This window comes from Curcuma longa, chromosome 11 (genome assembly GCF_044706935.1).
Source record: "Curcuma longa cultivar G26 ecotype Majalengka, Jawa Barat chromosome 11, ITB_CL_G26_1.1, whole genome shotgun sequence".
Classification (NCBI taxonomy): Eukaryota; Viridiplantae; Streptophyta; class Magnoliopsida; order Zingiberales; family Zingiberaceae; genus Curcuma; species Curcuma longa.
This window is the reverse complement of record NC_133871.1, coordinates 3,895,790-3,965,453: the sequence shown is the minus strand read 5'-3', so window position 1 is coordinate 3,965,453 and position 69,664 is coordinate 3,895,790. Positions and strand designations below refer to the sequence as shown.

The window sequence follows — 69,664 nt, the reverse complement described above, 5'->3', positions numbered from 1 at the left end:
TATACTAATTCATGAGGTAAATAAAACTGATTCATAATATGTAAGTATTTACAAAATTATATGAGCTATTAACAGAAATATTAGTAGTTCTTGCTATCAGGTCAGGCTGTTCTGAATGGAATTTTTCTTTACAATAAGTGGCCAGGGCCAATTTCCTGGCAATACATTTGATTTCACCAGTTTTATTAGTAACATGAATCATTTGAAGTTTAAATTCTGTGCACTTGCAAGCTTCTCTTACACATACTTATGATATAATATATAGCAAACGACAGCTACAGATTAACCAGTTTTTGTTATCATTTACAAGTAAATCTTTTATTCGAAACAACTTATTGACAAATGCACCAGTATTAATCCACTAGTTTTCAGAAGATGCATATAAGCACAATGTAGGCATCTATCTACAAAGAAAACTAATGCCAGCATATCTAGAACAGAATTCAAAGATTTTGAAACGTGAAAAAACAAGGTAGTGAATTAAAGGGTCTCTGCATGTTTAACTACTCTAATAGCTTAAGCAGAGAATTACATGCCTATGGTATTCGGACTCAGGTATGAGTATCTAGCAGAGGGGTCTATCCAAAGGTCCAACACGGCTATTTCTAATAATTTTGTCGCATAATCAATGGATGTCAAGTGTCAACTTGGAGTATTGGTGTCCGAGTGTTGATCTCAGACTAAACACATGAATGGAGAGGGTAGATATACAGAAGCAGAAGCTGCATGACACTATTATAAGATAGATTAGTGACACAAAGAAATTCAATTGTGCATTTTGTCAGAAAAGTATGCCCTTGACCTACTAAATTTGAATACAATGACATGAATACAGTATAGCATGCATTGCTCCAGAATAAAAAAAACGGAGGTCCTCTTGGAAACTATACTAGTTTCAAAGTATAATAATGGCCAACTTGTATATCACTTTAGAACTATAACTATCACCAAAAACATATGACAAGACAGTTCAGATGTAAAACTGAATAATGTATATGAAAAAGTACAGAAAACACAACATAAAATAACAAAAGAAACTTTAACCATGCATCTCTCAATAAAAATGAAAGGTTTCCAGCAATAAGAACCTTGAGGAACGAGGGAAATCCCTTTTATATGGAGCATCACGATAAGAGGTACGTTCTGTGCGGATTCTGCGATCTCTAGGTGGGCTACGGCTGCCTTCGCTCATCTTCAGACCTTCAAATTCAATAGCTCTTGTTGGTACACAAAATCACCACCACCACTACCACCTTAACCACCACCCACACCACCACCGAAACAATCTTCCCTGTCCACAACAAAACCAAGCATCCAAAGCCATCTCCGTGAGTCCAAAAAGAACCACCAAACTTGCGGAACGACAAAAGAAACCATTTTTGAACACCAACAGAAATCTTCCCAAACACGTAGAACACATTCTCCGGAGCAACAACCACAACATTCCCAATGATCCCACCAACTTTAAACATCATTTCAAGTTTTCAACTTTTTTTTTCCAGTTTCATAACTCTATAACAATGTCATCTAATGAAGACTAGCTACCATTCTGATCATCCCCCAGTTCAACCATATATTTTATATCCTACATTAAAAAATAGAAGAAAAAAAACTGAGTATGAACAAGGAAATTCTAATACAAAATCCCAAAAAAAAAACACACACAACAACAAGTTTGATCAAGGGAGAGGAGAAAACTAGAAAATATTTTTCAAAAATATATGTAAAATATTATATTAGAAATTTTATCTTTCAATTAAATCACACAATCTCTCGAGCTTTTTTGGGCAGGCTATTTCGTCTAAAAAAAATAAATCAATCCTAGGAAAATAAATAATAAGCATACCTACAGCAGCAGCAGCGCATCCCTGAAGTTTTAAAATTAAATTTACACAAGAAACACATAAACAACTAGAGAAAACGTAGATCTTCAATATGCCTTCAATTTAACATGACTACAAAAGCGGAGTTCAGTAAATTTTGAAGATGTATACTCGATGGGATGGGGATGGGGATGGGGATGGGGATCGAGATGGACTAGCTAGGAAATCACCCAGAAATCGCCTCATTGCTCCTGAAGGATCCCATTGAAGGGAAAAGAAACGCTTAAACAGCATCATAGAACCAAGATTCGCCTACCGCTAACCAAAAAACTGAATGAAATCAAGCCTAAAATGCATTTCTCCCACTATGGTTAATAGAGGGGGGAAACAAAAACGTGCACAGCTTCCCAGAAACGAGCACCAATACGTCAACCGCAAGCCACAAAAATGAGCGAATCACCCCCAAAACACAGTTCCTCCCACTTCCCCTGCGTCGAAAATGATCAAATTGGGAAGCAACCAACCTCTTATCGCCTTGAACTTCACGATCTAGGGTTTCTCCACCTCCGACTCCGCAACCTCGCACGTCCCCTCTCTCAACCTTATCTTGCAAGGGAAGAAAGCAAAAGAGAGGAAACGGTGATGCGTTGCGTTGCTTCGCTTCATTTCATTGTTAGTGGATCTGTAATTCTTAACGGGCCAACGTGGGCCAAATTGATATCTAACTGCCAATTGTGGATTAGAATGGCAGAGTTCGGCCCAATTAAGACGGATCTAGACCATAAACAACCAGACAAAGCGAAAAAGTTTTATTTTATTTAAAACTGTTTAATAAGATAATTCTAAGTCAAATTGAATCTAAAATTAACCAAACTACTGAAATAATAGCTAAATTCAACATAATTTTTTGAGCTTGAGCTTGGTTTGAGCTTCACTGAATTATAGGAATGATTATAACTAGATTGTTCCATTCCCTGTTTGCTAAGTATAATTGTTCATCATTTGTCGAATATAAAATAGAGATAACCATGATGGACTAAAGTAATTCAACATGAAGAGACAAAGAAAGCCCTGGATGGAACAACAAAACCCATTTTGTTTATCATTTCATTTCATTCTCTTTCAATCACATTTCCATTCCATTTCATCGGCATCAAACATAACCTAATTAGCACTAGATGTACCCGAAGTTAAATTTACGACCATTACACTTGATCTGTGTGATTTTGTCTTGCGGGTGGTGTGAATTTGGATAAGAGTTGATCATATATACAGATTAAGCAATGGACAAACTTTTTAACTCAGAACCATTGAGCAAACCACAAAATTTAAGAGTTCATTGATATTGCGAACCCAACCAGTTCAATAGCATCCGTAAAACAGAGTTCAAATACATGCATTTGGATGGTCTTTGAGTAAAAGCTCTACTGCTGTGTTAAAAGAACTAGATCACTTGTGGCATTTGTTGATGTACTCATTTACCATCAAATGCACACACAAATTTGTAAGCCCATAAACTTCAATACACAATTGCTTTTGTAAAAACAAGAACACAAACAAAAACACAAAAAGAAAACCTTGACCCATTGAATATCACATGAGAATCTAACACTACTGGATCACTTAACTTGTGGAGAAGTACGGATGATGATAACAATCTCTGTACCAACGTGACCTGGAAGTTCATGAATCACAGACAAAATCCTCTCCTGCTGCAGTGAATCTGACTCTTTCCTTGCATGTTGAGGAATTATGCTGATCAAAACCATAAAGGTGGAACCAAAAAATTTTTACACCGGGCCTACCGCTATCATTAAGTACAACTATATGATCCAATTTTGACAGAAAGAAAAAGGAACAACACTGCAACCTAGGACTTATTATTATATATTCAGCAGCCACTAATGGATACATGGTACACGTGTGATCACACAAGGAAAATGAAATAATATAAAGCAGAAAAAAAAGAGAGAAAATAAAAGTGATGAAAAAATAGGGTATAGATTGCTGTTAGTCCTCTGAGTCAAGAGCAGAGCAGATGAACCGAACCACCTCTTCATCTTCATCTTCATCTTCATCGTACGAGAACAGGATAACTTCCACAAAGCAGGAGAGTCCAAGAACACTGTACATGATCTCTTTCTTACGGAGCTTTACAAGAGGCGATCACTTTGAGGATGGTGGAGTGAGTTTCCCGTGATATCATGTTTAAAGACAGATGAAATGCCTGCCAACAAGATTCACATTGATTTCAAGTGATAATTATGATGGGAGATGTGTCTAACTACTGTCAAATTACTCAAACTGGATTCTTAGACATTGCAAACGTGCACCGCTGAGAAATACTAGAATTATATTCAACATCAATAGATCTTACCAAACAAAGGTGGTGGATTAACGCGCACAAAAAACTAGCATATACATGCTTATTTATATATGCCTCCACGAATCACAAAGCTGTAAATATGAACGTGAAATATAGCAATTTATTTCAAAATCATAAAAAAAAAATGACAGTTGATACGGGATCCTACTTGACTCCAGTAGCGTCTTCTCAAAATTGCTCAAGGAGATTTCACATATAGGTTTCAATGGACATTATGTATAAATTTTAATTTAAACAGACTAAAAGGGAACATAATATCCATATGATGGGTTATATATACAACAGTTCATATATATATATATATGAGTGGACAAAGCATAAGACAATATTAGCAATTATAACGGCATAAAAAATATTTGACTTGAACAACAATGGAACCAGGTACTATGGACTTAATTAGCCATGTTCATGCATGAATGCAGTAGTACGCTATTAGTCCGTCCAACTATCAGCTTGATGAGCACAAATATGAATCACATAACTTTTTCCAAAGTTTTTAAGATATAAGTGATCACTTGATTCTTTTGGCAGAGATTTACAGAGTAGGAATAAAGGGGGGAAATTCCAGGGTAGAATTATTTTCCGTTAGAAGGACAAAATAACATCATAATAACTTACCACAAATTTTTCTAACACAGGAACTAGTCCTTGCAAGTTCCGGTTTGGAAGGCAATCAGCAATAGCTTTGCGAACTTTGGAGCTGATGATCAGAAAGTATCATAAATGTTACTACAAATAACCATCGTTAAGCACATAGCATTAAAAAACTTACAGACCTCTCCACTGACAAAAAACCAAGCAATAATGCTGCGTAAGCTTCGATTATCATCATTTCAGCCTCTTTTGCTCCTTTCAGTAATGACTCTTCATCCTGTTAATACATCAAGATAATAAATCATTGGGCCAGGGAACATAAAAATATAATAACAATAATTATGGTACAGTATTTCAGTGCTCAGCAATTATAGCCTTGCAACCTACTCAACGTGTGTGCAGTTATAGGCATTCAACCATGATAAACTTAAGGTGCTTGGGCCTAAACTCACCTTGCCTGGGAGCCTAAGTGTTCAATGACATTACTGGTATATGCATAGTCAATCTATGGCATTTGAGCAATATTAAATATATTTTGGTTACTTTTTCTCCCAATAGCGGCGATCAAGCAGTGACAGAAGACAGGAATAGAATATTTTTCCAATTGTAATGTATCAAATGACCTACTTTAAATGTTTAAATCTATACACATAGCAGTAGTTTGTATCATGTTGCATACTGTACAAATGGTAACTGACTTACCAAAAGAGTACCTTACAGTCCCCAAATGGTAACTGACTTGCAAAAGAGTACTTTACAGTCCCTCGACCCCTTGGTGTTATCAACATTAGAGAAGACATTTCTAAAGTATTTGTTAATGCACACAGTAACCTAATAGTTTTGAAATAAATTGTAAATTGAAGCCAACAAAGAATTCAAATTAGAACTTCAACTTTATACTTTATAATAAAAGAAACTTATATCTACTGGAAGCATGATGTAGTTAAACTTGACAAGATGAGATAATCATATCTACAATAGTACTCTTCCCAATAACAAGGGTGCATAAAGTGCCTACACAAACAAAAGTAGTTTCATCTTTAGCTTCTTTATTTCCTTGATGTGCCAAAAATATGGCACACAGCAATTGAATTACATCCCTTTGTGCCTCTAGTTCTTCTGATTTTCCTGGTCGCTTTGCTGAAACGCGAGCTTCTGCTAAATTCAATCTGCAGAGTAACTACTTAATGTTATATTGGAGAAATGGACAATTTCGCTTAGCATGCTCAAAAAGGGAGCACTCAGCACCAGAAATTAAAGGAAATAATAAAAATTTAAAAAAAAAAAAAGAACAAGACAAGTAGATGATTCTATCCACTTCATTGTAAAATCCACTTTTGTTATATACAGCTAGAATGTCTTGAAATTGCAAGTTGATAAGCTATTCCTGGTAATATCAAACATCCAAGAACTTTGCACTGCAAAATGGCAATAGATAAAGCACATCCCATACTAAGAAAGATATGTATAAAATTTTGACACCCTTAATCTGCCATCAAATTAGCACCTCCATCAATTTGATCCTTCCTCTGATTTAAAGTCAAAGCACTATGGCTGTCTAACCTGCATACTTGCCTTCTCCTTTGATCCCTCTCAACTATATGCAAACAAAAAAAATCAACTAAATGAATGAAAGAAAATCCTTGGTTAACACTGATAATGTGTAAAGGATGTCACACTTTATCATGCTTAATGTGCAGTTCAATTACAGAAGCTTCCAGAGCAAAATAGTCATCCTAACCAAAAAAAAAAAAGCTTCACACATTTGAAACCTTAGGAAAATTTTAAAATTTGAACTCCTAATCTCTATCCCAATCATGCAAAGGTAGTTGAACAAGATGGAAATAAATCAAAAGGAAGAGAACTATGTTAGTCAAAAGGCTGACACTTCAAAGCAAGAACACAGTGAAGTATTAAACAATGGAAGTTTTTTTATATCAAATAAATGAGCCTGCATACTTATTTACTCGCAAAAGAAGCCCAATCATGAAGATCAGTGCCCTTGATTTCATAAAATAAATAAGCTCATGGTATTTTAAAACAGTTTAGCCAAAGAAAGGATTAACAATATTACAAGATCACCTGTTTTGACTATTCTTCTCCACAAGGTTCACAAGCAAACCCAACACCGCAACCAGCAACTCCAACTCATGATCATTAAGATGTTTGTTTTTCAGATGACAATCATAACTGTGATCGGTAGAGGTGCTCTGTTTCAGCTTACCATTCATTTGAAAGAAACAGTCAAATGATGGAAAATGACTAACTATAATAGAAACCATTGTATGGAGCCCATCACATGCAGCAATTTGCTGACACCCGATAGGGTTTTCGTTTGTTAAGTTCATAAGAACCTACAAGTAAAACACAAATATCAAAAAACAATTAAAAGAGGAAAGGACTATGAAAAAAAATATAAAGAATAAACTCTATAATCTATAAAACAAAATTAATATGTTATGTGCTTCAGAACACTTGAGAGATCAATAGGGGCTCAACATCAGCAATGAAAAATAGTGATTGCCTAGATTCGATTCAGTTTTGACTTCCTAATTGCAATTAATTTTAATTAAAAGAACTATGCAGGGAATCAGTCCTTCATGGAGCAAGATCTATCTTATGAATGAATTTATTTTATAATTGGCTTATTTTTATTGGAAGTGGTCCAAACTCCATATCAGGAATCTTAAAGACCGAGTTTATAGGAGTTGCACCAGTTTTTAAGAAAGACAAAATATACAATATTTATATCAATAACTTGTCATGTTTTAATATAAAAAGTTCCCTGTTTCATTTCTTCTTCTTCTTTGTCCTCCTTGGAAGATTAGTGTCCCTTTCTCTTAAGAATGAATACCTGAGATCACATTCTCACTGCATGACAATTGTTGTTTATCCTCACTCATGGTACTCAATCTTGGTGTGTCCCTAACAAAAATCCAATAGATTTTATGATGCCATGGAGCTAAGGCTGTGTTCACTTGAATGGATATATATGCATGAATGCCAAGACAAACTGATTGATCATAATTTTGATTCATCCCGTTATTTACATGAGCAGATGGGTTGAGCCACATTGAAAAATGGACAGGCAAAAGGGTGTAGCCATCTCCCAATTTTTATTAAGGCATGTTGAGTGGATCAAGAATGGATCAATGTAGCTTTCATTATAGAAAGTATGCTTTAGAAATGTAACAATTTCCAGCAATTTCTTTTCTCAAAAATTCTCTTGATCAAGACTAAGAACATTATGTCATGCAGTCAGTCACAAAACAAATGCAAGAGAACTATGCCAAGCTTGCCAATATTGTCATCATAACAAGTGAACATGTTTTTCTACTTCCATTCTTCTTTTTTTGTGGTTGAAAAACAAGAAGGTCAACTGCAACTAAACAAGTTTAGGCTACATCCTGGCAAAAGTTATTATATCAAATCAGAAACTAACAATTTTGTTTAACATATTATGGCACTAGTTTTTTAATAATATTTTACACAAGAGATGCTACTAGAAAATATTAATCATATCCAATTTGAAAGAAGTGACAACATGATCTTTTGTCATACACAATTTGTTTAGGAGAAAGTGAAGAATGTGATGATTATAAGGAATTTATGAGTAAACTTCTTAAAGAAAATAGCATTATATAGATCAAATGTTGAAGCTTCAGCATAAAGATTACATGTTTGCAGGTCCATAATTGTTACAAAGCATGATCTTATTTACACAATTAATTTATTATGCGGTACATATAGACTATTTATCAAGTTAGCAATTACTCTTCTGCAAAAAGGTGGAATCCGCCACCCCAGCAACCCCACACGGTCGGGCCCACGACCATTTGTGAGAAGGTAAATCGAAAAACTGCAGTTGATTACGACGGAGGAGGATATTGCTCGGCTTCGCCGAGATTCGAACTCTTGCCCTCTTCTGCAAGTTTGCTCCGTCATAACCAATTCAACTATACCCCGGGAGCAAGTTAGCAATTACTCAAACTATACTGTTGCGGACACAAATAAAAAAATAACTATTTTTTAATATCCACCAAAGATGCATCAGCATAGCCATTTGCACCACACACTGCATAAACATTATTTGGAAATCCTACCAGATATCACCTGTATCCAAACTTTATCCAAAGAATGATTGAGGCGCATAGTGCTTTATGTATATTCCAAATGCTATAAGAAAATATGCCGACTATATAAAATATCAAAAAATATTCTGCATGTCTATAACAGAGTTGAATAGAAAACAACAAAATACCTTGACAGATGTAAGCAGGCAGTCATCCACAAGGCTTAAATCTTCATTAATTTCTGATGTTGCATTACTTCCGTGAGCTTCTTCATTTGTTAACTGACTTAACATATCATCTGTTGAAATTACTGAGAGCTCACATCCATTCATTGGTTCCTTTGTTGCTAGATCACATCTACGCTCTTGGATTTTACCTTTACTTTTTGCCAACAATTCCCACTTTGAAGGCTCTAAATCGCCTTCATCAAATGCAAACGGATCATCCATGTCCACTTCACAATTAACTTGGACATCTTTCTGCAGATGCGGTTTTTTAGTTGAGCTATCAGAATTTATTGAGGCACCATTAGTTTTTATTGAGATCCATTGACTGGAAGTTCTATTAGAAATCATCCTTGAAGCATTGCAATTTATTTTTGTCTTTAAAGCAATATCATTTTCATAGCTGTCTCCAGTTGATCTATTAATTTTAACACATGAAAGAGAGGCTGAGAAGTCTATTGCTTTTCCTGACCCAGAAAGTGACACTTCTGAATGGAAATTTGATGACTTCTGCCGTTTGAGACCTAGCTTAATGACCTTCACTTCAGACTCACTACCAATACGAGAACATCCACTAAAATGACTACTTGAAGGCTCATCGCTGCCATCTGCCAGAAAAAATGGGAAATGATATTTACAATGATAAGACCAATAATGTAACAGCAAGAACTTACAACAAAACAATAAAAAAAAACTTAAGCAAAGTTCTTTAAAGCAATCAGTATCATGGTGGAAAATATGTTTGATATAACTCTGGATAAATGAAGATGTAAGCACCATAGTACCAGATGAACTTAACAACAAAATAAAACCTACTGTACTAAAATAATTTCACCAATAAGAATAACTCAAAGAACAAATAATCCACAAGTTAAAAAAAGGATCGCCTACAAAAACATGAATGTTCATGTTTTTTTCAAAACATTTTGAATGCATCTCAGTCCACAGATGCAATTTTTCTTTTGAATGAGAATTTCCAATCACTTATTACAAATGTAGCAATAGATTTTCCTGCTACAGAAGTGAAAATAATCTAACAAATGAAATGATAGTCAAATAGAAACCGAAAGATACAAAATAAAAATGAAACAAATTTGACTCCAAAGAATAGTTTGATGTACATGATCCCTCTCTATAATCTCTTCACTAATGCTAAAATTTTGTAACAAATAAAGCATAAGCATAGTCTGCATTATAGAGATAGAAGTACCTCTTAATTTTGGTTTCACCTGAAAGGTCTGACCAAAAACTAACTTTTCATTCTCCAAGTTGCTGAAATTACTCTGGTACAAGGATAAATCTGGATTGCAATACAAAACAAGTCAACAGAAACATCAATGAGGTAACTCAGTTAGGCTTCCACAAATGAAATTGGCAATCAAACAAAAACAAAACAAAAAATATTGACAATTGAACAGGAATGAATAAGCATTTAGTATATGGGACGAACCTGAAAAAAATTTGATGGCGCTGATGATGACTGCAACAAAGGACTGTTGTGAACCACTTGAGTTCAATTTTTCTTTCAATCTAAGTAAGTGATTCTGTTAACAAACCAATCAATACAGTTAAAAGGAATAGTTGAAGTACCATCAAAGCTAATTGCAAGGTTGGTATTGTACCTGGTTTTGCTTACTTAGAAATGTTGCATTCTCCATGATCTTCAAACATTTCAAGATCAATAACATATTTTGACACACAAATTCTTCTTTCAAATCGGAAAATGAAGATGAAGAGTGGCGTGTCTACAGTATCAAGTATGCCAAAATCAGCTCACTTGCTTTGGAAACTAAAAGAGCAACAAAATAACATTGCCAAGTGCTAATCAAGGGCATAATCTAGGTAAATATGAATGTCTACGACATACATGACAACACAAACAGAGGATTAATTGAATTAATCACCCTTCATATAGCCTATAACTATGCCACAAGAAAGCATTGGCATCAATATCAAAACTATGAAGTTTAGGTGCTAGATATCATATCATTTAATATTTAACTGTAGTGATATACCACATATAATGAACTTTAGTGATTCAACTGCAGATTTTGATCCAACTCATGAACTTCAGAAAGGAAAATCACAAATGCATTCCAAAAATAAGAAAAAATATTTCCATCAATAATTTCTCCACATAATTGGGTATTTTCTACTTGATTAGACATTCTATCTATCAAATCCCTATGTACGAAGCACCATGAGACAATTCTTCAAAGGCAAGTAGAGGCCATATCAATAAATATTAGTATATCCTCCTAATTTCCAAACATGTCGTTCTCAGTAGTGCCTTTCTGTTAAAAATTGATTGTTACTGCAGCTACATCAACTTTTATACGACTTCAATTAACTCCAATTATATCAAGAATATTAAGAACAAATCACAATGATAGTAAAACATCATGCATATGCATTTAGTACAGTCATAATGTTTTCCTCAGTCTAGGATATGTTTAATGTCAAGCTCAAATGGAGAATGTCATACGCTAATCTCACCAGCAAGGTAGAGTGACAGCTAGAAAGAACATCAAAGATTGCATTCAGTCCACCAAGCTCTCTCAACTTTTCTTTGAAGTCTCCTCCAGGCATTTTGACCACGTCAGTTGCATCTAAAAGAATGGATATGCAAGCAAATTAAGAAATATTATAAGAAGAAAATGTACTAAACCTTTAATCAAAAAGGAGAAATTACATAAAGTTGGAAATCAGGTATGAAATTTTGAGAATAAACTATCTCTAGTCCACAAAAGAAAAGTTGATGAAATGCAAAGTGGGATGATTTACTTAAGTTATGTCTGAAACAGTTAGATTAAGTTTAATGATCTTGGTGGAAAGTTAAGTTTCTTCTGGCCAACTTGCCTGATTATCTAATGGCTAGGCTCTTGGATAATCATAACTAATTCAACCATACTGCTACATGGTAGAGATAAGGACTTGCAAAGATTTACTTAAATTCAGTGTGAAATAGTAGTAAACTGGAAATACCAGAGTTAAACAGATAAGGAATACAGATGAGCACTACAATTTTGGAGATCAAGCATACCTTCAAATGATACAGTTGATAAGCATGCTTTCTCCATAGTCAATAAAGCTATCCATTTGGGACTCAGCTCTGGCCTCTCTGTTCCTTCACCATTTTTGTTGTCGGATTTTATCTCTTTGGAAGTTAAGAGAATTTCTGAAACTTTTGAAATAATGGTCTTTGCAGTGGAATCCAATGTTTTATATGATGTACTAACTACATTTTGAGGCTTCCGTTTCCCAAGAATCTTAGATCCAAATGTTGGAGCCTTGTCATTGGAGGGACTGAGACTTGATGGATTCAATAACTTAAGCAGAAAGGCAATGCAAGATGGTGTATCCAGCAAATGATTGTCTTGAACCTGAAACCAAAAACAAAAAAGAATATACTTTGTTCCATCAGTCAGCCAAGCTTTAAAATACCATTCATGGTAGCTTGCCAACAACACAGAACATTAAAGGAGATAATCATTTGTAAAATCATTATAAAAAAAACATTAAATAGTAGAGAATAACCAATAGGAATCCATTTTAACACCAGTAGATGCAAGTCAACATTTAGACACATGTTTGTACACAATAAACTTCATTTAAAAATACTCAAAAAGGACAACACCAATTTAGAAGACAAGATCAACTTTTAAAAAACTAACAAAGCATTAATGAAATTTTCATTGAATTAACTTCTGACACAATTAATTTCTTTGTTAAGAATTAGCAATTTCTTTCTATATCACCACTTCTATTTTAAAAAATCAAAATGGCAAATAATACAAAAGACAAAACCCATTTTCAGCAGTGCCTAGGTGTTATTATCATAAAATTAAGGTTAGGACTAGTGATCTAAATGCACATATATCTCATAAATATATGAATTGCATAAACTGACAATATCCCATGCTTGATTTGAGATTCTCCCTCTAATACTCGCTTTATAGAATTTGTATTTTGTACTTTTCATTGATGATAAACTTTACAAGATAGAAAAAATAAGTTAAAGGTCTAAAATCTCACTAGCAGTTACTAAAGAACTTGCTGGAATGTTTTTCACCAAATATGTATGACATAAAGTCCAAGACTATGTAGTATGCCAGAAACCAAAACCAAATATATATATATATATGGTCATAAACTGATAATCACTAAAGAAGGATAATAATTAAGTTGGTTAACTTTTTTTTTTGACAAATGAAGATAATGTTAAAAAAAGAAACTCACATCACTTGCCAACACAAAGAAGATAGCAGCAATCGCAGTTGTACTTGGAGAATCATCTAAGCTAACATCCAAAATAGCCTCAACAATCCTCGCAGTGATCCTGTTAGAAATATAAAAGTTAATATGTGTAATTAGTATCCATCACCGATCATCATCATCAAGCGGTGTTAGTCCTAACTATTTGAGCCGACCTTCATAGACCCTGTGCACTAGTTGTTGATTAGAAAGTATTGATTAGATGATGAAAATTACCCCTTTTCTTTATTTCAAATGAAGCACAAGCATTCTGTCTACTGCTCTGGGCATCTTTCCTTTCACAGTATATTCCTCTTTTTGAACGGTAATAATTATACATAGGGGATTACCAAGAACTTCAAGTTGATTTTAAGAAATCATCTTTGCTTCCATACTCGAGAGATATAACATTAAATGGAAATTTTAGGCCAAGTTAATTAAAAAATATTCGTCATTGTTGAGCTCCAAACAATATAATTTCAAACTGTGGATCAACGAAACACTTTCTTGAAAAGCAGTTCATGAGGCAACATCGTGAGTAAACTAAAAGGTATCTCATTTACTCACCCCCTCACCCTAAGAAGCCTCCTCTTCTGCGTCGTGCTGCACGCAGATAGTAACGACAGCAAGCTCGCCCGCCGAACCCTCACTGGCTGCCACGGTCTCAACCCATCCAGCGCGAAATTCACCTCGTCCATGTGCTCCATCATCTCCCCGAACTCCTGAGCCTCCATAAGCGTTGTCGTGGTAACCAAGTCCTCCGGATCCCTAGCTTCCGCCGCCCTTTCCATCACGGGATCCTCCGATCCGCGGGGCGGGGGGAAAAGAAGGGACGGAGGGAGGCCAGGAAAGTCGTCTGGGACGTCGAAAGGGTCGAGGGACCAAGGGGATGAGGAATCTTGGGAGGAGAAGGGGGCGGCATGGCGGCCCTGGGAGGAGCCATCCTGGGAGAAGTGCGGGAGTTCGTAGAGGAGGTCACCGGCAGCTGAATCGTAGTCACCGTCAGATTCAGGGGTGTCGAGGAGGACGGGGTCGGAAGAGGAGCGGCCGCCTCCGCCGCCGCCGCAGCGGGCGGCACGCCGGCCGTAGGTTCGAACTATCATCGCCTCGGAAGGGTTTCGAATCCCCTCTTTCTCGTTGCGACTGCGATAGAATTGGACTGGGCGGTGTCTGGAACCAGGATTCGGCGGGGCGTCCGAGGTGTGATTTTATATGTCCACTACAAAGGGTTTTCCTTAGCCGGAGGTGCAGTCACCGCCCGGTTATCACTTATTGCCACGTAAGCGCAAAGGAAAATTACTCATTCTTCTGCACGAATCTGGACGCAACGACGAATTCAACTTAATTGGGGTGGGTTCTCGGTTCTCGATCTAAATCATTTCGATAAATTTTTTATTTTTTTTTTTAAATTTATTACTGGCAGAATTCTCGCAGTTTCACTGGCATTGCACCCCGAATACAAATTACATGAGATTTGACTAGGGCAAATTTAATCTTGTTTATTAGCAGTTGTGGAGCAATGATATCACGGTAGAATATTTAAGTTATCACCCAGATATTTACGATTCGATCATCAACTACAACGTATTTATAAGAATTTTTCTCCAAATATGAAGTGCAATCAAAGGATATTGGGCCTCTTTAGCCGCTGTGTGCACTTTTCAATTTACCCTGATGACCGATAGAAAACTTTCAAGAAACCAGACCGGACATCTCATTCTTTTTTTTTTTTTTTTTTTTTTTGAGTGACAGTTGAATGTGTCCACGATAGGTGACCTCATTCTTTTTGGTGCTTTTAAAATGTCTAAATAGCATATTTATCTTTTTAAATGCCTATTAATTTCGTAGAATATGCTACTAATCCATCTTTGCAAACCACTCTTTAGTTAGCATTCATGACTTTCAAACAAGATCACAAAATTGTTCAAGATTTCTAAATCTACTAGTCCCAAACAATCTCAATTTCATCAGTGAAAATAATTAAACGTGTCAATTATAAACATTCCCATAAACTACGGGCAACTTTTTTTGCAACATTCCAATTTAATTTTTCTGGTTACATCAACATATAGCAGAATGAAACAATGAGGGGGAAGGGGAATGGTAGAGAACACTATCCCCAAAACATAATTGTTATGGCAAAAAAAAAAAAGGAAAAGAAAGCAGATAACCAAACCGAAACAAGCTCAAAGTATCGGTCACCATGTTTTAGATTCTTCAGCTTTAATGTACATTTTGAACAACATTCTGGCAATACTGATATCCATCAAGCATGCTGGATTGGTTCTCTTGTGAATTGATCATGCATAGATAGTGGATTCTTGCCGCATATCTATCTAACTGTATAGAAAATTATAGTATGAACCTGGGAAGTGGTGGCTGTGGCAACAAGGACGGCGAGCCATTCAGCATATGTGATATTGCATCACTTAACAGTGAGAAATTATACTTGATACTGAAAGCCGAAATTCTGAAAAATTCTGATTTCACCGCATCGACTTGCAGTGACAATCACCAGTCCCCATGTCGACGAACTTTGCACTGGCATGCACCCAATGCTGTATGGATCACTAGGGCTCTGTTTAGAGGCCATGAGCTCTTCGGGCCAAGTGGCTGAAACCCTCTCGCAGAAGTGATTTGATCTTGGGCTTAGACAATCAATGTTCTGGGAATGAGGAGAAGGTGAAGGATGGGCTCCATCGCCTTCGCCTTTCAGTGGTGAATTTGCCTGAGATTCTCCGCTGAGAACATTCTGTTTGTTTGAAGGAATCCTCACCATCCCTCCCATTCCTGAGTTTGGCCAAGGGATAGCCATGGTCACTCCTTGACAATGGAAATGCTCATAAGACTGTGTGACAGTCGCAGCAGTTCTAGTCCGGTTAGCCTGAGAATCTTCATCATATCTCCATATGTATACATGAGAGTCCTCACTGGCACAGATCGCATACTTGCCGCCAGCAGTCCAGTATGCTGAGATTTGGCTGCTTCTATTGCGAAAACCTGAAAAACAAAGCAAAAGTCATTCTCCAATACAATAGTAATTAGGCCATGATTTAGGAATATACGGGAAATAGGTGACAATGAGTACTCAAATTCTGTAATATGCTGAGGGTGTTCATATTGGTATCAGAGTTGGACTAGACTTTTATTAGATAGGACTGGATAGTTGGTAACGGTTAACCTTGACAGATCTTATAAAACACATCCCCATTAACTAGACTTCACCTCTCAACGTGAGCATAAATCAACATGTCACAACACTAAACTGCCTCAGGCTCTCACAACCGACCTAGTCTCGTGTTTGAAGCTGGCTTAAGGGCCGCCATTAACTTAGACTCGAGTTGGTTGGGGCAGTGGCAGTTTGTGCCTCTCAGATTGATAGATTAACGTCCAATTTGAGTAAGGATGCGACAATTGTTATTTTAGTGGACCTAGTTATAGGCTAGTAGGATGATTCACTTAGAAATTGCTGCTTGACCATGTAAGCTGCCAATAAGGAATGAATTTAAGCTAATATTTACACCTTTAGGCCTGGGTGAAGAATGTAAAACATTTTCAAATAACCATCTCTTGATTTATTAGGCAGATGAGGCACTAGATTTGGATTTTTTTTGTCTTATTTTCAAGTTTCTAAAGGCATTTCCTTTTAAAATTTTCAATTTGGAGTAAAAACTTAAACCCAATGTTAGTTACTACATTACTTAAGATTATTGTAAAAGATATAGAATCTGAAACCTATAGGCTTTCATTCTAACTGGGAAACCTGTTGTATTATAGTTTCCACCACCCTAGAAAATCTAGAAGAAAAAGATTTCTCATACAAAGCAAGCCCAAAAGTTTTTATTCCAGTCCACTAATCCAATATATAAAAGCCATACTAGGTTTTACAAAAGGGAAATCCTTACCTTTAAACTTGTGAACTAGGTCACTGCCATCAACTACGCGTACTCGTGAATCTGCAGAAGTGACTAGCATCTTTGAGTTACTCCCAGGACCAAACTGTTAACAATGCTGGTCAGGAAAACTTCACAACTATTTAAAGTGGCACTTACATAGATGGAGAGGGTCAAATACATTTTCAAAACAAAAGAAACACAATTTATGACAGTACCTGGAAACCAGTAATTTTTTTGTGCCTGGACCTTTTTCTCTTGTTTTGTAAGTCAATCCGGCTTTTCTGAAGAAGCTTATTATCTAGATAAAAATGGATCCATGTCATATGGCCAATAAAATGTTGAATCAAATACATAGGGAAATGATAATTTCAAGTGCTACATACCTGATGTATCATACAAGTGACAACTTCCCTTGTGTGAACCGACAAGTGCACCCTTAAAGGATCCAGAATATTAAAAGAACAGTGAATACCAATGGAAATTCATTGGAAATAAGGAAGACAATTGAATGTCAAGTGTAATATTTGATACCTGTCCATCAGGGGTGTAGCAAGCAGCAGTGACCATCTCATGCAAATCATTCCAATCAACAATCTGTCGATCAGGAATACTCCATATGCGGACTTTCTCATCTAGCGATCCACTGATGAAATACATATCATCGATAGGATTGAATTGGATGCAAGTCACTGCATCAATGCAAATATAAGGAGAATTATGGTGACATTAGATAGAATAAAAGGCAAACATAACAGGACAAGGAAAAGAAAAGTTAGAAGATAATCTGAACTTACCATAGTCGCTGTGTGTGAATATCTTTAAACAGGAATTGCTGGACAAGTCCCAAAGTCGAACAGTTTTGTCCATGGAAGATGATAAAAGATACTGCAAAGTAAACACATTAATCCACAAAATCTTAACTTTCTGAAACCGACGCCATCTATATAAATGGGCAAGCAATCAGCGACAAATCAAGGATAGATTACTAATATTGACATAGCAAAATTTAAAGGGGAAAATCTATGATCAGAAATGCTTGGCACAGAAAAAATGTGTTCAAAAAGTTTTTCCATATGATTAAAAGACAAATACACTTTTTCTGGACTGCAACAAGTATTATGAACGAGGTAAAAAATATCATCATATTTACAATTGCCAAGAAGAAGTTTAAATTGTTCTTGTATAATATAGCATTCAAATCAACAAATCTAGTGTGGATTTAAAATACTGTAGCAGTTCTGTTAACATAATTTTATAAATTTTAACTAGCTGATAGATGAGCATCTCAAACCAGGCCCGGCATAAAAATCAATCAGGGGCAGTGCAAACAGATAGAAAGTGTGCTAATATCCTTTAGCAAAGACGAATTGATTGTCCTAATATACAGAAATGGCCAGTCAGTATCAAATCTTAATTCATTTAAGGATTGCCTAAATATTTGTTGAGTTGCCCCGCTTTTAGGCCTGAGCAGGTGCTTGTTTGTTCCCGTATTGAGTGGCATCTCTTGCTATTATGTAGCCAATTTTCTATCAGTAACTGCTCTGGACTATATGTTACTTTGATGTTCAAAGCAACATCAGCAAATACAAATTGCTAGATGTCTAGGGTCCAAACAATAGTTCTGTGTTCACCCAAAGGCAACTATCTGTAGCATTTTCCCCCAATATTAGCCAATTAAATTTGAATCCTTAAGCCATAGCTACATTCAAGATATACGTCTCTAAACAGAGGAAAGCTTTCTCAAATTTCTCATTATTCTGATATGAAAAATGCAACCTGGTATTCCTTGTTGCAATTTTAAGTGTAAACACAATTATGCAGAACTGCATTATCACAGCTATTGTGAGTCAACTATATGGACCTTATCCAGTCATTGAGCTTTATGTAAAGGATATATCTCAAGCAATAGCAAAGAAATTTCCTTAACAAGGAAAGGTAATTTTCATAATCCTTTTACCCCTCGACGCTCAGTTTTTCTCAGTGTTTCAATTATAATCTATTTAAAACTGAACTTAGCTTAGTATCATGGAAACAAACCTGTGATTTTGACCATGAGAGATCAAGAACATCATCAACGTGCCCTCTGAAAGAACAGACAGGATTGTCTGACAAAGCAAACACATGCTCAGGCATCATAACAGAGTCCGAACTGTTAGACTTCCGACCATTAGGGATCTTTCCTCTTCTCTTCTTATCCGAGGGGTTTGCTTCTGCACTAGCCAGCACTGATCTTGGATCTGATGGGGAATCGTTGATTGTCATAGCAAATGGCCTGAAATTCTCATTTTCCTCCGCGGCTTTGAGCAAATCACTCCTTGTGCTGATATCAGAGACTTCCCACACATGGATGACACAATCCTCTCCAGCACTGGCCAAGTACCGGCCGTCCAAGCTGAACTTGATGCTCCAAATGGAACCATTATGTGCCTGAATTGCCTGGCTCATGTACAAGCCGGTGAGCTCCTTGTGAGACTTTCCATACTGCCAGACCTTGACCCGAAGGTCAAGGCCCTGTGTACCATCCTGGCTATCATCGGTGGCGGAGCTCGACCTCCTCCCTCCCTTCTCTGACGATGTATCCTTGTCGTCACTGCTCCGGCGGTCCTGGAGGTGGTGCCCTCCAGTAATCGCAGCCCCCGCCACAGTCCTAATGCTCCTCAACCAGCCTCCTTTCTTCTTCGACCGTGTCCCTCCCTTCGAAACCCCATCTGTTCGCAGCCCGCTTCCAGACACACTGGAGCCGATGCCGCTCCGCCGCGCGGCCTCTGCGTCCTCCACATTCTGCCGCCTCATCAGTTCTTGAACGATGGGCGAGCAGCCAACGCACATCTCGAATTCCCGCATCGTGAGCTGTCGCCCAGTCCCCACCTCTCTGAACTCCTTCCCCATCCCATCCTCCCCGAATTCCTTCACCACGAACTCCCTCCCGTTGTCGAGGTTCTTGATCAAGCACCTGGGGTCGTCGCAATCGGCGGCGCCGCAGTCCTCCAGGAGTCGGCTTCCGCTGCCTCCGTCGCCGTCGGAGACCTCAACAACCCCCGAGGACGAGGATCGAGATCTCGAAAGCGACAGATTGACGGATCTCTGGTGGCGGTTCCGGACAGATCGGAGAAGGGGCTGGGGGGTATGCGCAGACGAGGGTTCTGCGGAGGCGTAGGATCTGGCAGCGTAGGGAAACGAGGCATCTAAGTCAGGCGCCGGCTCGGCGCCAGGGCGAGGGAGGCGCGAGAGGCTGGAGTCGCCGGCGAGGCCGAGGCGCAGTAGCAGTACGCGACGGCGCTCGGCGACCGGGGCGGGCTCCGCGGTCCACACGTCGAGCGACTGCAGCGAAGAGCAGCCGTCGTCGCTGGGGTCGTCGTCGTCGGAGGCGGAGGTGGAGGAGCCGGAGGAGGACAGGATCCGGTCCAACGACTCGTAGAACTCTTCTTCCTCTTCTTCCTCCGCGACGGCGTTACCTCTCATCATACCGGCATTCCGGATCGCGATACGGCCGCGACGGTAGCCTCGCCGCGAGGGAGTTATATATAACGAGAAGAAACGGCAGCGAGAGGGAGGATGGTCGTATCGGCAATGTAACGGCCGAAACGACACGGAGGAGTGGAGAGGGAGAGGCAGCGAGAGATAGTTCGTGTCAGTTAGGGAGGACTTAATTATTAATGGTGACCTTGCAGTAGGCATGGTAAACTGTTCCTCCTTTTATTTTGGATGGGAATAGGGTTCCAATGTTAGAAAGCCAACTTTCCGTAACATACTTATAGAAGAGGGCAAGAATTCGAATCTTAGCAAAGTCAGGCAATATCCTTCTGTCGTGATTAACTGTAATTTTTCGATTTATCTCCTCACAAATGATCGTGGGACCGATCGTATAGAGCCGCTAAGGTGACAGATTCCATCTTTTTACAAAAAAAAAAGAAAGCCAACTTTCAATCGGATCCGAATGGGATCCGATCGAGCTCAAGGGATTTGGATCCATTGCTCTCGAGTCATTGTCTATTGCGATAAAAGGTAAAAAAAAAAAAACACACACACACCTCGCGAATGGATCCGTTGTGTTACTTCAAACAGTGAAGAAATTTATCGAATAAAATTACATTTTTAGTGGTTATCGAAGAAGTATACATGACTCGTATTGGACCGGACTGACTTATCGCATCGGATTGAGATCCGCCAATTATCGGTCTAGCTAGATTAATAATTATGATTTGTCCAACCATAAACAATGTTCTCATCAACAATTATGACCCGTTAAGAAAGTCAAGCGTATGGGCATATTGGCATTCATTAATGATGATTTTCAATTTCATATCTAACCGAATAATAATTATACCCCATCTTTATCACACATTTATCCCTACAAAAGTATTGTTGGAGAAGTTTTTTTTCAAAAGTAAAAAATCTTATTCATCAATCTCAATCATATGTTTTTTTTTAACATTATCAAATTATAAATTAATTTTAATTAAAAATTTTAAAAAGGAAGAAGTTAATAAAAAGGAGCTCCCTTTATTTGACACGGCATACTAGCGATCATTTCGAACTAGCATTCGGTTGACGTTGACTTGATCCAAATCAATTATCGTACAAATTAGGGTTTAATGTTTGTCTTTATAATTGTGTTCCCAATAATTTCCTAATCATCAGTCCACCTTTCGCATTCGTAGCGATCGACCTCAAGTCGTAATCCCATTAAATTCGATATATTTCTTCCTCTCCGCAAATCTCGTATTGTAATAATAATCAACATTTTGCATCAAAGTATTCACAATAAACTATTATCGCAACTTGCTCCTCGAATATCACAATGCCCTTTGTCATATTCCCCCTCTTCTATATAAAAATATGTCAAACTTAAAATAATGCAAAATATAACATGCTTGATAATAATTGGCCTCTCGATTCAACTCTTTTTGTTCCTATTTCTACTTTTTATTCGTGTTTAGGCTCATAATGTCTCTCTCCCCCATGTGACCCTTTTTAATAACATTAATATTATTATTTTTAAGGTACAAAAATTATTGTTTTCAATTCAATAGTGAAAATTTATCAAATTGCACCTTTAAAGTTTCCCATTTCCCATATTGATTAGTAGAACCTCGAATGCATTGATTAGACAAATCACATCTCTTAATTTCCTAAATTCCATCGAAGGGAAATAATTAAAGAGACAAAGGCGATAATAAAATCCAAAAGAGATCACATGTGATATCCTATTTCTTATCGTCGTCTACCAAACTTGTTGCTCGTATCTTTCTATGAAAATAACCATTCATTTTGCGATTTGGATCGAAGTAATTAACGGGTCAGCTTAACAGTGATAACCCTGTGTTTTCTTAATCCGAAACTATTAACTCGAAAACTACAAAGGAACTAACAATCATACTTGCAAAAACGACAATAATTATAACAATCTCATTCATGCCTTTTGTACTCTTGTACTACTAATTTCAGCTAAGTGGTCTATATATGTATACATCTTAATCAAATAGTTAATCCTAATTTGCACTGTTGAAATTTAGTTATGAGGAAAAAAAGTTCAACAAAGACAAAATAATTTATTATTATTAGTTTCTTCTTAAATAATAATAATAATAATAATGTTAGAATATGTATAGGAATTTAATTAATAGCAATATTAGGCTTCTGCAAGGCACAGCTACAATCACTGCCTTCATTTAATTGATTGCTCATTGATAAAAGTGAAGTCAAAAAGCCTACAATAAAGCCAACAAAAAAATATATTAAGAAGAAAAAAGAAAAAGATAATTATTATTTTATTTAGTTCAAATAGATCAGAGTCTTGCACAATCTGAAATATTAATTAATTTATTTATTTATTTAAATGGGGGAAAATTGAATTTTGAGACTCCAGTCCCAATAAAAGGACTTGCATTCATGGCAATTTATACCATTCCAATTATTTCAGTAGCAATTAAATTTAATCAGTTTTATCATATATAATATTTATGCAAAAGTAAAGCAGAGAAAAATGATGAATTAAGGCAAGAACATGCTTGGTTTGGTGATGATCATCAATTGAATTTAAAGCATTGGCATGATCAGAATTATTATAAGGAAATATTAAAATATAAGTTTTTAAAAATTTATATATATCTAATTCAACGGGAACACATAGTACAAAACTATAAATTTGGGACCTTTTTCTCTTACAAGTGAACTAATTAAAAGCATTCGAATTATAGATCTAATAATTTCTTGGTCGCTTTGTAAATTTTATATTTAAAAAAAAACCTTAATATAATGAAAGATTAGGGTTTAAATATAGGGTATATATAGGGGACCATATATATATACGAACTAGCTAGCTAGTAGCCAAAATGCATAATTGATACTTAATTTTCTTTGAGTCCCACCTCCACTACTACTTAGATGCCTTAAATTCAATCTCTCTAGAATCTGCTATTCCAAAGGCCCCACACGGTCATCAATCCCACGACCATCTACGAAGAGGTAAATCGAGAAGTTACAGTGACAACGACGGAGGAGAACATTGCCTAGCTCGACTTTATCGAGATTTGATCTTTTTTCATTTCAGCAAGTCTGTCCGTCATAACCAACTCAACTATACTCCGGGGGCGATCTCTCTTGCATTCTGGAAGCTCTTGAGGGGAGGAAATTACAACCACCATCACTCTGAGCAAATAATCATGAAAGATGTAGTGTATATATATTATGAGAAATGATACCATCACTATGAGCAAATAAATCATGAGGGTTCCAGATGTAGTGTATATATGCTATATTATTTTGATGGGCCATGCATGCATATAAGTCACACACATAGGCGCAAGCAACCCTAATTAACTAGCTTCATAATTGAATCGATCGAAGAACAGTACAATACATAGTTGTTTTTGGAGTAAGCCCCCTCGATCGCTTTCGATGGACTTCAAAAGATCGATGGACCGCAAACTACTCGAGATGTGATTGGTGAAACAAGATCGCGATCGATCGAGGCCGAATTAACTAAACGATCGACTTTGAATTGAAGTTGCAAGGAATATTAATTCCGAGAAGTGTGTGGACCATCGTATTCAGAAATAATGGACCATTCCATGCCAATAATATTCCACCGCCGCCGTACCATCGTCACACTTTAACAGAAAGCCTCATCAAGAGATCTTAAGGTCCAGCCTCCATCATTAATCTCTCTCTCTCTCTCTCTCTGTTTCTCTCTCCATTTTCTGCACAGGGCTCTGCTCGATTGGCCATGCACCATCATGGAGCTCTGCTCGATCGGCATGTGTGTGCAGTACGGGTACGAGAGCCAGAGAAGAACCCTAAAACAACAGGTCACTGAGCACTGTAAAAATAGTCGAAAACCTAGGAACATTTAATTAGTCGCCCGATCGATCATCAGAGAGCCAGCTGCCACCTCCACTGAGCTGTACGTACGCACGTACGTCGTTGCATGCTGCAGCTAGCTAGCTAGCTAGCTGCAGGTGATGAATGGTAGTGGTTAGTTTCTGCTACTGTCTCTCATTGCACACATCCTGTGTGCCCACACAACCTTCCATTGTAGACGACTTAATCTCCTCTAGATGAAGATAATGAAAACACCAGTTCAAATTAATTGGTATAATTTTTACTTTTTTCTGTGGGATCGAACTCATCTTACGATCATCTAAAATGTAAATTGAGAAACTACTAGTTACTTACTTGGCTTGCCCTTGATGTGGTCCAATCATTTAATTGTAAATGTACCTTTACAGTAAGGATTATTTGGGGCACAGTGTAGGGGACCTTGTGAGAAATTGAAGTCCCTTGGCTAGGTTGTATGTATACCTTTGTTGGGAAAAGAAGGATCAGGATTTTTCATGAATGTTGCTCCAGTACTGCAGTTTTTCTCGTGAGCCGCCTGGTCAGGATGAACTATATATTCATCTTAATTTAGATTAATTATAATTTTGAGAAGAAATAATGTCTTAATCTAATCGTTTACATTAATTGTTAATTATTTCAAGATTCATGAATGTTTTTAGATGTAAATTTTGGAAAATAGAATTTTTAATATTGATTAAAGGAATAATAGGTCCCACAAAAAAAAAACAAACTTAAAAGATAAGTGTAGGCATCTTGAGTCCACGTAATTATTATGCATTATGGTCCCCCTAATTTTCATTGGATCCTAATTCAAAAAAATTATAAAAAATTGTTTTTAGATATAATTGAATTAAATATTCAATTATTGGTGGTGTCGTAAAGTTTTTCACCTTTTTGTTCGGCAATTTATTGGATTAATTAGATCCCGAATTTATATGGAATTATTATTATTTTTTAAAAAAAAAAGTAAACCGAAAATAATGGTCTGATAAAACTACATAATTAAGTGTGGGTTTCTGTCTTTTTGATGGGAAGAATGAGGTAATGTGCATGTGCCCGTCCCATCAACTTGTAACATTTATTTTCCATTTTTTAAAAAATAAAATAAAATAAAATTTTTTAATTTGGGATAAATATTTATTATATTGTTATGAAATATAAATGCAAGTTAATGCATGCCTAATTGGTGAAATTTGTATACGAAAAATGTTTTTATTTAAACTTTAAGGTTAATTTTCATATAAAATATTATTTTAAAATGTTAAGAAAATATTATATATATATATATATATTTATTTATTTATTTATTTAAATCTCAAAACCATTAAAAGTATAGCTACAAAAGCAAGACAAACTATTTAAAATTTCCTCAATAATTTAATTTTTTATTTTCTTAAACGTCAAAATAATGAAAATCTTCCAAAAAAAGTTCAAAACCCAACTGAAAAAAAAACTATTACAATCCTTTTCAAACTTTTATAAAATTTCAAAAAAAATAAATAAAAATCTAAATCTTCTCGGTCCTTTTCAATCACAAAATCTATATATCAATTCCAATCACAAAATCTATTCCAACAACAGTTTGAAACTGTTTTAACTGTATTATATCATCTTTGGGCATCATTACTTTTATCAATATTCCTCATCCAAAACAAAGTTTAGAAATCTACACAGTGCAACAATTATTGGAATATCAAGATTTGGCAGACTAATCGCTGTCGGCAATAATCTTAATTTGCAATAAATTAAATTAATTTTAATATAATATTAACAAATACCGACATATCACCCATATATATCAAGTAATAATATTTCATCCAAATCTCTCATTCCTTCTTATTTTCTCACAAGTATCTACTATAAATTTTGTAGTTTTATTTGTGAAATTTTGTAACTAGCTCACTCTTGTATTCAAATTTTAGTTGGATTGTTCCTCGATGAATGTAAAGATGATTACGAACTCATGAGTTTTGATCGAGAGATAGATAGATAGATAGATATCAAATGTTTAATTAGGTAGATCAATGATTGAGAGAGAGGTGCAAAATAATAGCGATGTGACATTGGGGATATAAATATACACGAAGGGTGCCCTAAATTGGGTAGACTAAGACTTGAAGGTCAAGGTACGTAGCTCTTTTAAGGTTGTGTTGTTCTTTGGAAGTTGGAAAATGATGGGTTGGTGAGGAGCAACAATGAAGCCATTGCACTCGATTTTTTGTTTTCATTTGTTTCTGAAAAAGAAAAAGAAAATTTTAAAATATTATTTTGGAAGGTTACCTTGGGATTTCTCGAATCCTTTGGGCCGGTCGGGACAAAAAAGAGGAAGCTGGACATGAAATGAAAAGAAGGTTTGAAGTGATGTAAAAAATCAATCAGGAATCTTTGAAGACGTACCTAATTTTTAGATTTATCAAAGAATGTACTTATTTTTTATCTTTTCCCTCGTGTCAATCACTGTGATGTTGTTGTTTGTTTTTTAAATAATACTATTGTATAATTTGTTGTATTAAAAAAATAGTATCATTGTGACGTTGAATTTCAAAAAATAATATTATTGTGATATTGATTTTTAAAAATTAATATCACTGTAGTACTATATAAATTTTAAAATCAATACCACTGTGATGTTATTTTTGAAATATAGCATAATAATGGTATTGTTATTTGAAATTTAGTATCACAGTGATGCATAATACCATAATAATTGACAGGAAAGATAAAATGAAAAATAAGTGGTATTTGATAAATTTGAATGTATAGCATGTATTTATTTAGATATTATTGTCAATATATACACCAATTGATATTGATGTGCATTTAAAGTTGTGAAATTCTTAAGAGACATATATCTTGAAATTAATATCACTGTGATATTATTTTTGAAATCTAACATAACAATGGTAAATGATGATGTTCTTTAAATATAATATCATAATAATTGACGTGAGAAGTAAAATGAGAAAAAAGTGTGTCATTTGAAAAATCTAAAAGTTAGATGTGTTTTTTAAAATTTGTGCAACTTTAAATGTGTTGTCAATTGCCGTTATTAATATGTCAGAGGCGAAGTACTAAGAGTTAGTCACTCTTATTTAGTTACTGCTGCATTGATGCCTACTATTTACCTTTGTCACAAAAGGGCCCCTTATTACTCCTTTTGTTTATTTAAAATCAAATAATTAAATAATATAACCTAATAATATAAAAGAATTCACACAATTAATTCTATTTAGTGGAATAAAAAAAGTTAATTGTTATTGTTTTAGATATTGGCGAAGCACCAATATCAAATTGGATAATATATTTAAATATTGATTTCTTAATAGGCTGTTCATTGGTGGACTGTGATGGACTCTTGGATCCGCTAGAGTTTTGGGCTTTAAATATTCTTTAATTAAATAATCGCCTCTCGTCAAGTATGACTTCGAGCGTAAGAAAAATCATAATTGGAAAATTTTAAAATTGCTCCCAAAGTTTTGTAGACTTTTAGAAAGGCCCTCAAGTGTTTCAAAATATCAAATCGGCCCTAAAAAATGAATACAAGGAGAGCTTCGATAAGTAAGTGATAAATTATGCAAAAGCGAAGAAGACTGATTATTAGACACTAAAGAATGCAAAGCTTTACTCATGAAATAAGTGTGACTATTCCGAAGTTACGGTGTAGTAGTTAGACTCTCTAGTAGATAATCTGATAGTATCTTAGTTTTTGTATACTGTAGATGATTTTCTCTATAATAAAAAGTGAGAATAAGAATATTGCCTCCGGAACATGAGTGAGTTGGTTAGTACAAGAGAGATTTACTGTAGTGGATAAGGATCGAATTTTGATAAGAGAAATGATACTTAACATGAAAAATCTCAACATGAATGGAACATGACACTCACATTGGTATTGAGTTCCACTGACATGCAGCGGGATCCACTGCATGTAGTTATGAATGTCATGCTCCATTCATGTTGAATTTTTATGCTAAGTATCATTTATCTTTTGATAAAGTTGAGGTAATATCCTCTCTGTAGCGATCAACTGTAATTTTTTGATTTATTTTTTTATAGATGATTATGGAATTGATCATGTGGGGCTGTTGAGATGGCGGATTCCATATTATTATTATTATTATTATTATTATTTTTTTGTTGTTGAAGAGAGTAAGAACATTGTGTAGGGGCATTTCAAATATTTCAAAAATTGTCGGAGCATTTTGAGATTTCCCTCAAGTTTATATATTCTCACCTCCGGTGACTCGACGCGGTCCCGATCGCGACGCATGGCGACGGTGAACTCGATGCTGTCGGTGCCGGACAAGAAGACAACCGTCGTTGACCTCTACCGCCCGCTCCGCCACTACATCGCCGTCACCTATAGCGAGAACGAGGCACAGGAGGCAGAGGATGACCTCAACGCCGTCCGGCAGCTCCGCCTCGACCTCGAAAAGCCCATCGAAGCCGCCGCCTCCGATCTCCGTCGCGATCTCCTCCTCACCTACTACCGCGCCCTCGCCTCCATCGAGCCCCGCTTCCCCATATCTCCCGATCCCACCCACGTCCACTCCCTCACCTTCACCTGGTTCGACGCCTTCAAGCCCTCCAAGAAGGTTGCGCAGACGTCCATACACCTCGAGAAGGCGGCAATCATTTTCAATCTAGGCGCCGTCTACAGCCAGATCGCCCTCTCGTCGAACCGCACAGACGCTGCGGGCCTCAAGCAGGCCTGCAACGCTTTTCAGAGCGCGGCAGGGGCGTTTGCCTATCTCCGGGATAACGCGGCTGCTAGGGTTTCTTCCACCGGTGGGGCAACCCTTGATATCTCAGTGGAATGCGCCTGGATGCTGGAGAAGCTAATGCTAGCGCAGGCACAGGAATGCTTCTTTGAGAAGGTTATTGGGGACGCCAAGCCCCCAGCACTCTGCTCCAAAGTCGCGCGCCAGGTAACAAGAGCTTGCGGTTTATTGTGCTTTGCCCTCCCATTGTGCATTTTAATTGTTCTTGCTAGGTCCTCGCTATTGTTGCTTTCGTCGATCAAAATATTCGTTAGTTGCGGGTTTAATTTGCTTCTTTGTAAAAATAAATATATGTTTTGTTTTCCCCCTTGCAAATTTCTAATTCAATTTAATCAAATGATTATGCCAACTAAATCATAGTAACTACCTAGTAAATTATCATAGAATGTCCGCTCTATTTCTGATTCCCTATATGATTATCTAAATATGGTTGTTGAAATGTTTCTGGAAGTTGATATTCTTTGATCATTTTTCTAAATATTTCTTTCTTTCTTTTCTTTTCCTAGATATTGTATGTTATCCTAGAATTCTTACCAAAAATGCAAACTTTAATCTGATTGTTCCATGTCAGAGACTCACAAACAGCTAATTTTGCTCCCAAAGCTCGAATGACGAATTTGGCTTGCTTGATGTTCTGCTCACTTAAAGTTATTTATTTGTTTTCACTCATTTAAAATTTGCTTGCAAATTTCTGTTGATTTGATCCCTGGGCCTTTTTCTAAACAAAGCAGTGTCTCTGCCACTAAGCCAATGAAATATTTGATAATTCTCTCAAAATTTTAATATTACTCTGTGATTACTTTATACTATCATACTAGGTTGGCCTCTACTATGAGGAAGCTTATGCTGCGCTCAATTCGCCACCACTCAACCAGCACTTTGATCGTTCTTGGATAGCTCATGTGCAATATAAGGCAGCGCAATTTTATGCAGAAGCTAGCTATAGATGCTCTTTGGATCTTCATGATAAGGAAGAAATTGCCGAAGAGATTTGTCGGTTGAGGACTGCGATAAATGCCCTTGCTGATGCCAAGAAATATTCAAGGGGTGTTGCCCAACCTTTGCTTGATGCTGTTAACAAACTGGAGACCAAAATGACCAGTAACCTGGAGAGAGCTATTAAGGAGAACGAACAGGTTTATCTCATGCGGGTTCCCGATGCAAGTTCTTTGGTTGCTTTGCCTGCAGCCTCTCTTGTCAAGCCAATGCCATTGGCAGAAGTTTTAGATGCTAGCAAGGAGGGACTATTCTCAAGGCTTGTTCCAGACAACAGCACAAAGGCTCTCTCTAAGTACACAGACATTGTTGATGACATTATTCGGACTCAAGCAGAGAAGTTACAGCAAGCCAGTGAGATTGCAAGAGTTAGACTCAAAGAAATGGATTTACCAGATTCTATCTTAGCATTGGAAGGTAGCTTTGATTTGCCCTTGGATCTCAAGGCGGATGTTGAAGCACTTCAGATCAGGGGTGGTTCCTCTGGGCTGGAAGCTGAGTTACAACAACTCAAAGATTTGAGGAGAGTTAATCAGGAGCTTTGTATTGAGATTGAAGAGTTACTCAACAAGGAAGCTGATGAGGATGCACATTTTCGATCCCTATTTGGTACAAAGTGGAATAGACCTCAATCAAGTATCCTGACAAAGGGTTTGCAGGACAGACTGAACAAATTTGCTGCAAACATTAAGCAAGCTATCAATAGTGATTCAAGGATAGAGAGGGCTGTCAGAGACAATTCCAGTCAGTTGGCAATCTTCGACAACAAGCCGGTATGTAGTTGTTTTCAGAAGGCAATATCTGTTTATAGAAACTTGGTTACTTATCAAGAATTAGGATTTTTGAATGGTCTGTTCAATAAAAAAACAAAAATGATGACCTTGTACTCTTTTTATTGAAGCTGAGTGCTGACATGATGTGCTTGATGACTTTTAAGTTTAACTTGAGTGACAATGCCATTTCATGGTTAAGACATGATAAACAAAAATCCTTTGTATGACATTTTTGAGACAATGATATAATAGACACCTGATTTTTCTTTTTTTTTGTTCTCTTCAGGTTCTATTCATGACATAATAACATACTAAAGGAGCAATAAATTGATTTCAGTGCCTAAAATTGTGTTCTCTGTGTTATTATCTAGCAAAGCTTGGTTAATGGTTTTAATAGTGTCTGACTTTTATGTATTTAACCTCATGCAGATCATAGGACCTTGTGCTACCCTTTCTCTTTGGTTTTTCCATATCTTTTATAATTATTTTCTGGAATAATAATTGAATCTTATGCGTAACAAAGATTTTGTTGCTCTTCATTTATTTTGGACAATAAGCCTTGGCTCCATGATCAAGATGCTCCTTTCCTATCCAGCTAACATGAATTCATGTTTTGGAAACTTGTCTGCTCAAGACTAAGTGTGTTGGTCCTCCCTGAACCCCCTACATTTTTGACAAACTAGTATATGCCACCTTTATAAGTATTCTTTTATTTGCAATGTAATTGATCCGTTTCCTGTGCCTAGTAAACTGACAATTTGAATAATATGACAGATCGAATCTGCAATTCCAAATCTTGCAAGGCCGATAATGTCTCTCGATGGCAATGGAGATGCTATAGTAGGAGCACTGAAACAAAGCTTGGTAATGTATTCATTGATATCTCATTTTTGTTTGGCTCAGGATACACAACTAAGTGTGAACTAGAATTGTTAAGAGTTGGTTCCTTTTTTTCTCTATTTTTTGCTTAAGCTCCACGGTGACTAATGAATTTTCTGTAACTTTAATATCTTTAATGTATTTTATTTGTTAATTTATTAATTGGTAAGAGTTTAGTTAAAATAAACTAAAAACTTAAATTGTGAAGACAATCTTTATGAACTATAGGTTTTAATCTGAGAAGAATCAAGAATGAATATATTAAATGCACGTTCCTCAATATAGAAGAAAAACACAAAGAAATATTTAGATAAAAAATTCTGCAAGTATTTGAGACATGTTGGATCAATTATTCTACAATAAGGATGAACATGGCGGGATTCATAATGATATCATCCATAGGATGGATATAGGTGGGTGATTATAATGGAAATGAGCTTTTGATTTTTCTTTTTGAAAAACATATAATAACTATTATAATAGAATATTTTTTAAAAAATATTTTGCACTTTATTTTCAATGAACTAATTATTCTATCATAATGGTATAGATGCTATATTAAATTAAACCAAGATAGTCTAAGTATAGGAAGTACAATGTGTTCAATATCACATATTGTTTATTTGCAAAGTGATTTTAGTGTGTACAAATACCTATTGTAATGAACTTGCAGTTATAGCATATAAAAGGTACTATTGTAAATAGCTTATGCATTTTCAAACAACTAAACAACATAACTATAAATTGTATTTGTAGTATTTGCATCACCTACAACTCACATTGTTAGGCATTCTAATTAATAAGCGACCAAAGGGTCCCTAATTGACCTTGTATTAATTCTAATAGCATAGACGTATTGTAGCTAAATTATAAGATAAGATTCACATAGCTCCGTCCGTGGGAATTCCCCCGACCCCTAGGTGGTTAATTAGGACTACACAGTTCGACTCTAGACCTGCAGGCTACTAACCTTGACAACTTGTTATAGGTGGTTAATACACAGTACTATAACACAACTTGTTATATTAAACAATATAGTTTACATTATGTAAATTGGTAGTTTAATTTCCATATAGTGCACCCTAAACAGTTGAGACTCATGGCTTCCTGTCATATTCTTGCCTGACTTCCCTTTTTGTAATTATTCTGTTCTGCTTGCAAGTTGAAGAATTGTAGCTTCTGTAGATTTGTTCTGTTATCTTTTGGTTACAGCAACATTTTGCCTAAGAATTTCATTTTTGTACCAGAGGCAAATAGAGAATCTAGGTGCTCAGAGGGCTGGTCTGGAAGATATGTTAAAAGATATGAAGAGAAAGGTTAGCGTTGTTTGTTTCGAGTATATCTTTCATCTAGTATCTTGATAACGTGCCTACCTGATCTAATTCTATGGGCAGACAGCATGAATCATTGTCTTTTTGAATTATATTTCAGAGGTTTTAACTTAGATTCTCTTTGACATCTATTACCTGGTGCATCACGCCATCACCTACTGTGGTTTCTCCTAGGATTTTAGAAAAGATTCATTTGAAGGTAGAAAAGTAGGGAGGTGGTGGAAACTGGAAATTACTATCACCATTTCATCATATCACAATGATGAGCTAATATTTTAGCAAATCTTTTGAAAGAATTAATGTTTGTTACTTTGGGTAGCTTTCTTTACATATCTAGATACATTTTTACCTGTTTGCAAGGGGCTAAAATTGCATAATGCATATCAGTATTGTTACCAGCCTGGTCTGATTTGGATAATTTTCTCATATAGCATGCGATATATCATGCTTACATACACTCATGCTAGTACCTCTAGGTGATTCTTCTTCCAATGTTATGAATAGTAGGGTGTCCAAAACCATGAATATCTAGATCTTGCTACAGTCAAGTCAGGCACTGATTTTTTATGGATTATAAAATACACTTAAGCCTTTATGTTTCTTTCACGTAAAGAATAAAGGATGTGAAAGTACAAATTAAAATACAGACTGATTATCATAAACATTCTATAATTCTTTGAAGTTCATTGTTTTTCATTGATAGATGATATTAACATCATCTGATATATCAACTGGAAGCTTTTAGTATTGCTTCAACTTTCCTTCATTTGTTAGGCCTTTACTATTATCAAGATAAGAGATGCCATTTATAGTATTTTTTTTATGTGCATGGCTAAGAAAACTATAGTTCTATCTCCAGCTGGAAATTTCATGAAGCCTATCTCTTTTTGTAAAAAAATGGTTTATATTAGATGGGTGTTTCAGAAATTCCATCTCAATCATGTAATACCTAAGACACGAGCAAGAGAAAAAAATGCAATCTACTATTTGAATAATTATGTGAATGCAGAAAGTATATTTTCCAAAACTTCTAGGAAAGCTGCTACCTTAACTTCATGCTTGAAGATGGTAATCTGTGTTATTCTATGACTATTTATGTTCATATTACCAATTTCAACCAATAAATAGTAGTAAATAAGTATATAGTAGAAACAAAAAGAGTGAGAACTACAATTGAGAGAAAGGAGTAGGTAAAAGTATGAGAGTTGTTATCCCTGAGATAGTGTCGAGAGAGACTAAGGCAACATAATTAAGAGACAGGAGGAGTGATATTGAAAGAAATAGAGAAGGTGCAGAAGATTCCATTCTAAACAATAAATTGAGAGAAATCTGAAAAAAAAATGAAAATGGAAAAATTGAACTGCTAAAATTTGCCACCATCAACTGTCATTGTGAAAGAAGCTGCTGCTGCTGATAGTTTTTTGATGAAATGTGTCTCTTAAAGAGAGCATTTTCCTCAAGTTTTTTTACTTTTATTTTTACAAATAAAAACTAAAGCCCATACTTTTATACAGATAAGAAAAAGTGTTTGCCTATGTTTTCATAGTTTCAGTTATCCACTTAATTGAGTTGAATTTTACTTTTTATAGTGGTTGCTTAAGTTTTATGTTTTTTCTTTTCCAGAGGGGCGACTGCTTTATCATGATTCACTTCCTATTACCTAATTAATCTTGTGCAAAACTTAAGCCGCTTACTTCCCTAGCTTGGTCTTAAGCTCTTAGCACCTAAATAGGCAAGTACAATTTTGACATTGCCTGATAACATATAAGGGATAGACCATCATTCCAAAATGACGGCTGTTTTGGCATAACACAAGTCTGGGCACATAACTAACTTAACCCATCAGTTATCTTAAAGTCTTAAACCTGCTAGCAAGGAAAGCAAGCAAAACATGTTGCTTGGTATCACCCCACTAATTAAATAGCACAGTATACTAATTAAAACAGGCCTCCTAATTCCTTTGGTTATTGGGATGAGGTTCTACTGAGAAGTTCCTTCTATATATCAATGGTCATGAAAGAGAACTGATCAAAATGCTGCCTTGTTATTTGAAGCATATTAACATGATCTCTGGTTGGTTTCCCTATAGTTAGTTTCCTTGATTTTATAGGAGATGACAATGCATTGAACTAAGAAAGTTGGCATGAAACAAACTGTTTTTCAAATGTGTTTTTCATTTCAGTTTTCTACGACTTTGATTTTAGGATGATATACTACCAAAGATGATGGCAAGCACTGGATCACAAGAAGATCTCTTTAAGAAGGAGATATCTAAGTACGATCAGATTTGTGAAGAAATTGTTCAAAATATTGAGGAACAGGACCAACTGTTGCTTCAAATACAGGTATACAGACTTGAAATCAGCTATTGAACTATCCATAGAGCGACTTGATGTTAATGTTTGATACCTGTGCGTGGAATATTCTTTGTTTCACTGCAACCATGTTTTTTTTCTCTCTCCATATCGCTTGAAGAACTTAGAATGGTTTGCTTTCTCGTCTTTATACAGGCACAAAATGATGAGTTCTCTGCTGTGTTTAATCTCGAAGACTACAAAGGTATTTACCCTTTAACGTTACTTGCTTTTCAAATGAGATTGTGTGTTTAGTATATCAGATTGTTCTTTTTCTAAGATGAACTCTACCATATATCTTACTATGAATAAAAATTGTTCCATGATAAACTTTCTTACATTGGGTTAAAATGCTATGCTTCAACAGCTGCTCGTGAGAAGAGCTTCAAACAAATCTCTACTGCAATAGCAAAATATCACGAAATCAAGGAGAATATCAGTGAGGGTTTGAACTTTTATGTTACTCTTCAGGTACTCTCTAGCTTGAAGTGCTTTTCTGTGGTGTGGTAAAATCTGCTCGTTTTTGCGTCCTTTTTATTCTAGTATTTAACCATAAAAAAACTCATTTACTGGACGACTAAAAACTTCTGTTACTGATGCATTAACCTTAAGTGCCTGATGAGCCAGCTTTCTGCATTTTATCGTCTCGCCACAACCGAAGCAATCTTCAATGTGTTCCTTTGACAGGATGCAGTAACAAATATAAAACAGCAATGCAGCGATTTCGTGATGACCAGAAACATTCAGTGCCGAGAAATGGTTGAGAATCTCCAGAGGCAGTCCAATAGTCATCCACAATCTGCTCCTCAGAGTGCTCCACCGCATGTCGATCAACCTGGTTATTCTCATCTCTATACATCTTATGCATACCCTGGGCGGCGCGGATCTTACTATCTGCCTCAGCAGCAGGCGAATCCAGCTCCTCCACCACCATATACAACGCCATCTCCTTATCCTCCACCGAATCAAGGAAGCTACTACAGACCTCAGTGAAAATTTCGTATGTGGTTTGTGCTCATTTGTTCTCTGTAATGCCATCTTTAAATCAGTATCAAGGAGGATGTCTATATGATTCATGCCTTGTGCATATGGATTGTTTAATTGTCCTATACAAATTGTGGATATCTTAGAGCCAGGAATCTGGTGGAAAACAAAGTTTGTAGAATAAATTGGTTTTGTACCTGTTTTGTTTCCAATTAATACATGCACATATTTTGTTTTATTAATAAATTGATGGGTGGAAAAGAAAAGAAAATATTTTGGGACAATGAACCTGGCCGCCTGGCCGGTGTATTTTGATGTCATGTGATAAAGAGTCCGAATTCCGAAATCTTTAATTTGTAGGGACCAATATGAGTATTTACCTTGTTTGTTTATCCCGGTTTATATTTTTCATTTTTTTTCTGGACCCTAAAAAATCGATCGCCAGAATTGCAGCGCCTAGATGTCCTCCGCCGGAAGCACCGGCTCCGCCGCCGAGAAGCGCTATTTCTGCCACCAGTGCAACCGGACCTTCACCTTCGTCGGAAGCGGCCTGGCCTGCGCCCACTGCCACGGCGAGTTCGTCGAAGAGCTCGACCTCCTGGCATCCAACCCTAGCCCCGATCCCCTCCCCGATCTCGACTTGCGCTTCACCTACGACGAATCCGATGTCTTCGACTCCATCCCTTCCCTATTCTCCTCCATCATCGACTTCGCGACGTCCATCGACGACTCGTCGGCCCCCTTCGCCGCCCTCCGCGACATCATCCAGAGTTTAACCTTCGCTGGATCCGGCGGCGGAGGTCGCCACCTTCTCGGGAACGTCGGCGACTACTTCGTCGGCCCGGGGCTCGAGCAGCTGATACAGCAATTGGCTGAGAACGATCCCAACAGATACGGGACGCCGCCGGCGTCGAAGGCCGCAGTGGAGTCGCTCCTGGACGTCGTGGTTACGGAAGGGCTGTTGTCGATTGATGAGGCCCAGTGCTCGGTTTGCATGGACACGTTCCAGATGGGCACCGTGGTGAAGAAGATGCCGTGTAGCCACGTCTACCACAAGGATTGCATCCTTCCATGGCTGGAGCTCCACAACTCCTGCCCTGTTTGCCGTTATGAGTTGCCGACGGATGACCCTGATTATGAGCATTATAAGGCGCCTCGAACTGTTTCTGGAGAAGTAGAAGGAAATTCCTCAGCGAGTGGAGGAGCAACTGACTTCGAGGATCCTGCATTCGGCACTGATGGATAATGGAAAGTATGGTTCTTTACTACTACGTATTTTGTTTAATTTTTTCCTTTTCTGTGATACATTTATATTTGTCAAATATCCTAGTAGTGGGTCCATTACCTGGTATCAAATATGTTTTTTTTTTCCCACGTAAATAGTACGAGTTGCTGTGCGACCACATATATGTTTTTCCAGAGCTTGGGATAACTCCTTCCCAAAAACTATGGTATTTGATTTTGCATGTCAACATTTTGAAGCATTATCATCCTAATTAATACAAGCACACATGGATGAAAAAAGTTAGGTTAATAGTTTCCTTTTGATATACTATAATATGGAATCTCTCTGTTCTAGATTGCCTTGTCGTTTCTTATCCAAATATGGAGCTTTGTGGTTTTATGGTATCCTAATTAACTCATTTGCTAAAAATGTATTTTAATTTTGATAATCTTTTCCTTTATCCAAAAAAAAATGCTTGAATTATGGAGGCTGGATTTCTCATATCCATAGTGAAAGCATTTCCTTGACAAGTCATCTAATTGGCATTAGCAGTTTAGTTACTTTTCTTAGGTTGATAATTTTTTTTTAACACAATCTCTTTCTTCTGGTGATTGTGATTGTCAAACGAGACATTAATTTTGAATTCTGAGAGTATAATTAGTAATTCTTTAATCTTCTTGGTATGTGGAAAATTTTGGTTGAAATATTCTGGAGCAATCTGATATGATAGCAATCTGCATGGTGTCCAGCTGAAGGAAAGACTAGTATAGTTAATTGAGTAGGAATTTATCATTGTTGTAGTTATTCACTACTTAATATTATGCTTGAAGAATTACTGATTCCATTAACTGATGATGATGAACTTGGCAATTATCTTCAAAAGGAAAAATCTTTTTGGCACCTCCTGCTGAGTCAAAATTGTTCCTGTAGATCTTTGTGCAAAGGAGTAGGGAAAGAGGGCAAATTCAAAAGAAAATAATTCATAATCAGCATAAAATTATCTGATACATTACATTAGGTAAATGATTATCCACTAATTAAGAAAAACGTACTAAACAAACCTGCTACGCCATTGAAGCTGCCAGTCATGAAACTGAGATTGTTCCAACTTTTTGAGGTTGGCTGCTACCCAGAAAAGATACAATAAATTACTGATTTAAGCCTTCTAATAAATTTAATTCCTGCCACATTGTTTATTCCACAAGCAAAAATTGTTGCCATATTTTTACTGACTTTTGCAGACATACTTTGCAGGGGAATGCTTGACTCCATGGGTTGTTCTCACACTATTAAATGTTAATCCTGAAAAAAGATTGATTAGTATGCTTCTTCATTCATACCATCAATAAGATCACTAACAAGTCCCAATTTCTTATACTTAGATTTAATGACATGTTAAATGTGAAAAGAGGATCCTATATTGATATTCCAAAATTATTTTTTTGGAAAATTCTAGATGGTGAATTTATTAGTTAAACTATTTCTAAGGAGATTGTTAGGTTGCATATCTACCTTTGTCTAACGTGGCTGATAGGAATGTTAATTTTGTTAGTCACTCGTGGAAAACACAAAAATATTTCTATGCACAGCTCAAGTTCCCATTTGCATTTGGATCACAATTGATGGATAAAGTGAGATTGCAATCAATGTTCTTATAAATGTATTTTTTTTTTTTAGTTATTTATGAATACCGAACTTGTTACCATATTGATCTGAGTTCTTTATCCATGTATTCTCATTCATTTGAATCTGCTAAGCTAGTTTCTTAGCATATTTAAAAGGTACATGGTGTTATGAGAAATATTTCATTTATCATTATCATAAAGTAGTCTTTGTCTAAACTATTTGGATTGGTTACATTGTTCTTATTCTCTATGTACAACTATTTTTATTATATTATCTAGAATTTTCTTTGCCATTCCTATACCTTTTTATACTTTCAATTCTAATCAATTAAATTTGTCATACTAGGGAATTTCTTGATCTTCTTTGAATATGTTCACACCATTTGAACATAATTTCTACTCATCTTATTACCTTTTGGAATTGCACATAATTTCTCCAGTTAATAATATATTTATCTTATATTTTCTTATTAACCTTGCAAATCCATCTTAGTTTTTTTGTTTGGCTTTGTTACACTAACTTCTGTGTTCTTTCCTGACAAATTAAAATTCTAATTTGTTAAGTATTGCATGTTATACCATAGTCCTTTTTAAGGCCTAAGAGGCACACCTAGATCACACATAATTCTAGTCGATTCAATTTATCTAACTAGTGAATCTCTTGGACTCCATGGAATGTGTCCACATCATTTGAACACAATTTATACTGATCTCATGATTTATTTGAAATACACCTAATTTCTCCTGTTGATAATATTTTTTATCTTATCTTTTCTTAGTAATCTCACAAATCCATCTTAGCTTTTTTATCGGTTGCGTTGACATCTGTGTTGTTTCCTATCAGTCTAAATTTCTAATTCATAAAGTATTGCATGTTATACCAGTCTTAGAATTCTTTTAGGCCTACGAAGCACACCTAGATCACACAAGACTAGAAGTTTCTCTCATTTCCACTATCTATTCTTTTATCTTGTTAATGGCATCAACAATATTCCTTGTTGGATAATAGATTCATGATATTCAAGTCTCAAATGAATTTCATGTCTACTCATCTTAATTGCTTTATAGATTATTAGATTTTTTTCTGTTGCATTCGTCATCATCGTCAAACAATGTTTGTATTTAGTAATGAAAATAATGAACTACATGTTGATCCAATTTGTGGTCTAAAAAGAGTACAGCATATTAGATCATGTTCTTGTATGCATGTTCTCAAACCACTTTCTCAAAATTGCTTCAAAGAATTTCATGCTATTTGAGAAAAAATGGTGCAATGCTTATTTTCTTGATTTGCCAACTTAATTAAATAGTAGACCCATTTTCAATAGAGAACTGAGCCATCATCTGTGTCTATTGATTCTCCTGTTTATCACATTCCTTTGACTTTCAATGCCACAACTCCTTTATACAACAGTGTTAAACCCACAAATTGACAACACAGTTGGCACAAGCAATACTGTTACACAATTGAAGCTCATGGCAATATTTAACTACCATAGCTCGATGGAAGTTATGCAGTCGAAGGGAATGTTGGGAGACTACTTGCAAACATCATATCTATAGACATTTCATAGATAGTAGAAGGCAAACAGACTCTTTATTCTATGGCATTCTCTTCTCCAAGATGACCATAGGAGTTGGGTGGTTTCTCTTGTCTGCAGTGAGTCTAGAACCACTTTCTTCATCTGTGGAACCTATGGTCCATGACATATTCTGATACCACTCAGCACGTAACACCTCTATATATATTGTTATTTTATTACTATGCATGGAAGTCGAATTGCATAATGCTTAGGCACAGAATTTTCTTAACAAATCTGATTCTAAGACTCCGGTTTGTACTTTAGCCCACTTAAACCATCTTTGAAACACGGAGCATGCCCCGAGTTTCTTGATATATATTTTTGTGCTTGTATACATATTTATCTCTTATGCTGCATTAAGAGACATTTTCTCTATAAATTTCTGATTGTAATCTGTATTAGTTTTTATTTCCTTACCCATACATCTGTGATACTCATTTGCTTCCCGATTTATTCTATCTATATTTCTTTTCATCAATTTCTTGATTCATTGGTTTTCAGGATTAGAAGCTTTTGTTTGCCAATTTTATGTTCTTAAACAGTTTGGTTTTCCACAATTTGAGTTCAGTTCACACATTTCATTTTAGTTCACTATCCATTCATTTTCATGTATAAGCAGACAACTGGCTTGTACTCTAGGAATTATCTGCCAAATAACGTGTTACACATATGGTTAAATGTTTGTTGTATGCCATCATGTTTTGTCGACTAATACTCTTCATTGATGTAGGTTCACCTGTGGATGCGTTGGTCAAGCTTGGTCAATTCACCGACAAACTGATGGCGGTTACCTGGAATAATCCTTTTGTTCGCAAAGAGAAAAGTAAAAACTTGTTTCTTTGTTGTTTTGGTGAACGGATGTTGCTAAGAATGCCTTGTATTGAGAAGCAAACTCCTGGGTTGAATGTTTTGATGATTACAGTTTGTCGAACTCAAAGTTCAGAGGCCTAAACATGTCAGTGGCTTAAAAATTGGTTCAGTTTAACCGGGTTGAACTTGGATCCACAGGCCAGTTTTGTTGATTGGCAGTGTATGTTTCCACTTGAACGGTCTAATACCGATCCATGCCGGTTCAACCATGTGGTTTAGTTTTTGAAACGCTGGTCATGAGGTCATGCTTGCTTACCCTTGAGAAGCTTTTGTGCAAATGAGAATGGCAACTTGGCATTTCTTTGCATTTAAGGGGAAACCTCTTCTTAATTCCTTGGATATTTAGCATCAGTTGTGATGTAGGATTCCGTCTTTAGCCCAAAAATTAGAATCAATCTTAAAATACTAGAAATTATGAAATATCACTTGGTTGTGGAGAAAAGTTGTTTGAGTTCTATCAGAGCCAAGTATTATCTTTGTTATTATTTTGCAACAATCAAGGAAACTTGCTGTGGCTGGTACTTCTACATGTACTCTTTACTCTCAAATGAGCAGTTTGGATTCCCTTGCTTTTGGGGCACCTAGTGATAGATCCCATAGACAAATGCTTGAAGGATTCCTTTGGATTGCAACTGGAAGATCAATGGCAAAAAAAAAAAAAATCTCCTTAGTTTTTTCTGTTTTTTGGAGAACGGATGAATCGGGTCGGATCGGATTTTTGGATGTAGTGGGGTTGATGTGGTGTTATCGGCTTCACTTCACCGCCACCTCACACTCAGACCTCACCAATCCGATTGTTTCGGTGCTCCTTTCTCTCCGTCCAATCAATACTCCGCCGTCGCCGCCGTCGCCGCCGCCGCCTTCAACCGCGCTGATTCAGCCATTGCACTGGTAGAGGCAGGTCCGCTTTTTCTCCGCGTCGTCCTGTTTAGTTTCCCTTTAGAGAAATCCTTCTTGTGATTTGGACATCGCAAGCCCTAAATTTCGTTCAGAAGCTTTTGGGGTTGATGATCCAATAGAAAGTGCGGTTTTTGATGAATGAAACTTCCCATAATTTATTGGCTACTTCATGTACTCGTTCGTGTCTTTCGTGAGATTTGGTGGGCATCTGGAACTGGAAGGGAAACCATTGCTAGGCATTGGGAGATCAAGGTTTTTTTTTTTTCGAATTTATATTTCGATCTTATGGTCGGTTGAGATGGAAATATGATCTTGATGTCCGGGACAGTTCCCGCTTCCCTATGCTCTTGGTATGCTTGGACATAGGGGATAATCCTTTTGCAGTTGAAATTAGAGCAACTGATAGGTCAATGAGGAAAGTTTGGAGGATTGAATGGATTGATGGAGAAAGTGTGTAAGTTTAATCCCTTGGCAAAAACTTACTAATGATACTAGAATTTTGGATTGATAATTTATATCTTCTGCTTGTTGTATAAAACAAATGGTGTTTATGATGCCTAAGGAAATTTTCTTGGAAATTTCTTCTTTATTTGTTTTTTTGATCAGACTATGAGTCATTAGGGGAAAAGGTTGTGTGAAAGTTCTATTACTCTTTTATGTCCCTATATCCATTCTTCTGTAAATTATTTACTGAAAGATCTATTCTTGTGAACACGATTGCTCATCTTGTTTGTTTGCTTTCCTTTCTTTTACTTGACAAGTATGTATATTTAAAGATTAGAGTTAATACAGATTAAGCAAATTTATTCTTTGTTATCTGTGGATCTGGTTATGGTCAGTTATGAGGATTTTTACTGGTTCGATCCTGATATGGATACTGCTTTCTGCAAACCATGTTCCCTACCATCTTAAGTTTTGTGAAATTGTCCCAAAAACTCAAGCAACTAGGGAAGTGCCAATTTATATATATTTATAATGCCACAAAACAGGATCATGATCTAGCATGAATGACTTGTAATCATGGTTGTTTATTTATTTATTTATTCCTTTTTGAATCTCTTTGATCACATGCATACTGGGTGTGAAATTCATAATATCTTCTAATTTTGGACAAAAGTCTAAATCTTGTGTGTTTCGAATTGAATCGCAGCCAAAAAGAGCAGATAGGAGATGATTTTGAGGGCCAGTTTTTGCACTTCAGTTAATTCCAGGTGATTGAAAATGATCCTTTGGAACTTTTACTTTCGTCATTATATGATCATCTTCTAACAATAACTGATGTATCTTTATGCGTTTGTGATGCTACTAATCAACTTTGAAGATGGTGCAAAACTGAACCACAAAACTCTGTTCATGTCTGTGGAAGTGTATCGATCGCCCGAAGCAACTATCCTCAAAGTGCTGATCTTTCACAGAATTACTCGAGAGAGGAAAAGAAACCATCTCCAGAACTCAGAAGACAGCATCAGTCACAAAGCACCCATCTACCTCAGAACTACTCGAAAAGGAAACAGAAACAAACTTCAGTTCCCACAGAGGAATCAAGGCAGCAGTATCCACAAAATGCTGATCTTCCTCGGTACTACTCTACGAAGGAAAAGAAACCGTTTCCAATCCCCATCTTGGAATTAAGGCGCGCAGCAAGAGAGAGGCTGAAGAGGATGAAAGGAAAGCCCCGGCGACCAACACCACCGCCCCGAAACGGAATGCTGGTTAAAAGTTTGATCCCTGTCGCATATGAAGTCATGAACGCAAGGGTCTTGCTGATAAACAATCTGAAAAGGCTTATGAAAGTGATACCAGTTCTCGCATGCAAGTAACTTTCTCTGCCATTTCTTTTACACTTTCCAATTTCTATATAAATTGCACTTCAAGGCTAATTTCGAAGATTGAAGATGATGATTGACAAATGGTGCAGGTATTGCAATGAAGTTCATGTGGGATCAGTCGGGCATCCTTTCAAATCATGCCGAGGTTTGCGAGCAAATCACCGCTACGGCCTTCACGCGTGGGGGACGGCAAAGGTGGAAGACGTGTTTGTGCCCATGGACTCCTACCATCTCCACGATCGCCTTGGGAGGCGGATAACGCACCAGGAGAGGTTCGCCATTGCTCGCGTCCCGGCTGTAGTCGAGCTCTGCGTCCAGGCCGGCGTCGATCTGCCAGGCCTATCGACCAAGAGACGGAGGAAGCCCGTAATTCGTCTGGGACGCAACGAAATCATTGATGCAGACGAGGACGACCTGCCTGAACCTGAACCTAGCAAGATGATGACGCCCATCCTGGATGAACTCCCTGACTCCGAGATCACTCCACCAGCCAACGTCGAGGAGACTGCGGCATTGTCCGACGAAACGCTCACGGCGTGGGAGACTCTGCGCGGGGGCGTGGCCAAATTGATGAGGAAATATCCGGTGAGAGTGTGCGGGTACTGCCCGGAGGTCCACGTCGGGCCGAGCGGGCACAAAGCGCAGAACTGCGGAGCACACAAGCACCAGCAGCGCAACGGCCAGCATGGCTGGCAAGCAGCGGTGCTAGACGATCTGATCCCGCCCAAGTACGTGTGGCATGTCCCGGCGACCGCCTCAGAGCTGCAGTGGGATCTGAGGCACTTCTACGGGCAGGCGCCGGCAGTTGTGGAGCTCTGCGCCAAAGGAGGCGCGGCGGTGCCGGATTGTTATAAGCCTACCATGAGGCTTGATATCGGGATACCGACCGACTCCAGAGAAGCTGAGATGGTGGTGTGATCACGCTGGTCGTCTTTTGCACATGAGCTTTAATTAGAAGAACTTATAAGCTGGCCAATGCACAACATTGCGTCAATTTCTTTATTTTTGCTATCATAAATTGTGAATGAAGATGAATCCTCAGGTATCTTTATTATTTTTTCTGAAAAGATAGATAAGGATCAAAATCCATATCAAAACTTGGAAAATAAGTGAATGGTGGCAAAGTTCTTGTTGTCAATTTATTAATGTGGAAAATTTGCTATTGACTGTTTAGGTCAATATGACCAAGTCATGGACAGGTAAATTATTTTTCATCGTTTATTTTGGAGCATGGATACTTGAAGATAATTTTCTTTGTCAATAAACAAGGAAAGAAAGAGACAGCATTTCACGGTTGAATAGTAATTAAAATTACAAAATTTGGTGATTTGAATAAATAGATATTATCATATCAAATTGGTTATTGACTAGTATTCATTACCCTGGTGGTGGATTTCAATTTTTTTTTATTATAGTGGTCTGTGGGAAAGAGTTGAGAAGATTTTAGTGATTTTTAATAGGAATTTTGACTAGTATTCATTATAATAATTGATCAATCAATTAATTTGATGAATTGCTGTATAAATAACAGCACTATGCTCTCCTGCTGTATTGCCGGTACAAGCCGTTAAAAGGAGATGGAGGTGAAGAAGAAGGAAGAGGAGGAAGCGCCTGAGGTGGAGCGGGTTTTCGATGAGATGCGGGTGCCTCCATGGAGGGAGCAGGTGACGGTTCGCGCCCTGGTGGTGAGCTTGGGGCTGTCGGTGATGCTGAGCGTGATCGTGATGAAGCTGGACCTGACGACGGGGATCATCCCTTCGCTCAACGTCGCCGCCGGCCTCCTCGGCTTCTTCTTCATCAAGGTGTGGACCAAGGCGTTGGAGCACGCCGGCGTCCTCCGCGTCCCCTTCACTCGCCAGGAGAATACCGTCATCCAAACCTGCGTCGTCGCTGCCTACGGCCTCGCCTTCAGCGGTGCGCTACTTTCCAATATATTTTTCCGTTGTTTGGTCTTTTAATCTCCAGGTTAATTAAGATCTTTCTTGCTTTTCCTTTTTAGATAAAATAATTTCTTCAGTATGACAGTAATTTTAAAACTTTCTGAACAGGTGGTTATGGCAGTTACCTTTTCGGAATGAGTTCGACAATCGCACGCCAAGCAGCAGAAGCAAATGATCCACAGAATATCAAGGACCCAAAATTAGGATGGATGATCGCGTTTATGTTTGTTGTCAGTTTTGTAGGATTGTTTTCTCTCGTGCCCCTCAGAAAGGTAAGTAGAATCCAACAATTAATGGCCTACTGATTGTACTGACAGTAGCCCTTTTGCAACCTCTTCAAGTTTTGGCAATGTTTTTATTGTTCTCTATAGATAATGATCATCGACTACAAGCTGATCTATCCGAGTGGCACTGCAACTGCATACCTTATCAATGGCTTCCATACTCCTCCGGGTGAAAAATTAGCCAAGTAACTATCTCAAGAACATTCAAACCTTTTCTCTCTTTCACCTTTCCAGTAGTGAGAATGTAATGATCTTCTCCATTGAACCTTCAGGAAGCAAGTGAAGACACTAGGAAAATTTTTTCTCTTCAGCTTCTTGTGGGGATTCTTCCAATGGTTTTATAAATCTGGTGATGACTGCGGATTTGAAGCTTTCCCTACATTTGGACTTAAAGCTTATGAGAACAAGTAATGGGTGTAGCCTAAATTTGGTTTCATAATTCTTAAACAATTTTGAGATTTTATATTTGATGAACTAATTTTTCAGATTTAACTTTGACTTTTCGGCTATGTATGTGGGAGTCGGAATGATCTGCCCACATATTGTGAATGTATCACTTCTCATAGGAGCCATCCTTTCATGGGGAATCATGTGGCCTCTCATTAATAATCAAAAGGGTAACTGGTTTCCAGCAGATCTTTCACCAAACAGTCTACATGGTTTGCAGGGATACAGGGTAATCCTTGTTGCTCCTATTGTTTCAACTAAAACCTTCCATTTTCTATTTTTAATCTTGTGTTCAACATCATTCAGGTCTTTATAGCTGTCTCCATGATTCTTGGTGATGGCCTTTACAATTTCCTCAAGGTCCTGACTAAAACAGTGCAAGCTTTCGTTTCTGATTCGCAAAAAATCCGTCTAAGCACTCTTCCGGTCTCAGATGAAGTCCATATGGCTAAACAACCAATCGTTTCATATGACGATGGTAGGAGAGCTGATGTATTCCTCAAAGATCAAATCCCAAAGTGGGTAGCAATTGGAGGATATAGTATGGTTTCCTTAGTTTCCATCATCACACTACCTCACATCTTTCCTCCACTCAAGTGGTACTTCATCTTGGTTGCCTATGCCTTAGCTCCAATACTAGCTTTCTGCAATGCCTATGGGTGTGGCCTCACAGATTGGAGCATGGCCCTCGACCTATGGAAAGCTTGCCATTTTTATCTTTGGAGCTTGGGCAGGTCCTCACCATGGCGGTGTGCTTGCGGGCCTTGCTGCCTGTGGTGTCATGCTGAGCATTGTATCCACTGCTTCTGATCTAATGCAAGACTTCAAAACAGGGTACTTAACACTTTCTTCTCCGAGATCTATGTTTGTGAGCCAAGTCATTGGTACTGCCATGGGTTGTGTGGTCGCTCCATGTGTTTTCTGGCTTTTCTATAAAGCCTTCGATGATATCGGCATTCCAAACAGTCAATATCCAGCACCTTATGCCATCATTTACAGAAACATGGCAATTCTAGGTGTCGACGGTGTCTCCTCACTACCCAAGCACTGCATCACACTCTGCTACATATTTTTCGCATTGGCTATTCTCATCAACTTGGCAAGGGATTTGTCTCCAAAGGAGGTGGGCAGATTTATACCGATTCCAATGGCAATGGCTGTACCTTTTTACATTGGAGCGGCCTTTGCCATCGACATGTTTATAGGAACCGTGATACTATTTGTGTGGCAGAAGATGGACAGGGCACAGGCAGCAGCATTTGGTCCTGCAGTGGCATCTGGTCTGATATGTGGTGATGGGGTATGGAGTCTACCTCAAGCAGTGCTTGCATTGCTCCAAGTCAAGCCACCAATTTGCATGAAGTTTCTCTCAAGAAAAAATGAATGAAAGGTTATTTGCATGAAGTTTCTCTCAAGAAAAGTGAATGAAAGGTTTGATACTATTATTAAACTAGCACCATAGTTGTAAATTGGAAACAGGTGGACAGCACCACCTTTATCTGTTAGATATGATCTCTAAACATCTTATGGCACCAGTTCTTATGTATTCAGATAGTGATATATGTTTAGCTTCACTAATGGAAGTTATCTTTAGGGAGGGAAAGGTAAACCACCTAGCTACCTGAATATTGTTCCATGTTGTATGTAGTGTCTCAATGGTAGTTTTCTACTGTCTACGTATATTGCAAGTTCCTTTTTTGATAATGCCTTTTCCAACTCTGAGTTCATAATAGTTTGTAAGTTGCTTTATGATCTCTCTCTTGAATAATTCTATCATTTTGATAAAGCATAATAGTAGAGTTTATGCATAAACATCATTTCTCCAGAGAAACTGAGATGGTGGTGTGATCATACTGCTCCTCTTTTGCATGTAAAAATGAAGTTGGCCAATAGTGCACATGAGCTTTAATTAGAAGAACTTCTAAAATAACATTGCATCTGATCCGGTATGGGTTTCTGATGGATATTTTATAAGGATGAGTTTAGAAAAATGTAAGAAAGTAGGGTAAGCATGATGATCAATTTAATCTTTTATTTCTTTATGAACTTAAAAACCCGACCTCTTGCTTCGGCCTCAGCATGACTCCTACAGTTCGTGCCGACCTCCTGCTTCGGTCTTGGCATGCTTCCTACAGCATGTGCTGACCTCTTGCTCCAGTCTTGGTATGCTTCCCTGCAGCACATGCCGACCTTCTGCTCCGGTCTTGGCATGACTCCTACAGCTCATGCTGACCTTTTGCTCCAGTCTCGCTATGCTTCCTGCAGTACATACCGACCTCCTGTTCCGATTTCGGCATGACTCCTTCAACTCATGCTGACCTCCTGCTCCAGTCTCGGCATGTTTCCTGTAGCATCTGCCGACCTCCTGTTCCGGTCTCGGTATGCTTCCTATAGTATATCTCGACATCCTGCTCTAGTTTCAGCATGTCTCCTACATCATATGCCGACCTCAGATCTCGTTCTCAGCACACTCCCTGCATTACGTGCCGACCTTATGACTCGGTCTGGGCACTCTCCCTACATCATGTGCTGACATCAGACCTCAGTATCGGCATACTCCCTGCATTACGTGTCGATCTCATGACTCGGTCTGGGCACGCTCCTTGCATTACGTGCCGACCTCACGACTCGGTATCGACACACTTCCTACATCAGGTGTCGATCTTCAGCACGAGATTCTTATCTGGAGACAGGGTCATCCCGTCTAAACTGGGGAACACATAATCGATTCTCCCAAAGAAGTATGAGCGTATTTTCGAATATATATAAACGGACAGAATCTTTCTAGAAAAAAACAAGTATGATAGAATATTTCTCAAACGGATACTAATATCTCAAAGATCAACCACTATAAAAAGGTAACCCATGCCCGTGGGTACAGGTATGCACACATCTGTCCTAATTTCTCTAAGCCATTAAACTCTTTCCTAGCGCCGAACCCTAATTTGAGCGTCGGAGTGGCTTGTCGGGACTCAGCTCCGTCGCTATTCTAACTCTCTTTTTGAGTGTTTTGCAGGTTTCTTCTTCTTCGTCCGCAACCTCATCTCAGGAGCGTGCACGTCGATAATCCTTGAATCAGTATTGGAATCATCTACGATGTATTGGTCGGAACAACATCAATGTCTTTATTTTTGCTATCATAAATTGTGAATGAAAATGAATCCTCAAGTATCTTTATTTTTCTGAAAGGATAGATAAGGATCAAAATCCATATCAAAACTTGGGAAATTAGTGAATGATGTCAAAGTTCTTTTTGTCAATTTATTAATGTGGAAATTTTGCTATTGACTGTTTACGCTAATATGAACAAGTCATGGACAGGTAAATTATTTTTCATCGTTTATTTTGGAGGATGGATACTTGAAGATAATTTTCTTTGTCAACAGACAAGAAAAGAAAGAGACAACATTTCATGGTTGAATATTAATTAAAATTACAAAATTTGGTGATTTGAATAAATGGATATTAATTATCATATCAAGTTAGTATTCTTTTTTTCTTGTGAATTTCCATGGGACTAATATTGCTGTAATTAGTTATTAAAATAGGCTTTAAATATGAAAATTACCTTCAGCAGTATTTAAATGGCTGTTTCAGGAATATATATTATGGTTAATACTAAAGAATATCTAATCTGTTGTTATTAAAGGATTAGCAGGGCTTCAATTACATTATATTACTCTGTTCTTGTTCCTGCATGGATCCTAGCACACGCAAAAAAGTGAAAAAAACAAAAATGTTTTTTTTTTGAACTCACACTAATTGACTGAAGTTGCTGAACAGATTTGCTTCATAACATAATTTCTCAATTAATGATATATATTATATAATTTTTAAAAAAATATTTTCCCCCAAACTATTAATTAACTCTTATCAAAATAAATCCATATAATTCGGTTGGATGTATTATCTCTAAATTTATTATTAATTATATTGGCTATCTGGTCACTTGGATTCCTTGGTCTAGTTGGTAGTAGAAACTATCCAACATGTGAGTGATCACGGGTTCAAATCCAAGTAAGGAGGAGGAGAAAGAAGAAGAGAGAGGTATTCTAAAATACCTCATTTTTGATAAATCTTGTTTTTAGGACACTATTTTTAATAAATTTTTTATTGGTTATTCTAGAAAGACTAGAATGCCTCATCTCAAATTAATTTTAATAAAATTACAAATTTTTTAAAACTTTCATTCGGTATATATTTTTAATATAATTTATATTTGTCCATTCCATCTCATTTCACTTTGTGCCCCACCGGCCTGTTCGTATTGCATACGAAATAGAATTATAATTCTTACCATTTGTCCTATCTTATTGTCATCCTTTAAAGTCAAATTGGAGTCAATTTAATTATAAAGGAATAGAAAATTACAGGGCATCAGAATGACAATGATCTAAGGGAAGAATCAAAATCCACATCAAAACTTGGAAAATATATGTGAATCATGCCAAAGTGCTTGTCATCTTATCGATGTGGAAATTTGCTATTGAATGTTTAGACTAGCATGAACAAGCCATAGACAAGTAAATTATTTTGCAACGTTTGTTTTGGGGTGTGGATTTGGATTACTCAGGAAGAAATGTAGCGTGCCATATCCAATTGCAACACGACACATCATATCATGATCAAGAACTTGAGGATGATTTTCTTTGTTAGGCGACAAAAGAGTTAATTAAAATTGCAAAATTATGTGATTTGAATGAATTGATATTGTCCTATCAAGTTGCTACATCTAACTTTTAGATGGACTAGCGAAGCTTGACTCGTTATAAGTCAATGGAATCACTCCTTGAAGCTATAATTAATTAAAAAATGGGTTTAATATATGAAATATTTTACTCTTCCTACTCCTACCTATTCTTTAATCCTATTGAACTTGTCCCCGGGCCAATTACCGCAGTTTTTTCATTCAAATGAAATTATTCGATCCCCAACTACAATATATTTACAAAAATTTTCTTCCAAATAGGAAGCATAATCAAAGGATACTGGACATCTGATTACAGACCGTTACATGCACTTCCCGATTTACTCTGATAGCCGATAAAAACTTCCAGGAAACTGATCATCCCATATATAATCAATGAGACTAACTAAGTTTATTATTTTTATAATCTTATTGAACTTCATTTTTTTAATATTATAAGCTAAAGAGAGTTGAGTGAAGTGAACAATTCTATTGAAATATCTTCTCTCTATATATATTTTTTAAAATTATTAAAATTGCTCTATAAATAACGACACTCTGCTCTGCTGCTCTATCGCCGGTATAAGCCGTGGAAAGGAGATGGAGAAGACGGACACGGAGGTGAAGGCGGAGGAGGAGGAAGGCGCTCCGGCGCTGTCAGTGGAGCGGGTTTTCGATGGGGTGAGGGTGCCGGCGTGGCGGGAGCAGGTGACGGTCCGCGCCCTGGTGGTGAGCTTGGGGCTGTCGGTGATGCTGAGCGTGATCGTGATGAAGCTGAACCTGACGACGGGGATCGTCCCTTCGCTCAACGTCGCCTCCGGCCTCCTCGGCTTCTTCTTCGTCAAGGTGTGGACCAAGGCGTTGGAGCGCGCCGGCGTCCTCCGCGTCCCCTTCACCCGCCAGGAGAACACCGTCATCCAGACCTGCGTCGTCGCTGCCTACGGCCTCGCCGGCAGCGGTGCGCTACTTTCCAAGATAAAAATTTATTAATTTTTCCTTGTCTTTTAATTCCAGGTTAATTAAGATCTTTCTTGCTTTTCCTTTTTAGATAAAATAATTTCTTCGGTATTACAGTAAATTTAACACTTTATGAACAGGTGGTTATGGCAGTTACCTCCTCGGAATGAGTTCGACAATCGCAGACCAAGCAACAGAAGCAAATAATCCACAGAATATCAAGGACCCAAAATTAGGATGGATGATCGCGTTTATGTTTGTTGTCAGTTTTGTAGGATTGTTTTCTCTCGTGCCCCTCAGAAAGGTAAGTAGAATCCAACAATGGCCTACTGATTGTACTGGCAGTCGCCCTTCTGCAACCTCTTCAAGTTTTGGCAATGTTTTCATTGTTCTCTGTAGATAATGATCATCGACTACAAGCTGATCTATCCGAGTGGCACTGCAACAGCATTCCTTATCAATGGCTTCCATACTCCTCAGGGCGAAAACTTGGCCAAGTAACTATCTCAAGAACATCCAAGTCTTTTCTCTCTCACCTTTTCAGTAATGAGAATCTAATGATCTTGTCCATTAAACCTACAGGAAGCAAGTGAGGACGCTAGGAAAATTCTTTAGCTTCAGCTTCTTGTGGGGATTCTTCCAATGGTTTTATAAATCTGGTGATGACTGCGGATTTGAAGCTTTCCCTACATTTGGACTTAAAGCTTATGAGAACAGGTAATGAGTGTAGCCTAGATTTGGTTTCATAATTCTTAAACAGTTTGAGTTTTTATATTTGATGAACTAATTTTTCAGATTCAACTTCGACTTTTCGGCTATGTATGTGGGAGTCGGAATGATCTGCCCACATATTGTGAATATATCAGTTCTCATAGGAGCCATCCTTTCATGGGGAATTATGTGGCCTCTCATTAATAATCAAAAGGGTAACTGGTTTTCAGCAGATCTTTCACCAAACAGTCTACATGGTTTGCAGGGATACAGGGTAATCCTTGTTGCTTCTATTGTTTCAACTAAAACCTTGCATTTTCTATTTTTTTGATCTTGTGTTCAACATCATTCAGATCTTTATAGCTGTCTCCATGATTCTTGGTGATGGCCTTTACAATTTCCTCAAGGTCCTGACTAAAACAGTGCAAGTTTTCGTTTCTGATTCGCAAAAAATCCGTCTAAGCACTCTTCCGGTCTCAGATGAAGTCCATATGGCTAAACAACCAATCGTTTCATATGACGATGGTAGGAGAGCTGAGGTATTCCTCAAAGATCAAATCCCAAAGTGGGTAGCAATTGTAGGATATAGTATGGTTTCCTTAGTTTCCATCATCACACTACCTCACATCTTTCCTCCACTCAAGTGGTACTTCATCTTGGTTGCCTATGCCTTGGCTCCAGTACTAGCTTTCTGCAATGCCTATGGGTGTGGCCTCACAGATTGGAACATGGCCTCGACCTATGGAAAGCTTGCCATTTTTATCTTTGGGGCTTGGGCAGGTGGCCACCATGGCGGTGTGCTTGCGGGCCTTGCTGCCTGTGGTGTCATGCTGAGCATTGTATCCACTGCTTCTGATCTAATGCAAGACTTCAAAACAGGGTACTTAACACTTTCTTCTCCGAGATCTATGTTTGTGAGCCAAGTCATTGGTACTGCCATGGGTTGTGTGGTCGCTCCATGTGTTTTCTGGCTTTTCTATAAGGCCTTCGATGATATCGGCATTCCAAGCAGTCAATATCCAGCACCTTTTGCCCTCATTTACCGAAACATGGCAATTCTAGGCGTCGACGGTGTCTCCTCACTACCAAAGCACTGCCTCACACTGTGCTACATATTTTTCGCGCTGGCTATTATCATCAATTTGGCAAGGGACTTGTCACCTAAGAAGGTGGGCCAATGTATACCAATTCCAATGGCAATGGCTATACCTTTTTACATTGGAACAGCCTTTGCCATCGACATGTTTATAGGAACCGTGATACTATTTGTGTGGCAAAAGATGGACAGGGAAAAGGCAGCAGCATTTGGTCCTGCAGTGGCATCTGGTCTGATATGTGGTGATGGAATATGGAGTCTACCTCAAGCAGTGCTTGCATTGGCCCAAGTCAAGCCACCGATATGCATGAAGTTTCTCTCGAGAAAAATGAATGACAGGGTAGATGCTTTTATCAATCCAGCATCATAGTTATAAATTGGAAACAAGGAATGGGTGGACAGAATGAATTGTTGCACTCAGCTTTATCTGTCAGATATGATCTCTAAACATCTTATGGCACTGGCCATTATGTATTCAGATACTTATATGTAATATATGTTTAGATTTTCTAATGGAAGTTATCTTTAGGGAGGGAAAGATAAATCACCTACCTGAATATTGTTCCATGTTTTATGTAGTGTCGCAGTGGTAGTTTTCTACTATCGACTAGAAGTTTACTATCTACATATATTGCAAGGTTCCTTTTTTGATACTACCTTTTCCAATTCTAAGTTCATAGTAGTTGATAAGTTGTTTGTCTCTCTCCTAGATAATTCTAGCAATTCGTGAAGCCTTATAGTTGAGTTTATGCATAGACATCATTTCTTGAGATGAAAATGATAGAGGTGCAAAGGAAAACTATATGAAGAAATCTATAAATTTCAGCTGAGCTAAATATGTGAACTACAGATCTACATAATAAACTAAATCTAGCAAAACCCCAGACTTTTAAGATGATTTAATCAAGATTCAGAAGCTGATATGTTGATATGAGTGCAAAAAACATTACTGCTGCAGCTATATTGAAATGTAATGTCACAAGATCATGATGTTCTAGCCACTTTTACCTTTTGAATGGTTAGCCTGATAAAAGCCATTGAATCCTTATGCCATACACTCGGCGAGGTATGGCAAGCTGAAGCTTTTCAGAAGAGAACATGTACTAGCAGCTCTATTACTCTTAACATGTCCTGCATGAGATGTTTTGTGATCAAAGGCTGCCGCAATTGAGTAACCTTCACTTCTCTCTTTTTGGCTAGCTGAAACCAAAGATTCGACACCCATGTTAGACACATTACCAGCATAAGAAAAACTATCTCAATCTCTTAATCTAATGGAAAAATAAATCAACCACCTGAATATCTCAATCTCCATCATCTATGACTTCTTACCTTATTTCCACTCTGCTCAAAAGAAGTCTGCAATAAAACAGTTCCACCAGGTTTAAGCACTCTAGAGATCTCCTCAACCCATTTCTCATCAACAAGTTCCACTCTGTTCAAGTGACTGACACAGTTACATCCAGTGATCCAGACTCAATGGGCAACTTTCCTCCTGTAACCAACCATTTATCCTAATGAATTATAATTGCACAAATAGTCGCAAGATCACTTTTAAGATGCCAAAAGATTACTTGAGCGACTACTCCGTCTGCAGCTGGTTCAATTCTAAACCATATGGATCACTAAATACAAGTGCTGGACAATTGCCTTGCCGCAAGGAAAGCATTCAATCCCAACAAAGAAAGAAAGGAAGGGACAACTATTTACCCAAGGAAGCTGCTTGGGTTATGACGAGCACGTCGTCTCGAGCGACCAAATCCAATCCCAGACTCGAATCACTCGCACAGGCGAGCACCGACATTTCCCTAAATCATAACTACATAAAAGAAACAGATTGTGGAAGATTCAATATAAACAGGAAAAAAGAAGATATCGAAAACGCCGCCATTTTAGAGCAGATCAAACAGGGGACGATCCGGCAACCTACCTGCGAGATTGCAACTGGAGGAGAATTCTTCCAAAGCCAGATCGAGGAGGCGGTCTTAGGTCTTGGGTCTCGAAGATGGTGACGGCCGACCCTTAAATTTTAGATTTATTTATAGATTTCTTTTATTTCTTAGTTGGACGGCGAACAGACAACGTTGACAGATCGGACGGTTCAGATAAAAGCAAGATTTTTTAAAATGGGAGGGCTCTATTTTCCACGCGGTTGCTGCTAGAAACGTGAGAGAAATTGCCAACGGTCGATATTTAAGTTTGACGGTCCAGATTGAAAAATATTAATCCAGATTTTTCAAGAACCACTTCTACGTGGTTGCCACTTCTACGTGGTTGCGTCTCGGAACAATATCACAAATTAATGAAAAGACTTTCTGTAGGCTTTTTTTTTCTTTCATGAAGACTAACTTTAGATTAATATTATTTAATTATTTAAATAATTGGTCTAAGTCAATGCAAGTCTTCTCTACTGATGTCCCTTTCAGTTTGAAAGTTCTTAACATTTCGTCTCTAATTATGAAAACAGCAGTAATTGAGGGGTACAATGCGAAGAACTTTTAAATTATAGGGAGTAATTTGATAACTCAAACTCTGATAGGAGGGGCTTTTGAAAAAATGTGTAAATAATGGAGGTAAAATAAAATGATGGCTTGGTGTTGATATTATTTCTTCACGTACGATACAGAGAGAGAACAATGGCGATGCATCGATCGGTAGCGCTGCTGCTGGTAGTCATGGCGATCTCCGATGGCGCAAGCACTAATTCGAGCAGCAGTACAACTGCCTTCCACCTTCCCTCTAATTGCTCCAGCAGCTGCGGCGACATCGCCATCCGATACCCCTTTGGGATCGAGCGCGGCTGCTTCCGCCCCGGCTTTGGCCTCCTCTGCGACCGCGACGCGGCCGCCTACCCTACCCAGCTCCTCCTTCCCGGAAGCGTCGCCACCGAGGTGCTCAGTATCCCCACGTCTACCCCCATGATGAACGCCCGTCTCGGCATCGCCACCATGAGCAACCAATCGCGCTCCCTCTTCACCCGCTGGACGGAGTCCTCCTTTGTCGCCCACTTCTCCTCCGTCACCACTCTTACCGTCGTCGGGTGCAGCGCCACCGCCTTACTTTTGGACCACAACAACAATACCATCGGGTCCGGGCGATGCATCACCATCTGCCCCAACGACGACGACTTGACGGCGGCCGAAGGGAGCTGCAGCGGGATCGGCTGCTGCCAGATCAGCCTACCGCCGTTGGTCAGTCCGTTTGCGGTCCAACTCACCCGCATCGACTGGTCCGCTGATCAGAATTCGGGGGTCATCTCCAGCGTCAAGGCCTTCTTCTCCGGCAACGAGGAATACGTCTTCAAGAAGGCAGATATCTTCGCCGACGACAGCATCACACCGCCGGAGGTCTTTCTGGAATGGGCCATCAACGGCTCATCATCCTGTGAGGAAGCCAGCAAGAGTACTTCTTACGCCTGCATCAGCAACAACAGCGTTTGCTCCGACAGCATAACCAGTGGCCTCGGTTACTACTGCGTTTGCTTGCTAGGTTATCAAGGCAATCCTTACATCACCGACGGCTGCCAAGGTAATAATCTTACACAGTTTCTTTCTTTCGTTAAAGTTCTAACCAAAAGCACTAAAATATAATCAATCGCTCCATTTGGATCATTCAAATATTCATTCAGCATCATCGCCAACGGAGACGGTGTCGCCGGCGTCACCTCATCGTCCCGTATCAGACTGCCCAAGACAGTGCGGAAACATCCCTGTGCCTTTCCCCTTCGGTCTCCAAGAAGGCTGCTACGAGGAGGAGAGCTTCCGCTTGGAGTGCCAGGGGGGGATGCTCAGGTTTAGTCCCTCAGGCATGAGCTTGTTTCACGTGGCGGAGGTGCTGCTTGAGGAAGGTATAGTGCGCGTTCAAAGAATAGATGAGCGACAGGGAGAGGATGTTCTGCTGGAGGGAGGCATCGATCCCAGAAGAGGTCCTTACAAATTTTTGGACGAGTCGATATTGTTTGAGTGGGCAATCCAAGAGTTGCCCCGCGCGGCGGGATGTGTCAAACTCAGCGACGAGAGCGAGAATGGGACTCGCTACTCGTGCTTCAGCCACCGCAGCGTGTGCGTCGATACGTCCACCGCCAATCGATCCGGCTATCGCTGCAAGTGCGTCCCAGGCCACCATGGAAATCCATATGTTTTGGATGGCTGCCAAGGTCTCATCCTCTTTCTCCCTCACTCCTTTAGATAAACAGCTAATTGCTGTCAAGTTCTCTGAACATGCAGGGGCTTCTTTATCTTACTTATTTGAATTTTCTAGGTACACGGATTCCACGGGAAGAAACAATGATGACAGGAATTGTTGCTGGAGTGAGCAGTGCCATTGCATTTCTTTCTGTTTTGGCCACTGCAATCTTTTTCAACCAAAGATTGAAGGTGCTGAAACTGAAGAGGACGAAGGAGCGATACTTCCTCCAAAACCATGGCTTGTTGTTGCAGAAACTACTGTTGACTAATGACGATAATACAGGGAGAGCAAAGATCTTTTCTTGGAAAGAATTAGAGAAAGCAACCAACAACTTCGACGCGACGAGAATCCTCGGACAGGGAGGCCATGGCACAGTATACAAGGGCATCCTGTCCGATCAGCGTGTCGTCGCCATTAAAAGATCGAATATAGTAGTCGAGAGAGAGAGAGATCAGTTTATAAACGAGGTTGCTATTCTTTCTCAAATCAATCATCGAAATGTGGTCAAGCTCTATGGATGCTGTTTAGAGACCGAGGTACCTCTCCTAGTGTACGAGTTCATCACAAACGGAGCTCTTTCAGATCATCTCCATGGCCAAGGCAAAAGGTCCTCGTTATCCTGGGAGGATCGACTAAGGATTGCAACACAAGTCGTGGGATCGCTTTCTTATCTACACTCTGCTGCTTCAATATCGATATACCATCGGGACCTCAAGACATCAAATGTGCTCTTAGATGATACTTACACTGCAAAAGTTTCAGATTTCGGAACTTCGAGGTCTATTCCTATAGATCAGACACATCTGACCACAACAATACAAGGTACTTTTGGCTACTTGGATCCTGAATACTACCAAACTGGACAACTGACAGAGAAGAGTGATGTATATAGCTTTGGGGTTATACTTTTGGAGCTTTTAACAGGTAAGAAACCTGTTCTATCCTCTAGATATGGGGAGATGAATTTGGTGATGTACTTCAACCATGCGACAAAATTGAAGCGCGTGTTCGATATCTTAGAGGCGAGGGTAAAGGCAGAGGGAACAAAGCAAGAGCTTGATGAAGTGATTGGTTTAGCAGAGGAATGCCTGAGGGCTAGAGGAGCAGAGAGGCCTAACATGAAAGAAGTAGAGACAAGGTTGCAAGGTTTGACAAAGGGTAAGTTCAATAAGAAACTAGAATTCACTTCTATACATCATGAAGAAGTTGAAGACCTCGATGTTGATCTAGTTTGTGCTGCTTTCGAAGAGCAGCATTCAAGGTGCCACAGCTTCGACTCGGAGCAAGAGATCTCTCAGTCACTAAATTATTCAAGATGATTTTGTACATGTTCTACTGGTATATTAAAAGAACTCAATATACTTGTCTAATGTAGAAGCTCAATATAAATCCTAAATGTATCTGGTAGTGTACTCAGAGGCAAGCTTCGAAAATAAGGAATACTTGTTCTCCATCAATTTTTTGGGGTTGGCAAGTTCAACTGCCACTCCTGCTCAACAAAAATAGTAGTCAGATAGAATAACTTATTAGGGAGAAAGTAAAAGGAGGTACAAATCATTTTAACACACTAACCATTATCGAGTACCAAGACGATATCGCTATCAATAACAGAGGTGATACGATGAGCAACGGTTATAACTGTTGACTCAGAGAATTGTTGTCTCAGGGTTTTTTGGATTACAGTATCAGTAATAGTATCTACTGAGGCAGTTGCTTCATCCAGAACCAATATCTTGCTTTTCCTCAAGAGAACCCTTGCTAAGCATACAAGCTGACGCTGGCCAACACTCCAGTTCTCACCATTTTCCGTCACTGCATGCGGCGGCATAAGTTAGCACCGATAATAAGTAAACTTAGTCATCGCCAACCTTGTTTGTTAAATGCTTCAAAATTCAGTCATCGTCCATCCCTTCTCTCTTTTTCTTTTTCTTTTTCTTTTTCTTCTTCCCCCATTTCTTCTTCTTCTCCTCTCCAACGGCAGCAATCTTCCCTCTCCTTCTCCGTCCAAGAGCAGCAGCTTGTGGCAGCAGCCGCCTCTCCCTTTTCTGCTCCTTCTCTTTCCATTTAGTAATTAGTTTATTGTCTGTATTTTTTGATCTCCAATTTTACAGGCGCAAATACACTTTTGATATCATATTTGATTTCAATTTTACATAGAGTTGCTGAGAGATCATCCTAATTTACTTTTGTTTGGTTGTATTTATGTTTTGTTTCATATATATCGTTTTATATGTATCGTTTGATTGTCTATAAAACATATGATATATATAGTAGATAAATGTTATCATATTTAAATAATTCCTAAGTTTTTTTAATAAATTGTCATCGAGTAGGATTGCTCCTGATGTACAAGAATTACACCCCGGGATGTGACATGACATGTTATTGATTCTAGTATCAGTTTATTATCACCATTATGAATGCTAACATACCTTTGGAGTTGAGATTCAATTCCTTCTTCCTTATCTCTTCTCCAAGTTGACAACAATCCAAAGCCTACAAAGACACAATAACAAGAAATACATGGAAATGAAATGACTTTGTAAGTAATCATATGCATGAGTAAGCTGGAGCACCTTCCAAATCTCTTCGTCTGTGCATTCTTCGAGTGGATCTAGATTGTTACGCACAGTTCCCTCGAACATGACTGGATCCTGTGGGATAATACTCAATTTGGATCTCAGGTCATGCAGCCCAATGGTTGAAATGTCAATGCCATCTATGAATACATGGCCAACTGTAGGTTCAATGATACGGAATATCGTCTGTAGGATGGTTGATTTTCCACTGCCTGTTCTTCCAACAATTCCAATCTTTTTTCCTCCAGGAAAAGTGCAAGTGAGACCACGTAAAATGAATGGCATGCCACGGCCATATCGTACCTGTGACAAGTTACAAGTAACTTCATCATAGCATTGCTGAAGAATTGGCATTTCAAAAGCTGGAACTATATTTGCATTCATGCAAACTGAATTTTGCCTATATCAAGTATGTTTATTGTTTATATCAGAATTAAAGAATAGTAACATATATATCTTGATTTCATCATATTAGTATTCATCAAAAGCGACAGCAGAATGAAGACAATCGGCAATACAACAAAAACTAAGCCTCTTATTCCATTAGATGAGATCGGTTATATGGATCTTTCTACATCATTAGGCTCTATCTCTTACCATATTATCATTTATATTTAAAAAAAATTTATCTTATTTTATTATTGTTAATCAAAATTTTTTTATCTTTCTCTTTTTCGTTTGATGTGTATATTTGTTATAGTTTCATATTGTCTAACTAGAACATCTATTGATCGTTTACGTACATGTTTGTACTATTTTAAACGTGTTTCCTGGAGTTTTCTTTCAATAGGTGCAACTCTGACTTTCTATTCAATATTTTCATTTCTTAATTATCTTGTTCATCCTTATATATCCACATATCCACCTTAACATCCTTATTTCTACAACTCGCATCTTTTGCTCATGTACTTGAGTTATAGTCTAACATTCAACTCCATATATAATATGTCTAATCACTATTTTGTAAAATTTTCTTTAAGTTTTAGAGGTACTTTACGATCATAAAGAACATCTGACGCTCTTCTCCATTTCAATAATCTCGTTTGTATTCTATGTAAAATATCTCTTTCAATTCCTCCATCCTTTTGCAAAATTGATCCTAAATATTTAAAACTGTCAATATCAGACAACTCGTCATCTCATATCTTAACAATTATCTCATTATGTCTAGTATTGCTAAATTTAAATTTCATATATTCAATCTTTATTCTATTAAGTCTAAAACTTTTCACTTCTAACGTTTCCTGTCAATATTTAAATTTAACATTTACTCTTTTACGTATCTCATCTATCAAAACAATATCATTTGTAAATAATATATACTGCAGTAGTATATGGATGTGTTTAATGAGCTCATCCATGATTAGTATAAAAAAATAAGGACTTAGAGTTGATCTTTCATGTAATCCTATCTTTATAGGAAACATTTCAATTAATCTGCCTGAAGTCTTCACTTTTGTCATTACATTCTCATTTATATCCTTAATTAATTATTCAATATACGTTATGCTAACTCCTCTCTTTTCTAGAATTTTCCATATAATTTTTCTTGGACTCTATCATAAACTTTTTCTAAGTCAACAAATATCATATGTAAGTCTTGCTTCTATTTCTGATACTTTTCAATTAATTACCTGAGAAGATATACAAAAATAAAGGAGACATACAAAATTGTGTAAACTATGAGGGTATTAAACTAATGAATCATACCATGAAATGTTAGGAAAGAGTAATAAAAAGAGACTAAGGAGACCACAGTGATTGAAAATCAATTTGAATTTATGTCTAAAAAATTGACATAAGGGAATTAGAGTACTTACCCTCCACTAATCAGACATTTTTTTAATTTTCAATATGAGATTGAATAACTTTGCAAGTCATTGAATACCTTATTTCTCAAGATACTTCCATACCTCTATTGGAAAGTTTACTCTACGTTTGAAATTTGAATTCTATGATAAAAATTTAAATTTCTATACTCACGTGAGCTACTTAAATTACCTAAATTAAGTTAAATTGGTCATCTATACCTTTATTAAAAAGTTGATGAAAATACTTATTTTATCGCTCTTTTATTTTTTTATCATTTACTAGTACTCTATTGCATTCATCTTTAATACATTTTATTTTCATACCTCTCTCTCACTTTAGTTATTTTGTAAATGTCTCTTTCCTCTTCTTTATCTAATTTTCGATATAAACATTCAAAAGTTTCATTCTTAACTTTATTCACTATTTTCTTAGCCTCTCTCTTGGCTAATCTATATATTTTTAAGTTTTTCTAATTTTTACAACTATATAATTCCTTATAAGCTATTCATTTTTCCTTCACTTTCTCTTGTACTTTCTCATTCTACCACCAAGATTTTTTATTTGATAGTGCGCGTGCACGTCTTTTGACTCACCGAGTACACTCTTGGTTACTATTTTTAACTTTGATATCATCTTATCTTATATCATATTCGAGTCATCATATATTTCTCTTAATACTTGTACTTTTACCCTCTCCTTAAATATATCTTGCTTCTCATCTTTTAACTTTCATCACTTAATTCTAAAAATCATGTACATTTTCCTTCTATTGATACTATCTATACTTGAGCCGTACATCCAACATGTTGGGTTGCAAGGGTGCAAACATAGTCCCACATCTAAAATACATGAGAGAGATCATGAGTTTAAAAGGATAGAAAGTATCTTCATTGGCATGAGGCCTTTTGGGGAGAGCCCAAGAACAAAACCATGAGGGCTTAGGCTCAAAGTGGACAATATCATGCCATTGTGGAGATACAGACATCCTTTTGGACCCAACAATTGGTATCAGAGCGAGACCGCTCTTCACCGGACTAACCGCCGGATGAGCCATGATCCAGATCTAACCATGTGGGGACCCTCGGGGAAAACAAAGGAAGTAGGGGAGGCTCGGACCATGAGGGACATGGCAGCCGGACCATGAGGGACATGGCAGCCGGAACATGAGGACATGACAGCCGGACCATGAGAAATGGTAGCGGAGCTTCCAGTGGTCCTTTGTTTGAGGGGGGGATTGTTGGGTTGCAAGGGTGCAAACATAGTCCCACATCTAAAACACATGAGAAAGATCATGAGTTTAAAAGGATAGAAAGTATCTTCATTGGCATGAGGCCTTTTGGGTAGAGCCCAAGAGCAAAACCATGAGAGTTTATCATGCCATTGTGGAGATACAGACATCCTTTTGGACCCAACACAACATTATTAACCTATGTTGGATAGTTAAATTTTCTCCAGCAACGAACAATGGGCAATGGAGATCGATACTCAATAGCCATTACATAAAGTTAAATTCCACATGATGACTGTTTCCATCTCTTTCCTCACAGCAAACAAGAGAATCCGTAGAGAATAATAAGAAGGCCAAGTTTACCTGCAAGTCATGAAGCTCTATTTCCCCCTTCGATGGCCAGCTATGATCAGGTCTACTTTCATCTATTTTGAGAGGTGGTTCGCTAGGAATGCTCGTATACTGTAGGATTCTCTCGACAGAAATAATTCTATCTTCAACCTCACACAAAACCCAGATGAGTGATGTTTGTGTGATATTCAAGCTAAGTCCATATTTGACTGCAACACCAGCAATACCTAGAGGAGATAGAAGCAAGCATTTAAGATGCATTTTCCAGGTGACAAAGTTATAAGATGATTGAATGAAGCAAGTACCAGAGTCGATTGCATCTTTAGGTATGCAGATAAGAAATATCAGAGAGAATGCAAATGCAAGTGTCGACAACATCTGAAGGCGAAAGCCAAGCCATTCAATTGCACCTGCACTATGTAACTCGAGTCGAGACACATCATTTGTTAGATTATAGTTAGTGTTCTCAAACTCCTTTTCCTTGTCAAAGCTCCTAATCGAGACTGATCCTGACATCGACTCTGCGAAATGTTGGATTATAGGAGCTCTGCAAATCCCCTTCAACCTTGAGAGTTCTCGAGCAGTAGCTTTGTAGTATTGCTGAGGGATGGACAACATAAGAAAACATAAACATATCTGAAGTTGGAACACTTGAAAATATATACCTGATACCAAATGCAAGCTGCTACAGTCGGAACAAAGATGATGAGAACTGGCCATGCGACTTGGGACATAACTGCAATCGTCCCTAGAAGTTGAATGAGTGAAGACGCAAAGGAGCCAACTGATGAAGGAAGACTTGTATCCACTCTACTCTGGTCGGTTGACGCCTACACTAGCAAAAGCATTTCTCAGACAGGAGCATGAGAAGGATATTCTTGAATGATAAAACAAAAGTGGTACATACTCTATTTAAAATGCGCCCAGTGGGAGTGGCATCAAAGAATGACATGGGAGCACGAAAAATGGACGAATGCATCTTGCTAAACAACATTGTTGCAGTCTTATATCCAGAAATTACTGTAAACAAAGACCTTAGGAGGATGCAAGCAGCACTCCCAACAGCTAATGCAGCATAGACAGATATAAGAGTCGAGCGACTGACAGGAGGTTGTGATTCATCTGATCGAGGAGATTGCAAAGCCATCCAATAGTTACTTGCGATACCAAAGCCATGAAAGAGTATTTGAGCCAGCAGTATCAGTGGAACAAGAGCTCCTTTATATGCCATTGTAATATACCTCCAATAAACCCAAAATCCCACTTTGCCAATCTCTCTCTCTTCATCTTGTACATGCCCCTTCTGCATAACTTCCTCCGATTTATCATTTTCCTCGTCTGGTAATTCTTTGTTTCGAGAAGAACCACCTTCCGAAGCGTCACTTGTATGTTCTATCAAGTTATGTGCTGACAAAGTACTGGAATGGGCACCAACAAGTTCCATGAACTTTGTTCCTGAGTTTAGCATCTCATTGTACTTGCCCGATTCAGCAATCCTTCCATCTTCTAATACCTATGTAAAGATAAAAGTTTAGCTGACAAAAATCGAAATGAAGATGCAAATTTGCATGTGCAGAACTCTACTTACCAGGATAAGATCAGCTGAAGGTAAAAATTCCACCTGGTGAGTAACATAGACCACTGTTTTTTCAGATAAAAGTCCAAGCATACATTCCTTCAGAGATAAAGATGTACACTAGTGTCATTCAAATCAGACCAAGGCGGCAAAAATTTAACAGAAAGAAATTCTCTACAAATGGTAGTGAATCAATTACCTTAAAGAGGTGGGATCCTGTGTGAGCATCAACTGCACTGAATGGATCATCAAATAAATAAATGTCGGCGTCATGGTAAATAGCACGAGCAATTTGCAGACGTTGCTTTTGTCCCCCACTCAAGTTAATGCCTCTCTCCCCTATAATTGTTTGATCACCAAAAGGCATGGCCTCCAAATCCTTCTTCAAAGAGCATACATGAAGAACTCTGTCATATTTCTTTGCATCCATTTTGTTACCAAAAGTTATGTTGTCTTGAATGCTACCACTTAGTATCCAGGGTGACTGGGAGACATAAGCTTCTTTGCCACACAACTTAATAGTTCCGGAAATCTTTGGTACTTCGCCTAGAATACTGGACAGTAAACTTGATTTACCTGAACCAACAGATCCACAGACAGCAACCTTCATTCCTGGCAATACACTGAGATTTAAATCCCTTAGAGTAAGATTTTCAAGGGAGGAATCCCAACTGAAATTACAATGTTTGATTTCAATTGCAACCTCCGAACTGCCTTTCGGGAGCTTCTGAACAACATTTGGTTGCAAATCCTCAAGACAAAGAAATGCTGAAATTCTACCAAGAGAAACTTTGGTCTGAACTAACTCAGATATGAAGCCTGGAATACTATAAATTGGATTCTGCAGGTCCCGAAATATTGCAAGTGCTGTTAGAACTTTTCCTGTTCTCAAAGTAATCCCCATAAGCATACAAGCTCCAAAGGTCACTACCCCCACAAAAATTGAGGAACATGAGGATAAAAATTTTACAGCAAATGATGAGTGTGCAGATTTCCATAACCAATTTGTCTCATTTCTCCTCATTTCCATTATTTTGGATAAAAATTTCATCTCCCAAGCTTGGAGCTTGAGGATTCTCATATTCTTCAAGATTTCTGAAGTAGCCTTCATTCTACTATCCTTGGAATCCATAATCTTTTTCGAGTAATTCTGCTGTAATTTGACTAATGGAATGTTGGCTAACATCAAAGTTAGAGTGGTCACTAAGGCAATGAGTGAAGCAAGGCCAATCCTTGGATATAAGATTAACAAGGCCAACATCACTTTCACAGGGACTAACAGAAGATTAAGCAAGGGCCAAAGAGAAGAGCAAATGACTGGAGCATCAATATTCATGTAATTTATGATTTCCCCACTGGTGTGTTTCTGTCTCGAACGACAAGATAGAGTAAGACCTTTTTGGTAGATCATTGCAACAAGGGGAGCCTTGAGCCTGATCCCAGCCAGTTTTATTCTAAAATAATATTGTACATAACATAGTCCATCAACAAGCATTGACAAAATGAAACCCAAAACCAAAAGGTACCCTTGATTTGCAAACTTCAGGTCGCCGCTTAAATATTGAACAAAGTAATCAATGAGAAAGGGGCCAACAAATGAAGCCATGGTTGCCATTAGTGCACAGAAAGACCCTAATAAGAGTTGACTCCATGTAGATAAGATTAATGCCTTAGCCAATGTCCATGAGGTAATTGCTCTATTAGGACTAGCCCTAGCATAAGATTCAAGGATGCTTCTAAAAATCGGGAAGATAGTACGAACATCATCCTCTGTAGCTAATTGTGGCACATCTCTAAGGTCCAAAGCCTTCCTATGACCAACCGAAAGCAAGGGACCGATCCAAGAGAAGGAAAGAATACTAAGAATGCTAGCATTCTCATATAGTGAACCAGAGACAGGGTTTGTCTCATTCACATCGGAAAACCCATTTACATTCCCACCACTTAATAGAGGTTCCCCATGAATAGTCTCATTGATTACTCTCTTGCCAAAGTATCCAGCATAATTAAAGATCAACCCTGCAAAAACTGAGCAAAAGTGAAACACCAACTGATCTATGCTCAGGAATTCTTTCTTTGTGTAGTAAAGAATCCCCACAACAAGGCCAGAACAGGATAATACCAAGTATACAACCCACCAAATCCTAAGGAAGGTTGGAAATCCATCCCCACTAGATTTACTGAATCCGGTAAGTAGATAAGCAGTGAGGGCAAACCATGTAAGCGCTCTGGTTGCTAATCCCACTTCAACAAAGAGAAGTTGGTCATTGCTGTGATACCAGAAGTAGCCCAGAATGCAGAAGGATATATGAAACAGAGCAAAGTTCATGGAAGTGAAAAGAGCAAGGTTGTAGTAGTACAAGAAGCTGTTCTTATCTCCTCTACGTTGAGAGTGCCTTATGGACTTACATTGCTGACCAAACCAAATAACAGAGAGGGAAAGCAAGAAGCAGAGATGGCATGAAGAAGAAATGGCATGGAGCAACAGCACAGGTTCTAAGAACAGCCCAGGAAGTTCGTGGATTTGAACTAGAACAGGGTATAAGAAGTTTGATGTCATACCATGGATTCCTGCCAGGAGAGAACCCATGTCACAGCTCTTCGTGAACCTCTAAAGCAGCATTAGGGGTTTCTGATTCTTGCTTCAGGATTGCTTTAGTACTTCTTGCTGAAAAAGGAGAACTTTCGAAGTAGGAAAGAAAAATGTGCTTTGTGGGGCAACAGATAGGTATTTGTTCAAGACAGAGACAATGTGACGAAAGCAGAAGGTTGACGGCAAGGCCGCAGCACAGAGTGCTGCATTTTTTATTGACCATCTTTTGGAAGAAGCTCTAATTCTTTACCCATTTAAGAAAGCTCCTTTTTGGTATACAATGACTCCGATTGGAACCGAGCGATCCATGAAACTTCCGAGAAAGCTGAGAAAAGATAAAGAAACTGCAGTGTGTGCGTCAACACGAGCCTTTTGCATTTAAGAAACCAGAAATTAACACATAAAGTAGAAAAAGTTGGCATCTTTCTCGCCACAAGTCTTTGGAGCGATGTGCAGGAATCAACTTACACTATAACTTAGAAGGATTGCCTCGT

The 69,664-nt window shown here is 37.9% G+C and overlaps 9 protein-coding genes, 1 long non-coding RNA gene and 1 pseudogene across 12 annotated transcripts in view; 6 read left to right on the top strand and 5 right to left on the bottom strand.

Moving 5' to 3' along the window:
- The window catches only part of LOC141839582 (uncharacterized), a 5,481-nt gene extending 3,031 nt beyond the window's left edge, over positions 1–2,450 (bottom strand). The window contains exons 1-2 of one of the 2 annotated variants that reach the window (XM_074727362.1): positions 2,348–2,450; positions 1,089–1,291 (exon numbers count right to left, since the gene is read on the bottom strand). In XM_074727362.1, the coding sequence (XP_074583463.1) occupies positions 1,089–1,192 (104 nt within the window). In that variant the 5' untranslated portion in view covers positions 1,193–1,291; positions 2,348–2,450. The remainder of the gene's footprint in view (positions 1–1,088; positions 1,292–2,347) is intronic. The other variant, XM_074727363.1, reaches the window with a different exon arrangement.
- Positions 2,451–3,675: 1,225 nt separating this feature from the next.
- LOC141840924 (wings apart-like protein 2) lies at positions 3,676–14,496 on the bottom strand. The gene is made up of 13 exons (XM_074729026.1): positions 13,922–14,496; positions 13,340–13,439; positions 12,144–12,483; positions 11,597–11,709; positions 10,723–10,845; positions 10,551–10,644; positions 10,311–10,400; positions 9,065–9,708; positions 6,886–7,157; positions 5,822–5,972; positions 4,986–5,080; positions 4,828–4,909; positions 3,676–4,050 (listed from the first exon to the last, which is right to left on the bottom strand). The coding sequence occupies exons 1-13, from the start codon at positions 14,455–14,457 to the stop codon at positions 3,967–3,969; spliced, it is 2,724 nt and encodes a 907-aa protein (XP_074585127.1). The 5' UTR covers positions 14,458–14,496; the 3' UTR covers positions 3,676–3,966.
- Positions 14,497–15,348: 852 nt separating this feature from the next.
- Positions 15,349–20,715, bottom strand: LOC141839435 (uncharacterized). Its single transcript, XM_074727179.1, has 7 exons — positions 19,288–20,715; positions 18,045–18,135; positions 17,782–17,939; positions 17,634–17,685; positions 17,466–17,548; positions 17,260–17,353; positions 15,349–16,354 (listed from the first exon to the last, which is right to left on the bottom strand). Exons 1-7 carry the CDS (start codon positions 20,713–20,715, stop codon positions 15,798–15,800), a joined length of 2,463 nt encoding a protein of 820 aa, XP_074583280.1. The 3' UTR covers positions 15,349–15,797.
- An 8,144-nt stretch (positions 20,716–28,859) lies between these two features.
- Positions 28,860–36,935, top strand: LOC141841232 (vacuolar-sorting protein BRO1-like). The gene is made up of 8 exons (XM_074729374.1): positions 28,860–29,519; positions 30,191–31,141; positions 31,916–32,005; positions 33,268–33,336; positions 35,556–35,696; positions 35,862–35,910; positions 36,073–36,176; positions 36,393–36,935. The coding sequence occupies exons 1-8, from the start codon at positions 28,860–28,862 to the stop codon at positions 36,696–36,698; spliced, it is 2,370 nt and encodes a 789-aa protein (XP_074585475.1). The 3' UTR covers positions 36,699–36,935.
- Positions 36,936–37,102: 167 nt separating this feature from the next.
- Positions 37,103–42,093, top strand: LOC141840451 (E3 ubiquitin-protein ligase RING1-like). The gene is made up of 2 exons (XM_074728439.1): positions 37,103–37,941; positions 41,853–42,093. Exon 1 carries the CDS (start codon positions 37,150–37,152, stop codon positions 37,933–37,935), a length of 786 nt encoding a protein of 261 aa, XP_074584540.1. The 5' UTR covers positions 37,103–37,149; the 3' UTR covers positions 37,936–37,941; positions 41,853–42,093.
- Positions 42,094–42,800: 707 nt separating this feature from the next.
- On the top strand, positions 42,801–45,688 carry LOC141838096 (APO protein 2, chloroplastic-like). Of its 2 annotated transcripts, XM_074725494.1 has the most exons (5): positions 43,107–43,144; positions 43,277–43,346; positions 44,043–44,103; positions 44,214–44,708; positions 44,811–45,688. In XM_074725494.1, the coding sequence occupies exons 3-5, from the start codon at positions 44,063–44,065 to the stop codon at positions 45,637–45,639; spliced, it is 1,365 nt and encodes a 454-aa protein (XP_074581595.1). In that variant the 5' UTR covers positions 43,107–43,144; positions 43,277–43,346; positions 44,043–44,062; the 3' UTR covers positions 45,640–45,688. The 2 variants fall into 2 exon arrangements, with proteins under 2 accessions (XP_074581596.1, XP_074581595.1); XM_074725495.1 differs by lacking the exons at positions 43,107–43,144; positions 43,277–43,346 and adding an exon at positions 42,801–42,883.
- A 599-nt stretch (positions 45,689–46,287) lies between these two features.
- Positions 46,288–49,096, top strand: LOC141838095 (putative metal-nicotianamine transporter YSL12; annotated as a pseudogene).
- Positions 49,097–52,641: 3,545 nt separating this feature from the next.
- Positions 52,642–55,496, top strand: LOC141838070 (putative metal-nicotianamine transporter YSL12). The gene is made up of 6 exons (XM_074725462.1): positions 52,642–53,037; positions 53,177–53,340; positions 53,436–53,533; positions 53,619–53,753; positions 53,832–54,021; positions 54,101–55,496. Exons 1-6 carry the CDS (start codon positions 52,680–52,682, stop codon positions 55,211–55,213), a joined length of 2,058 nt encoding a protein of 685 aa, XP_074581563.1. The 5' UTR covers positions 52,642–52,679; the 3' UTR covers positions 55,214–55,496.
- Positions 55,497–55,729: 233 nt separating this feature from the next.
- On the bottom strand, positions 55,730–56,839 carry LOC141836879 (uncharacterized). Its single transcript, XR_012602513.1, has 4 exons — positions 56,774–56,839; positions 56,554–56,662; positions 56,176–56,338; positions 55,730–56,043 (listed from the first exon to the last, which is right to left on the bottom strand). It is a non-coding gene; the product is annotated as an uncharacterized LOC141836879 (long non-coding RNA).
- Positions 56,840–57,479: 640 nt separating this feature from the next.
- LOC141839829 (wall-associated receptor kinase 2-like) lies at positions 57,480–60,350 on the top strand. Its single transcript, XM_074727663.1, has 3 exons — positions 57,480–58,371; positions 58,472–58,999; positions 59,104–60,350. The coding sequence occupies exons 1-3, from the start codon at positions 57,480–57,482 to the stop codon at positions 60,348–60,350; spliced, it is 2,667 nt and encodes an 888-aa protein (XP_074583764.1).
- Positions 60,351–60,422: 72 nt separating this feature from the next.
- On the bottom strand, positions 60,423–69,167 carry LOC141841487 (ABC transporter C family member 3-like). Its single transcript, XM_074729661.1, has 10 exons — positions 66,777–69,167; positions 66,590–66,676; positions 65,909–66,514; positions 65,667–65,831; positions 65,307–65,601; positions 65,014–65,228; positions 61,608–61,913; positions 61,464–61,527; positions 60,604–60,843; positions 60,423–60,520 (listed from the first exon to the last, which is right to left on the bottom strand). Exons 1-10 carry the CDS (start codon positions 69,165–69,167, stop codon positions 60,423–60,425), a joined length of 4,467 nt encoding a protein of 1,488 aa, XP_074585762.1.
- Between the last annotated feature and the right edge of the window lie 497 nt (positions 69,168–69,664).

Bases quoted from the DNA above. Each gene is read 5' to 3' on its own strand.
- LOC141840451 (XM_074728439.1), top strand. From the start codon at position 37,150: ATGTCCTCCGCCGGAAGCACCGGCTCCGCCGCCGAGAAGCGCTATTTC.
- LOC141839829 (XM_074727663.1), top strand. From the start codon at position 57,480: ATGGCGATGCATCGATCGGTAGCGCTGCTGCTGGTAGTCATGGCGATC. The intron at 58,372-58,471 runs GTAATAATCTTA...ATATTCATTCAG, and splicing joins CATCACCGACGGCTGCCAAG to CATCATCGCCAACGGAGACG. The intron at 59,000-59,103 runs GTCTCATCCTCT...TGAATTTTCTAG, and splicing joins TGTTTTGGATGGCTGCCAAG to GTACACGGATTCCACGGGAA.
- LOC141840924 (XM_074729026.1), bottom strand. From the start codon at position 14,457: ATGATAGTTCGAACCTACGGCCGGCGTGCCGCCCGCTGCGGCGGCGGC. The intron at 13,440-13,921 runs GTGAGTAAATGA...TATTTCTAACAG, and splicing joins AGGCTTCTTAGGGTGAGGGG to GATCACTGCGAGGATTGTTG. The intron at 10,645-10,722 runs GTACAATACCAA...GTTTGTTAACAG, and splicing joins TTCTAAGTAAGCAAAACCAG to AATCACTTACTTAGATTGAA.
- LOC141841487 (XM_074729661.1), bottom strand. From the start codon at position 69,167: ATGGGTTCTCTCCTGGCAGGAATCCATGGTATGACATCAAACTTCTTA. The intron at 65,832-65,908 runs GTATGTACCACT...TTGCTAGTGTAG, and splicing joins CTGGGCGCATTTTAAATAGA to GCGTCAACCGACCAGAGTAG. The intron at 65,229-65,306 runs GTACTTGCTTCA...TATCTCCTCTAG, and splicing joins TAAAGATGCAATCGACTCTG to GTATTGCTGGTGTTGCAGTC.
- LOC141838070 (XM_074725462.1), top strand. From the start codon at position 52,680: ATGGAGAAGACGGACACGGAGGTGAAGGCGGAGGAGGAGGAAGGCGCT. The intron at 53,754-53,831 runs GTAATGAGTGTA...CTAATTTTTCAG, and splicing joins CTTAAAGCTTATGAGAACAG to ATTCAACTTCGACTTTTCGG. The intron at 54,022-54,100 runs GTAATCCTTGTT...AACATCATTCAG, and splicing joins ATGGTTTGCAGGGATACAGG to ATCTTTATAGCTGTCTCCAT.
- LOC141841232 (XM_074729374.1), top strand. From the start codon at position 28,860: ATGGCGACGGTGAACTCGATGCTGTCGGTGCCGGACAAGAAGACAACC. The intron at 33,337-35,555 runs GTTAGCGTTGTT...CTTTGATTTTAG, and splicing joins TAAAAGATATGAAGAGAAAG to GATGATATACTACCAAAGAT. The intron at 35,697-35,861 runs GTATACAGACTT...GTCTTTATACAG, and splicing joins AACTGTTGCTTCAAATACAG to GCACAAAATGATGAGTTCTC.
- LOC141839435 (XM_074727179.1), bottom strand. From the start codon at position 20,715: ATGATGAGAGGTAACGCCGTCGCGGAGGAAGAAGAGGAAGAAGAGTTC. The intron at 17,549-17,633 runs GTATGTAGCACT...ATTTTTATCTAG, and splicing joins TCACTTGTATGATACATCAG to ATAATAAGCTTCTTCAGAAA. The intron at 16,355-17,259 runs GTAAGGATTTCC...TTTGTTTTTCAG, and splicing joins CCTAGTTCACAAGTTTAAAG to GTTTTCGCAATAGAAGCAGC.
- LOC141838096 (XM_074725495.1), top strand. From the start codon at position 44,063: ATGATTTTGAGGGCCAGTTTTTGCACTTCAGTTAATTCCAG. The intron at 44,104-44,213 runs GTGATTGAAAAT...TCAACTTTGAAG, and splicing joins TGCACTTCAGTTAATTCCAG to ATGGTGCAAAACTGAACCAC. The intron at 44,709-44,810 runs GTAACTTTCTCT...CAAATGGTGCAG, and splicing joins ATACCAGTTCTCGCATGCAA to GTATTGCAATGAAGTTCATG.